The following is a 54,616-nucleotide window of genomic DNA, read 5'->3' on the forward strand; positions in this document are numbered from 1 at the left end:
ATGACAACTCCTATAGTCATACCTGAACAGTCTTTTCAAAGGCGTGTTGGGAACCGAGACCTATGGACATTGGTTCAAACAGGATCTACTGATTAAGATGGCGCCATCTACCGGTAAGTGATGACGATTCATATTCAAAGACGACTTACTCCTTTCTTCTATGACCACGTTAGTTTCTATTGTAATCGGGATGGAGAACAAGAATTCTGTCATAGTCGATGACCGCGACACTAGAATTCAATAAATATGTGGTAGCTTTAGTTTCGGGATTACCAATACCTGATCCTGTTCACACATGGGGATATATGACCGATAATGCATACCTTTATGATTATACATATTTCCATGAGTATTATGGGGGAAGGGTATTTCGAGTAATGGACCAGGGGCGATATAGCATTGCCCTTGGTAGCCTGTCCCTAAACATAGGCACCACCATGTTATTCATCCTGATGAATATTTTGGGGGAATGGCAGTTCACTTCTGCAAACAGTACTGCTGGTGACATTTTCCTCGCTTTAGCTGAGGGACGTCGCCGATATGACATTCCTCGAGTTTTAGTCGCTAGTCTTAAGAGAGCCCAAAGCATGAGGCATAAGTATCTTCTTATGCCTGTTTTGGTAAGCCGCATCATGCGTAGTTGTTTACCTGTATTATGTGCCCAATTCACAGATTGGAAAAGGGTTGAAGTCATGAGACCCACCAATTGGGTGGTTCGCTCATTGAGAATTATGACTTGGCCGGGATGGCAGGTGCAGCCTCATTTGGTCGCCCCGTATATCCCATCAGACATAATAACACTTAACAGGTTAGCATTAGTAGATGATAAATGGCGACAAGCTTGGCAAGTTATAATGGCTTGGCAGGATGCGAATGAACCTCATCTCTTTGATGAGGAGGAGGAGGAGGATGCTTAAGCAGGAGATAAGGTAAGTTTTGAGTTTTGTTATTGTCTGCTTATGTCCCAAGCAATTTAATTCTGTTAACCCCATAACTGGTGGAACTCTTATAGAGTTGCGTCAGTTTTTCTTCCTATATTAGTATGTTCTACCCTTTGTTTTGCGGATGTTCCGAGATTTCCGCGCGTTTCCATGGTATTTTCCTACCCTCGTTATTTAAAATACTTTGAGGACAAAGCATGCATTTTTGTTTGGGGGAGGGGGGCATAGAAACACGTGTAATTAAGGCATCTGTTAGGATATATATATGTATAATATGCACTTGTTTTCTAGTTAAAATTTTTTAAATTCAAAAATATAAATAAATAAGTTTATGCTATACACTTAGGAATATTGGTATTGTTTTCTTTCTCTATGCTCTTAATAATCTAGAAGTCTCACGTAGCTTTTGCATTAGAATAATTTTTAGAAACTTAGGTTAATATGTATGTAATAATCTTTGCATCTATCTATAAATATATTACATGAGTATCTATGATTGTTAGCAGTAAGTTTCTGAAATCTAGACTAGAGTACTTATTCTACAAATCCTGTGAGAATATAGCCTAAAGCCTTATATGAGTGAAACATTTGAGAAATAACACAAGGGAGAAGTAAAATCCGGATAGAGAAATCACACGTCCACTTGCTTGATCACTATAACATATCCTAAGCGAGAATTTAGGCCCTCTTTGGATCGATATAGCCAGAAATTCAACCCTTATGAAATTATTTTCCGCTAATTAAGCCCCTCGAGCCTTTCCTTAACCTTCCATAAACCGCAAATCCTTTACCCTGTTACAAAAACAAAACAAAATTAAAAAAAAAATCAACTTACCCAATCTAGAATAAGTCTGAGAATAGAATGAGTAAAGAAAGAAGAAGAGAAAAACCTGTGTAAACAAAAATTAGTTGGTTGCTTCAGGAAAAGAAAAGAAGTTTCCATCCAAGGAAAAGAAAAAGAAAAATAGAAATAAATAAAAACTTCAAAAATAGAATAAAAGGGAGTCAAAAGCCAAAGAAAATAAAAAGAAAAATATGGCTAAAGATGGAAACAAAGTGTAGAAGCAAAAGTAAATAACAAGATTTTCTCTAGTTACATAATATGAAGACTCTATTATCTCAGACTTGTCCTTTTTGAATATCCATTTCCTTCCTTCTTAAACCATCTCCTAATCCCCGCAACACCTAATAAAGGCCTCTAGCTCAATTGGGAATAAGTTAGTGTGATAGTAAGTGGCAGATGTGTTTGATCGACTCCGGCTTCCTTGTTTGTCATTGAGATTGTAAGGTAAAAGTGTGCCACTGCATTAATCGGAGATGCTTAAACTTGAGCAGAAAAATTAGAGTGTTTGTATTTTGACTTATATGTGAGAACCTACTTAAGGTCGCTATTCCGAGTTTTCATAAACGGACCTACTATTGCATTTCATAGTATTACTCATTGTATATATGTTTATTGTAGATGATTGATTATTATGCATATATTAGCTTAGGTTTCGACTTGATTATTCTATATTCATTGCTAGGAAAATGTATAGTTAATTTAGAGCATGAAATAGGAAACAATAGTTTTATTTCTTAGTCGTTGTAGTATAGATGAAGTTTGTGAGTACCTTCACTGGAAAACTCTCACGAGGCTATAACTCGTCCACTAGGGAATTCCTAGTGGTTTAAGGCCTTGTTGCATATGGTCAATGCAATCGCACTCAGCGAAACGAGATTAGTTAGAACTCAATTTTTTGGTCACTTATTCTAATTTCTCATATTTGCTTGAGGAGGACAAGTGATAAATGGTAATTGACTAGTTTACCTACGAAATGAACGATGAACTCAAAACGTAAGTAAACTAAAACTTATTTTACGTGTCTATATTTTATCAAAGTTTCTACTCTCAATCCTATCGAAATATAGTGGAGTAGGAAGTTTGTTCCACTCCTAGTCCTTCCGCATGCTGTGTTCTCTACGTATAAGTGCTCTTAACTCTAAAGTCTAATGAGAGATTTACGAAGTGGCAACTTGACTGCGATGCAACTACCCACAAGATGCAACTAGTCGACTATCAGAAAAACTATGGGAACATTGATTCTATGATAAGGAGTTAGAGGGGAATTGATTCCACCTTAACTCGACTTAATCCTACTAACAACGAAATCGTCAGAATCCAAATTGAATCGCCTTCAAGAACAATATGGTTACTCCTAATCCCTAATTACACATGGCATTTCTACCAATTCATAACTAGTATGTGAACGATTAAACCCATTCTCATGGTGAACTAATCATTTCTAGAGTGGAAAGGAAATTACGACGACTCTACGATAATCGAATCAAGCTTTCATCAAGGCTTCTCAACCCCCTCAATGGAGGTTTAGCCGAGAATCATCACGCTATCATTCCCAATGGAATTCAAACAAGACATGATATAAAGATTGAAACTTTGCTTGTTTAAACCCAATTCAAAACTACTAATACAATAATTGAATTAAACTAATAATGACAATTTCTTGAATCTAAGAATTGAAACTAAACAATTAATGAAAATGAAACTAACTTATGGAGAACACTATTTTATTAATCTAATGAATAATAAAACAATGGTTCAAATACTAAATTAATAATCTAACTAATCTAAGTCTAGCTATCTACGTAATAAGGGAAATTAGATCTACACAATTGTAAATGACAAGAATCGAAATTGACAAACTAGCTAATTTATTAATCAAACTAATTAAGAATAATGATTCTACGAGTTTAATCTAAAACAAGAATTGAATTTAAACTAAACTTAATTTTATTACATGAAAACTAGATCTATAATTATCTATATTTTTAGGTCTAACTAGCTACCATTAACTATCTACCATTAACAAAGAGTGAAGCTTTGATTTTTATACTTTCAGATCCAAAAATCGTGCATGGGCTTGGAGCCATGTTTTGGGCCAGAGAATCAGGCCCAAAACCCAATTCTTTCAGTCCAAAAAGGCCTCTTCAGCTGCAGTTGTCTTCAACAGACTTTTCATCCACTTTTGTTCCTCTGATTGGATCAAGCCTTAGACCATTGGAAAGCTCTTTCCGAGCCAGTCGTTTTGACATAAGGTAGGCCCCATTCCGAGGTCTAAGTCCAAAGATATGGCCTTCGGAAGTTCTGCTAACTTTGTGTGCTGTTTCTGCCCGCGTTGACTTTTCAGATTTTGACCGGGCTTTAGAAAGGCTTTGTCTTCTTGAATCTTGGCCTTTAGTCACGGAACTCCTTAGTAACCGACCTTTGCTCCTTTATCTCGCTAAAGTGGCACATTTCTGCACATAATGGACTTTGAAGCTGAAATGCATAAAAACACGTGTCGGTGTTAACTCTTAATTATTACTCACATAATTGGTCTAATAGTATGATATTCTGAGGGGTAAAACTACAGTTTTGGGCTCTTATCAAACCACCCCAAACAACATTTTGCTTGTCCTCAAGCAAAGATGAGAAATTAGAATAAGTGACCAAAATGGAGTTCTAACTACTCTCGTTTAAAAAAGTCGCGATTGCATTGACCATATGCAACAAGGCCTTAAACTACTAGGAATTCCCTAGTGGACGAGTTATAGCCTCGTGAGGGTTTTCCAGTGAAGGTACTCACAAACTTCATCTATACTACAACGACTAAGAAATAAAACTATTGTTTTCCTATTCATGCTCTAAATTAACTATACCTCTCACTAGCAATGCATATAGAGTAATCAAGTCGAAACCTAAGCTAATATATGCATAATAATCAATCATCTATGATACAAATATAAATACTATGAGTAATACTATGAAATGCCTAGCAGGTTCGTTTCTGAAATTCGGGATAGCGTCCTTAAGTAGGTTCTCACAATAATAGTCAAGATACAACACTCTAATTTTTCCACTCAAGTTCCGCTTTACTCCAGTTAATGCGGTGGGTACACTTTACCTTACAATCTCAATGACAACAAAGGAAGGAGTCGATCAAACACATCTGCCACTTACTATCACACTAACCTATTCCTAATTGAGCTAGAGGTCTTTATTAGGTGTTGCGGGGATTAGGATATGGTTTAAGAAGGAAAGAAATGGATATTCAAAAAGGACAAGTCTGAGATAATAGAGTCTTCATATTATGTAACTTAGAGAAAACCTTGTTATTTTCTTTTTCTTCTATACTTTGTTTCCATCCTTAGCCATATTTTTTTATTTTTTTTTCTTCTTTTCTTTTACTTTTGACTCCCTTTTATTCTATTTTTGGAGTTTTCATTTTATTTCTATTTTTATTTTTCTTTGCTTTGGATGGAAACTTCTTTTCTTTATTTTCTGAAGCAATTAACTAACTTTTGTTTACACAAGTTTTTCTCTTCTTCTTTCTTCCTCATTCTATTTTCAGACTTATCTAAATTGGGTAGGTTGAATTTTTTATTTTGTTTTGTTTTGTAACAGGGTAAAGGATTTGTGGTTTATGAAAGGCTAAAGAAAGGCTCGAGGGGCTACTAATAGCGGAAAATAATTCATAGGTTTGAATTTACGGCTATATCGATCCAAAGAGGGCCTAAATTCTCGCTTAGGGATATGGCATAGTGATCAAGCAAGTGGGCGTGTGATTTCTCTATCCGTTTTTACTTCTCCCTTGTGTCATTTCTCAAATGTTTAAACTCATATAAGGCTTTAGGCTATATTCTCCACAGGATTTGTAGAATAAGTACTCTAGCCTAGATTTCAGAAACTTCTGCTAACAATCATCGATACTCATGTAATATATTTATAGATAGATCTGAGAGATTATTACTTATATATTAACCTAAGTTTCTAAAATTATTCTAATGCAAAATCTACGTGAGACTTCTAGATTATTAAGAGCATAGAGAAGGAAAACAATACCAATATTCCTAAGTGTATAGCATGAACTTATTTATTTATATTTTTGAATTTTTGAAATTTTAACTAGAAAACAAATTAAATGCATATTATCTCTATCTATATCCTAACAGATGCCTTAATTACACGTGTTTCTATGCCCCCCCCCCCCCAAACAAGAAACATGCTTTGTCCTCAAAGTATTTTAAATAAAGAGGGTAGGAAAAATACCATTGAAACGCGTGGAAATTCGAGAACATCTGCAAAACAAAGTTAGAACGTACTAATATAGGAAATAAAAAACGACGAACTCTATCTGAAGTTCTACCCATTATGGGGTTAACAAGAATGAAATTGCTTGGGACATAAGCAGACACTAACTAGAATTAAAACTTACCTTATCTCCCGCTTTACTCATCATCTTCCTCATCCTCTTCTTCTATAAAGAAGTGAGGTTCCTTCAGCCCCTGCCATGCCATGATAATTTGTCAGGCTTCCCGCCATTTATCGTCTATTATTGCTAACCTATTAAGAGCCACTTGGTCTGATGGGGTGTAGGGTGCAACCTGATGAGGTTGTATCCTCCACCCTTGCCAAGTCATTGCACGGAAAGATCGAATAATACTATTGGTGGGTCGTACAAAGATTAATCGGCCCGTAATCCAATCCGTGAAAGCGTGTACAAAAATAGGAAAGAAACATAGCATAATACGGAAATTAGAAACAGACATAAGAAGGTACTTATGCCTCATGCTATGGGATCGAGCTAAACTAGACATCAAGGTTTGGGGAAGGTCATGACACATCGTCCGTGGCTAAAGCAAGGAAGGCGCAAGTGGCCTCATTCCACGTAAGAAAACGCCATTCCCCAAAATGTTTAGCATGATCCAAAAATATAACAGTTCCTATGTTCATGGACAAAGCTACCAAAGGCGGCGTTATATTCCCCTTGGTCCTCGATACGGAAAATGCCTGCGCCATACGACTCATGCAAAACTTCGTAAAGTGTAGACATACATATTATATACCCAATAGCACCATGGGTCTTGTATTTCAAATTGGGCATAGCAAGTCCAAGAACAAATGCTAGCAAGAACACGGTAATTTCCATTGGTTCATTATCAATGTTGATGGAGAACACTTGTTCTCCATCCGTCTCTCAAAGAAAATGCAGTTATCGTAAAAATAAGATGCTAGTGTTGGAGAATAAAGTGCATCGTCTTACCATAAAAGCGGTTCCCGGCCAGCGTATGTGATGATCGCCGCATGAAAACCAAGCACCATAAGTAGTGCTTTGGAACAAATCTTCGAAAGACTGTTCTGGTATCAAGGTAGGAGATGTCATCTCAAAATTACGCTCTGGAATAGCTGCGAATGATCCGGAAACTACCCGCAGAAAACTGGAATTTTTCTGGTCCACGGAAGTCGGGGTTCGAGTCGCTCTCGGTGAAATGCGCCTGAAGATTTTGGAATTCCAGTGTTTGAGCGAATTGGTCGCTCACCTTGAAGCGAATGCACTCGACAAAAAATTCTGAAAAAAATTGCGGTAGCGAGTCGCTCCTCAGGGGCTCAGTAGCGCTTCGGAGTCTTGAAGATCGGAAATGAGAGGCGAAGCGTGGGAATCGTGGGAGTGAAAGGTGAGTGATGAAGGTTAGGTGTAGTGTGAGTTGTGAGTGTAGAATGAATGAAGTTTATATAGGTTTAAAGTTGCTAAAACGGATCGGGAAGTTGCCAAAAAGTTTTTACGGCAGTTTCCAGAAATCCTAAACTTTCCAAACCTGAAAACGGAAACAACTCATTTCCTTGATTATAAAACAAACCTAGTATCTTTTAGGTTGAATTTAGGATAGAATCTACCTATTTAATCGAGATTTCATATACTTATTCATAGATTTGCCTAAACGGCCATATTTTCACCTTGACTCCGCAATAAATTCTAAAACAAGGGTCATATAAAAATCATGCTGGAATAGATAACACCACCCCCAAACAATTTGGGAAGGTGGGATCAATATTAAACAACCACGCATAATGAAAATAACCTCATTATATTAAAATTTTCATTCAAGTACATTTCACTACAAAATTCAAATTCACGAATTAAACTTACATTAAAATAAACAACAATAATGAAACTACAAATAAACATCAAACGATACTATCCCTAACTACTTCGGTACTGGTAGCGGAGGGCACACGGTCAGGAGATATTTCCCGATGGGCCAGCACCATTCGTCTTTCGGCGACGACGCTCGTGCCTTGATGGTGTGTCCTCAGAAGGAGAATCCCCGTGAGGTGGGAATCGTGCAAGCATGTCGGCCCGGCTGGCCGGCACCGAGCTTCTAGCTTGGCCCTCCCCTCATCCCCCACTTCGTCCTCCCGCTGGGATCGGATCTCGAAGTTATGATGGATAGTAGCCTGTCGAGTCCGGAGGTCTTCGTAGATAGTGTTGAGTGAACACATGCCACGAAGAATTACAGCCATGCGTTCTGCATCTGACCAACACCTCTCCAGGGCATCCGCATCAAAACAAGTCAAGTCCTCCTCATCCTCCGAGGCAATCTCATTTCCCCCATCCTCCTCGGCATTCTCATTTCCACCATACTCCTCATCCTCTATCCTATCCTCAGGCAACCTCCAAACTAGTTGGACACACTCCTTATAAATCACGAGGATTTGGGGCGGGGGGTGATGTAAGACCTATCGGATTAATCGAGCTGCTCTCAACTTTAGCATAATCTTGGTTATCAACACGGGGAGAGGTGCAAATGCCTTCCCTACTCCCCTAATCATGCTAAGCAAAAACTCCAAGATACAAAACTTCGTACTTATGCTCCTGGAGTATCCATAAAATATGGAGGCAGTTCAGACCGATGTCGCTGACCTTCTCCTTGCCCAGGACGTTCCGACCAATCCAGCGAGCTCTGACCGGTGGGTTGGTTCTTAGGGATGCTGGCAAACCGCAATCGCGATCTCGCATTTGTAGTTCCACCGATATTATCCCACGCATCAACGGCTCTACCCCATTATATTGGGACTCCTGTAACATGACATCGAGATAGATTCTAGGCGGAATGCCTAGAATCTCGGCCAACAACCCCGTAGTTACTTCCTTCCTCCTCTTTGCCACCATAACAGAAATTCTAGTCCCTCTCAACTCCCTCGTGTTGTAGAACCGCGGACTAAGTCATCGTGGTAAAAGGCTTCTTCGTCGAAAAGTACCACAAGCTATTCCAGTCTCTACTGATCATTTCGTCACCGTAAAACGGCGCGAAGTGGTCGCCAGTAAAAGCTTGCTCCGACAAAATTCGACGTTGTTGAGCCATTTTAGTGTTTGGAATGTAGTGGGGGTTTAAATGGAATGTGGTGTTGGAATTTGAATCGACCGACTGAAGCAAACAGTGGTGGTGGCGCGGTGGTGGCGCAGTGGTGGATCGGCAGTTCAAATTTTTTTATTTCCCGATAGTTTTTGATTATTTAATTTGGTGGAGGTGGTGGTGGAAAGATTTTAAATTAGATTGGAAGTGGATTTGAACTGTGGGCGTGGGTTAATTTGGTTTTCTTTTTAATTAATTTTTTTTTTTAGGCTTTGGAGCTTTGGTGGGCGTTAATGGCGATTTGGAAGATGAACGCGACTGTTTGGGGAAAGGTAAGGGCGCGGGGGCGCTGCCGGTGCGCGCGGGTTGGGCACGGGTTGGGCCCAAGCCCAATTCAAAATTTTTGAATTTTTCGATTTTTTGCGAAATTTCAAATCAAAATTGCCGCTTCGTTACCGGTCCGATTTTTGTGAATGAGATATGGAAATGATCAGGAGAGAATTTCCAATCTAATGATCCATAAAACACTCTATTCTGACCTTGGATGACATATAAGATAGTGAAAATGCCTCCTCAAAGTGCGTGCATGACGTACGTTATGCGAACGACTGAACTCTAAATTCATGGATTATGTCAATCCAAATCGTAATACAATTCAACGGCCTAAGCAATTCTAATGGGATATAAAACATTCTAGGATGGACACACGAACACCCCACCCCCAAACAAAAAAAAAACAAAAAAAAATTTACAACGAAGCTTAGAAAATTTGTTTTTTAGCAGTGGGTCTTTTAAAGTCAGATTCCCGAGACTTCCGGATTACTATGTTTATTCTTTAATATATATATATATCTATATATTTAACTTTTTTTTAAAAAAAACAATAACAAGAAAGACATAATTCACCCCATAGAGAAACATGACTCAAAAATCCGAGAAAACATGCAATAGTGGAAAACGTGAATTATGTTAAACGTGGACTTAGGATCCGGTACTTATAGCCACACACTCCGTAGGGAAGGCCCGGTTACCTTAATGGTGCACTCACCAATATATGGAAATGAAAGGAATGTACCAAACACAAAAGTTGAGTCGTTTATAGTCAGATACTCGAGACTTTATCTAAACATATGTATGAACATGCAGTTTATCATATATCAACAACCGAAATAGTTGTGGATCATTCCATAAATAAATATCATAGAAAACATATCCAAACACAATCAAGCACCAAGATTTCCTATGACGCAACCTAGTGAAATGAAAGCGAAAGTCGGATAACCCTATTACGTAACCTAGCATGCACCTTCTTTTTCATTTTTTGAGCGAGAGGGTGTTCTAGTAAATAAGTGTGGGAAGGTGAATGGTTGTGGAGAATATGGTGGATATGGATAAGTTGTAGAAGGAAAGCATGGAAAAATGAGGATGTGGGTTTAGCACAAAACTTATTCATAGTGTAGGTAGGGACCGGTCTCAAGTCTGAAAAATGAAGGTGTCAAATGGTTTGTCTTTCCGAGTATTTGTTTACCAAAGGATTTAAAAATTATGAAGCCTGAAAGAAACAAAAGGATCGAAAGTGCAAACTCGAGATTCCTTTGAAAGGGTGGAAGAAGGGCAGTCGAGGTGGATGTTGTGCAAAGTAGTTCTTGATAGGGTGAATCATCACCTCCTCTAAGAAACTCATCGAATTCCTCATCTAGATTGGTCATATCCACGTTATTATGATAGTCCTCTACATCTTTGAGAAAGTCATCTATCTCATATCCATGTGTATCGACTAGTGTAGGAATGAAAATGTTGGAGTCTGAACTTCCAAAGGAAAGAAATTTGGGCATATGATTATCAGGGAACGTGTTGTTGAAATAATCTCGAGCAAAGCTCTCGATCATGCTAACCTCTCCATCCATAGGAAATCGGGTAAACTGTGTGTCTTTGTTTTAAAACATTGACTTCAACAACAAGATGGCCAAAAGACATGGACATTGAACCATCATGGCAATTAATGAGCGCATTGGCGGTTGCTAGGAAAGGGCGCCTAAGATGATCGGGGACAGTGGTTAATCGACTTCTCTATCGAGGATGACAAAATCAATGGGATAGTAGAAATCCTAAATTTTACGAGAACATTTTCGACCACACCCTTAGGATACTTAATAAACCCGATCAGACTAATTGCAATGTCATTTTAGTGGGTTGCATTTCATCTAGGCCTATTTGTCTATACAAATAAAAGCGGGGGTAAAGTTAACACTAGCCCCGGTGTCTAATAACGCGATGCGTCAGTATAGGAATCTCCTAAGGTGCATTGTATGCGATGGGGCTGACCCGAGGTCCTTGTACTTAACAATTCCATTATGTTCGGATAGAGTTGGGAATTGTTACATTAAAAAGCGTCTTTTGGTATATTTGTCTTCGCCTAGTAGTACCTGAACTCTTTAAGAAACTTAGCATGGTGTGGTAGCTTTTAATAGCTTCGAGGAAGGGAAGGTTTATAGTTAGATTCTTGAAAATGTCCCTAATCTCCTCATAATTAGTATCCCTACTTAACACCGCTAATTATTGTGGAAACGGTGGTTTCTATCTATATTTAGCAATGGTATCACTGGATGTTTAACCGTGGCTTTACTACGTTTCTTAGGTTGTGTTATGGCCGGTACCTCTACAGTGGTAGGCTCTTGAGTTTCTTTTTTAGGTATCTAGTAAAATAGCGGTGTAGGGGACTCTTGGTGGGATAACTATAGGCATAGTTACTTTGTTATCAACCACTCTGCCGAGCGGAGTGGTGATGGCCTTTAGCTCACTTACATTTTCATATTCATTACTAGTATTATTGGTTACCTCAAAGGCTGTGTTTGTTATTTTAGGATTAGGTATTTCGTGACACGGAAACACACCTTTGGGTTGGGATTATCTTGGGCCAACCGTTGGCTTAAATTATTAACGGATTGTAGAAGCTGTTGGTTAGATTAAGCCATGGTTTGGAAAAGTTTTTGGCTCACTTGTATGAAGGTGTCAAAGGCGATCCGGTTGTGTGGGTGTAGTAGTCCGTGGGTGGTGTATTTGGAACTATTCAGCGTGAATTATTTATGGGTGGATTTTGATAATTATTATTTACCTAACGATACCTCTATTAGCATTATAATTATTATAACTACCTTGACCTTGTGCTTGACCTTATTGAGGTTGCACTTGGTTGTTATAATTATTAAAATTACCCCTCGACCACATCCTTGTCGTGGTGGAGCTTGGTTAAAAGCGTGTGTTGGCCTAACATATTGATTATTGTACCACGGAGGTGTGGCGTGTTGGTTATTTCTCCAACCGAAGTTGGGATTTTGTCTCTCCAGCGTTAGGTTCACTATTAATGGAACAAGCCTGTTCATAGGCTATATGACGATGGAAGTCGGGATGCTTTCGGGGGCTCAAACGAAACTACATGGATTTGAATTTACATTCATGGCGGGGATAGGCTTTTGTTGAACGTAAATGGCCTCTACCTTTTTAGTGAGTGATCCGATTAGAGTTTTAAGCTCGGGATCGTGTTTAATTTCAAACATCCCGGACCTTAAATGTATTTGATGAACTAAGCGGGCGGTGGATATCATCACTACCCCCAGTTGTTATTTAAACTTAGTTTGATCCTCTAAAAATTTATAAGCCTCCAGAGGCTCCTTTGCTTAAGAAACTACCCCCATTCATTATGTCTAGGACTTCTTTATGGTGGTGTAGAAGTCCTTTGAAAAGGCCGCGAACTAACGTGTCTTTCGCTAAGTTATGATGTGGACACTCTATAAGGAGATCGGTGAAACGATTCCAAGCCTCTGAAAATGATTCATGAGGATTTTGTCGAAAAGAAATGAATCTTGGAAAGCATCTCATCCGTCTTTAGGGGTGGGTAAAAATGTTCCATAAACAATGAACAAGTTTAGCCCACGAGTCCACAATTAGGCTTTGGGCAGTTAACCAAGGCACGCCTTTATCGGCTAAGGTGAAAGGGAATACCCTTAGTTTAATTTGTTCTGCACCAACCGTAGGATGGTGGAATGTTGTTAGGACTTGTTCAATCCTACGCATGTGCTGATAAGGTTTTTCATGGTCTAATCCATGAAAAACGGGTAACAAATTAAAAATATCTGGGGGGATTCGGAAATCCCCCACTAGGTCTGCTAGAACGATGCAAGATTTGGGGTTATCGCTCAAGGCTTTATAAAAGTCCGAGAGAAGAGTCTCTTCTTCGTCGGGCATTATGTCAAGTGGTGTGTGTGAAATAGTAGCTAGAGGTGTAGTGGGTGGTATACTAGATAGACTTGTTTGTTAACGTTGTTGTGTAATTACGTTCGGTGTTTTTGTTCGGCCAGACCTTAATCTCATACAAGGCTAAGACCAATTTTAGCTAAACACATCAACACTCCAAACTATTATGATATACTAGTATAAACCTCTAACAGGAGAAGCGAGGTGTGGAAGAAAGGAATACCTGATTGCGTCCTTGCTACGCTTATGAATAGCGTCTTGTTTACGCGTGTTCAGTGTATATAACAAGTTAGAACACTGAAAAACTTGAAAAATCAAAATTCAATCAAAGCTGTAGAAATCGGAAAACTCTAGCTTAGAGCGCAGTCATCACTTAGAGGCGTGATCGCCGTGTAACTTGAAGTTACAGTGTTTTTGGGATGGTCACGCCCACATGGGGGGCGGGTCGCTTTCGATATTCTGATCTTTTGGCAGCGCGCTTTTCGGTTAGAAGCCGTGATCGCTCTGTGTATATTTTTGCGGAACTTTCCAACGCTGACTCGGAAAACCACAGTATGAATCAAACAAGGGTGGGTGGGTTTAATGGGACTTTAAGAAAAGTACTTATACTACAAAAACAATGCGAAAGTGAAACTAAGATGGCAGCGACGCCATTTGATAAAACATAAAATGATGGTTTACCCTCTGAAATGAGCGATGAAACTCAAACGTAAGTAAACTAAAACTATTTTTTATGTGCCTATATTTTATCAAAGATTTCTACTCTCAATCCTATGAGATATAGTGGAGTAGATGATTCATTCCACTCCTAGTCCTTCCCCATGCTTGTGTTCTCTCTCACGTATAATTACTCTTAACTAAAAAGTCTAATGAGAGATTCTGAAATGGCAACTAGACTACGATGCAACTACCAACAAGATGCAACTAGTCGACTATCAGAACAACTATGGGAATGCTACGTTGATTCTATGATAAGGAGTTAGAGGGGAATTGATTCCACCTTAACTCGACTTAATCCTACTAACGACGAATCGTTGTAATCCGAATTGAACTGTTTCGCAGAACAATATGGTTACTCCTAATCCCTAATTACACATGGCATTTCTACCAATTCATAACTAGTATGTGAACGATTAAACCCATTCTCATGGTGAACTAATCATTTCTAGAGTGGAAAGGAAATTACGATGACTCTACGATAATCGGAATCAAGCTTTCATCAAGGCTTCTCAATGGAGGTTTAGCAGAGAATCATCATGCTATCATTCCCAATGGAATTCAAACAAGACATGATATAAAGATTGAAACTTTGCTTGTTTAAACCCAATTCAAAACTACTAATACAATAATTGAATTAAACTAATAATGACAATTACTTGAATCTACGAATTGAAACTAAACAATTAATGGAAATGAAACTAACTTATGGAGAACACTATTTTATTAATCTAATGAATAATAAAACAATGATTCAAATACTAAATTAATAATCTAACTAATCTAAGTATAGCTATCTATAATATAAGGGAAATTAGATCTACACAATTGTAAATGACAAGAATCGAAATTGACAAACTAGCTAATTTATTAATCAAACTAATTAAGAATAATGATTCTACGAGTTTAATCTAAAATAAGAATTGAATTTAAACTAAACTTAATTTTATTACATGAAAACTAGATCTATAATTATCTATATTTTTAGGTCTAACTAGCTACCATTAACTATCTACCATTAACAAAGAGTGAAGCTTTGGTTTTATACTTTCAGATCAAAATCGTACATGGGCTTGGAGCCATGTTTTGGGCGAAGAATCGGGCCCAAAACCCCATTCTTCGATCCAAAAATGCCTCTTCAGTGCAGTTGGCTTCAACAGACTTTTCGTCCACTTTTTGCTCCTCTGTTTGGATCACGGCTTAGACCATTGGAAATCTCTTTCTGAGGCGGTCGTTTTGACATAAGGTAGGCCCCATTCCAAGGTCTGAGTCCAAAGATCGGCGCCGGAAGTTCTGGCAACTTTGTGTCTTTGTTTTACGCCCATGCGTCGACTTTTCAGCTTTTGACCGGGCTTTAGAAAGGCTTTGTCTTCTTGAATCTTGGCCTTTAGTCACAGAACTCCTTAGTAACCGACCTTTGCTCCTTTATCTCGCTAAAGTGGCACATTTCTGCACATAATGGACTTTGAAGCTTTGAAATGCATAAAAACAATGTCGATGTTAACTCTTAATTATTACTCACATAATTGGTTTAATAGTATGATATTCTGAGGTTAAAACTACAGTTTTGGGCTCTTATCAACAAGCAAAATGTTGTTTGGGGGTGGTTTGATAAAAGCCCAAAACTGTAGTTTTAACCCCTTAATAATCATACTTTTAGACCAATTATGTGAGTAATAAATAAGTTAACACCGATACGTTTTTTTTATGTATTCGGCGATAAAAAGTCAATTATGTCAGAAATGTGCTACTTTGGCGAGATAAAATAGCAAGGATTGGTTCCTAAGAAGTTCTGTGATAAAGGCCAAGATTCAAGGAGACAAAGCCTTTCTAAAGCCCGGTAAAAGCTAAGAAGTCAAAGTCAACGCGGACAGAAACATCACACAAAGTCAGCAGAACTTCCGAAGGCCGTATCTTTAGACTCAGACCTCGGAATTGGGTCTACGTTATGTCAAAACGACCGGCTCGGGAAGAGCTTTCTAATGGTCTAAGTCTTAACCCAATCAGAGGAGCAAAAGTGGACGAAAAGTCTGTTGAAGCCAAATCCAGCTGAAGAGCCCTTTTCGGACTAAAAGAATTAGGTTTTGGGCCTGATTTTTTGGCCCAAAACATGGCTCTAAGCCCATGCACGATTTTTGGATCTGAAGCATATAAAAACAAAAGTTTAGCTCTTTGTTAATGGTAGCTAGTTAGACCTAAAATATAGATAATTCTAGATCTAGTTTTAATTGTTTTTAATTAAGTTTAGTTTCATTTCAATTCTTGTTTTAGATTAAACCTTTAAATCATTGTTCTTCATTGATTTGATAAATAAAATAGTAGATTCTTGTTTATTTCGATTTTTGTCATTTACAATTATTTAGATCTAAATTCCTTTATTACTTGTTATTTATTTCCTATTTATTACCTTAGATTTCAATTATTGTTTGTTAAATTAGTAAAGTTGGAATCTTGATATTATGTTTAGTTTAGATTCAATGGGAAATGATAGTAGTATGACTCAAGGCTAAACCTCCATTAGAGGGGGTTGAAGAAGCCTTAATGAAACTTGATCCTTGTTGACTTAGAAATCATCGTGAGAGTTTATTCCACTCTAGAAGGTCGTTGATTCGCCATGAGAATGGGTGGACGACCTCACATGCTAGTTATTGATTGGTAGAGATGTCATATATAATTAGGGATTAGAATTACTATTTTGATATGTGAAACATTCAATTTGGATCACGACGAGTCTTTGTTAGTTGATTAAGTCGAGTTAAGGTGGATTCAATTCCCTTTAATTCTTTATCTAGATTCAAACCCTTAGCATTCTATCATTTCATTATTCGTAACTTGTTAATTGAATTCACCTCATAGTTTAGAATTCTCTTCGTAAATCTCTCACTAGACTTATGATTGATTAGTTGACACGAAACCATCGCATGCTAAAGAACTAGGAGTGGAACGACCTTCCTACTCCACTATATCTTAATTTGATTGAGAGTAGAAAACTTTGATAATCTAGTAACAAACCAGTTTTAAGTTTACTTTCGTTTAGAGTTTCATCGCTTTATTCATTAGTAAAACTAGTTATTTTACGTTTATCAGTAGTTACACTTTCCTTCAATCATTGGTATTACCTTATGCTCCTCTGAAGAGTCCAGATCATCCGAATCACTAGTGATGCAGATAATCTTTCCTTGCCATAAAAACTTGAGCTTTCTGTGAAGTGTAGAGGGAATTGCACCGGACTGGTGTAGCCACGATCTGCCTAAAAGGAAATTGTAATTAGCCTCGATGTCCATAGCTAAGAATGTTTTTTTGAATGTGACTGGACCTATTTGGACGTCAGTTGTGAACTTCGCCAAGGACTTCTCTTCTCTGATTATCAAACCCATGAACTGCTCTAGCTGTATCCTTAGTGAAAGTGAAGTCTTCCGGCTTGATTCCAATGGCTTTCGCAGAATTGATCGGGTAGATATTTAAACCAGATCCGTTGTCAATCAATACAACTGGCACCTTATAGTTGTTGCAATGCACCGTAATAGTCAACGCTTTCATGTGGGTTATTCCATCTGCGATCAGATCATCGTCAGAAAATATTATGGAGTTTGTCTTCCTGAGGGAAGTGACGGTACGTGCCAAATCGTTCGGCTGGATAGAAGCTGGAACATGAGCTTGGTTCAAGACTTGAAGAACTACTTGCCTATGTTGGGGTGATGCCATGAGTAGAGCCCATATAGAAATGTTGGACTTGGTTTTCTGCAATTGCTGGATTACTTCATTACCCTCCTGCTTCTCTAGTTCAGTAGCCATGGGTGGGTCAGGCTGTTGGGCCAAAACCTGATCCTTCTGTAAGTGTGGTGCCTTGTATCCTTCCTCCTCTTGTCAAACCGTGAGTCTCAACATATTCCTCTGCCAAACTAGGTTCTAATTTCTTCAACTGATGTAGTGAGATTGCTGAGTCATCTTTACTTTTCTCGGGCTCAATTAACTTCTTTCCTAGAACCTCCTCGGTATCGTGACTCTTGGCTGGCACAAACTGGACCTTGGGGATTATGATAGGAGTTGGGATCACCTGCTGCTGAGTTGGATTATGGCAAATCACGGATCCTTGAGGTTCTTACCCAACTTGTGATGCCGCGGATTGAGATGTATTCAAAGGATCTACCCATTTCGTAATGGGCCTCTGCATCATAAAGGATTCCAGATGCTCTCTAGTCAACTTGAACGGCTTTTGCATCTGTGGACTATGTAAAAATGGTGCCACCACCTCATTTAATTGGATACCTCTAGGCTTTGTTTGCTCCATGCATCTTCTAACTGCATCTTGAAGATTAACTGGTATTGTGGTGCTAACATTGGACGTTTGTCTGATCGGAATGATGAATGATGCCGGATCCCTTTTGACAGCTTCCAAAGTATTAACTCTTCCATTATGAATTGGAAATGGATTTGTCAAAATATTGGGAGTGCCGAGACTGGAGGCATCTATCTTACCCTCATCAATTAAGTTTTAGATAAGATGTTTAAGGAGCATGCACCTCTCCATCGTGTGACCTGTAGCCTGATGGAAGTCACAATGTTTCGAAGCGTCGTACCAGAACGACACTGGATTTGGAAGAGGCCTCGGCTGCATTAACGTAATCAAGCCCTGTTGGACTAAAGCTCTCAATACAACTTGTAATGGGAAGCCCAATTCTGTGAACTGCCTCTGTTGCCTGGGAAAACCCCTGTCTTGCTGTCTTGGAGGGAAAATGACTTGGTTGGAAAAAGGATGAGTTGTCACCTCTGACTGAATTTGCGTATATGGATGAGGTTGTACTTGTGTGGCAACGACATGTGTGTCCTTCGGCTTATTGACAGTAACTGAAGATGGCTTCTTCTTCTGAGCATCGTTTGAACCTGATGATACAATTGAGGTAATAGTTCCACAAGCTAAAGCATCTTCAATTTGAGTCCCTGCTGAAACCAAAGCCTAAAAAGATGGATGATAGCTGAGACTCAATCGATTTGCATATTTGGAGTTCAAACTTTTTAACACCATTCGAATCTGTTCGGTCTCTGATGGCCTGTCTAGAATCTGATCCCCATAGGCTGCAAGTAGCTAGCGTACATTTTCATATGGGCTTTAGATCTTAGGGAATTCAAAACCATGTGGAACCCTGATTTGTGGATATGGACAGAGACTATCCAAGTCAAACTCATCCGCTTTCATATTTATCAGTGCTTCCTCAAGCTTTTTCAATCTGTCTGCCACTGGGCCTTGGTATTGATCTTGGATGATAGGAATTTGATTTTGGGTGTTCATATAAGTGGTAGGTTGTGGTGTCTGTGTGATGTATGGAGGAGGGAACATGAATGGTGTAGAGCTCATGGGTTGGGATAAATTTGGGGTGAACATGGGTGTGGATGTATATTGGCTTGGGTTGTAGTATGAATGGTGAACGGTGGGTTGTGCCATGTAGGTAGGGTCGATATAAGAGATGGGTTGGCTTGGAGTCTGAGTTGGTGTAGGAAGTTGTAGTTGGGTGAATTGATGCATGAAATTCCTAGTAGGCAGTTGAGCTTGTGGAGTAGGTAGGTTAAAATCAAACCTCGGTAGTGGTAGTGGAGTGGATTGCCCTTGAGAAAATTGTCCTTGCCCCATGTTCATGAATTTTGGTAGCATTTCTTGAAGCATTCTCTCCATTGCTTGTCTGATTAGTTCTTCCAATCCAGGAGGGGGTGATGTTGGACTCTGACCACCTCCTTGGGGTGGTTGTCCATTGCGAGACAGTGATTGTCACCTTGAGAGATAAGTGGGGAACTAACCATTGGTTGAGACGCTAGTGGAAGAGACCCTTGAGGAGAATTAGTTTGTAGATTCTCCATTTCCATAAGCGAGTTAACGGTTACACGAGATAACCTTAACCCCGGCCTTCTATTCCAATTGGCTTCTGGATAAGCCTTCTTCTTTCCTATCTTAACTAAAACACCTCAAAAGAAAACGTAAGTCTGACTCTCTAGGGAAGTCCCCAGCAGAGTCGCCAAAAAACCTGTACGCACAAAAATGTGTACCTAGGTCTATGTAATTGATTTTAGAGTCGCCACTAACTTTATTAAGAAAAAGTTGAGTAAAACCTATGTGAAGGACTAGCCCTTGAAACTAGATGATTATTGGGTTCGGGAGTCAAGGTACGATGTGGGAAGGTGTTAGGCACCCACACTTGCCTGATAAAAACCAGCCTTACTTCTATTGAGGTGTAAAGTTTTGAGATAGGAAAATGAAGAAAGCTTGAAAATTAATCTACCAAGTTGGATGATCTTCACTAAATTATTTAAAAGCAAATGACTATATGATATAGTAAAACTAAAAAAAAACAAATAATCCTAATATGCAATACTAATTAAAATAAAAGAGAAAAGAAAGATGTCACCTTGTTTGGAATATTGCCTCATACCTGATTGTAGATTGATTGATTGAATGATGATCTTGATTGATTGTTGATAAATAATGATGATAAACTTGATTTGGAATTGACAACTATGATTTTTGGATTGAAACAGGTGATTTGAGAAAAAAACAACTTTTGGTGAAAAGAAGTTTCTACTCAAGATCGAAAGAGGGGAAAATAAGACTAAAGACGAAGAACACGAAGAACTTCATTAGAAAAACCTCAAAGTCGAAATTTTACCTTCAACTCCAGATTAAACTAAAGAAATTCTACTCTAGAATGATGAACTAGAAAAGAAAAGAAAAAGAAGAACACTCAAGAAAAGAAAACTACTAGGCTATTAGCTCTAAATAGCTAGGTCCAGATTATTAACTCCGAATTCCTAGCTCCAGATTCTTAGCTCTAGATGTTTTCTATGAGTGAATGAGACCCATATTTATAGCTTTTGGGCGTGGATTCAAATATGGTAATGAGTTTGATCCAATGGCTGAGTATTGATGAAGAAAAATCCAATGGCTTGATATCTTTTTGGTTGCACCTCCTAAATCTGGCCCTTGATTCAAGAGGTGGGATAAGGGGTGCGATCTTGGCCCTTGATCTTTGGATATTTCAGATGGATTAGGGCAAAAATCAAGCCCTACACGTCCTCAATGAGCCCATAATCCAGGGTTTCCAAACATAGCTCCAAAATGGCATATTCTCTAGAATATTCTTGATTTTAGGGATCAAATCAAATCAAACAAATAAGGAAGGTTCTCTAGGTTTTTGGAGGCTTGAAAATGGGCTAGAAAACCTAATGAAAAGGTCCAACTCGAGCTGGATCCACAGCCCACGAGCACAAGTCCAAAATCCACAAAAAAGCCCATTTTGACCATATTTTCAATGCTGCAAATTCCCTTTGACCGGGTCAAAATTAAGCAAGCTCTTCTTCACAAAAAATGTTAATTAATCCATTAGGAAGGTCCATGAACTCTTAAAAATACCCTTGGGTCGAAATCTTACTCCAAAAAAATCATTGCATTCAACAGTGCGCACAACGGGCTGAAACGGGATAGGGCAAGATTAGGGTTTCCAAAATCTAAATGGAACCTAGGCAAGCTTGTACTCATTTAGAAGGATTTTTCAAGGGGAATTCAAATATTAAATAATCTCATCCAATCGAATGCGAGCTGAGTATTGCCTCTCCTATCTTGAACTGCCGCGGCCTAACCTGCTTGTTGTATTGCCTCTGCAGTCGCCTGTGATATTCTTCCAATCGAATGCGAGCTGAGTCCCTTCTCTCCTCTGCCAAATTCAAATCCCCTGCCAAGATGCGCCAATTCGATCCCTCCTCCACTACCTTTGTTCTCCTAGTAGCTACCACCATCTCTGCAGGAATCACGGCCTCGACGCTGTATGCTAAGGCAAATGGGGTCTCCTTGGTTGTCGTCCGAGGTGTAGTTTGATAAGCCCATAGAACATGGTTCAACTCATCAGCCCACGCACCCTTCTTGTCTTCCAACTTCCTTTTCAGATTGTTCAATATCGTTTTGTTGGAAGATTTCGCCTGTCCATTGCCCTTGGGGTTGTAAGGGGCAGAGAACCCTTGTTTCACCTTGTATGCCTGAAGAAAGTCAGTCACCTTTGCTCCCGTGTACTGTGTCCCATTGTCCGCAATGATTGCATATGGCAGCCCAAACCGGCATATGATTGATAAACGTAAAATGAATAGTTTACCTACGAAATAAACGATGAATTCAATCGTAAGTAAACTAAACTTTTTACTTGATGCTCTCTTGTTTATCAAAGAATTATTCTACTCTCAACCAATTGAGATATAGTGGAGTAGACAAGTTCGTTCCACTCCTAGTGCTCTAGCATGGATGTTTTCTAATCTAACTAGTCGTTTTTAAGTCTATGAAAGTTTTACGAAGGGAAATTAGACTACGATGCAACTACCCACAAGATGCAACTAGTTAACTTATCGATCAACTAAGGGAATGCTCGTTGATTCTATGATAAGGAGTTAGAGGGGATTGATTCCACCTTAACTCAACTTAATCCACTAACGACGAATAAATTAATCGTAATCCGAATGAATCGCCCCGGCGAGAACAATTTGGTTATTCCTAATCCCTAATTATACATGGCATTTCTACCAATTCATAACTAGCATGTGAACAATTAAACCCATTCTCATGGTGAACTAATCATTTCTAGAGTGGAATAGAAAATCGGCGACTAACTCTACGATAATCGAATCAAGCTTTCATCAAGGCTTCACAACCCCCTAATGGAGGTTTAGCCTTGAATCATTCCATAATCATTTCCATTTATATTAAAACTAAACATAATATAAAGCATTGAAATTTATTTAATTAAACAATAATGAAATCTAATTTAATGACTAAATTGAACTAAGGACATAAATTGAAATTAGATCTAGAATTGGAATTGACAAAATCGAAATGGATAAAGAATACTACTTTATTGATCTAATCAAATGAAGAACAAGATTCAAGGTTTAATCTAATGAAATGAATTAGATATTGAAACTATACTTAATCAAAAACAATTAAATAAAACTAGATCTAGAAGCTATTTTAATGGCTACTTTCTATTCTAAGCTAACTATTATTTTCTAACTACTAGCTACCATTAATGAAGAGCTAAGCTTTTGTTTTATACATCCAGATCAAAATTCGTGCATGGGCTTGGAGCGGGGTTTGGGCGAGAGAATCGGGGCCCAAAACCCAATCTTTCGATCCAAAAGGCCTCTTCAGCTGCAGTTGACTTCCACAGACTTTTCGTCCACTTCTGCTCCTCTGATTGGGTCAAGGCTTGGACCATTACAAAGCTCTTTCCGAGCCGGTCGTTTTGACATAAGGTATGCCCAATTCGAGGTCTAAGTCCAAAGATACGGCTTTGGAAGTTACTGCTGACTTTTTGCTCACGTATCTCGCTAAAAGTGGTACATTTACGCACATAATGGACTTTGAAGCCCGAAATGCATAAAAACAGCGTGTCAGTGTTAACTCTTACTTATTATTCACATAATTGGTCCGACAATATGATTATTAAGGGGTTAAAACTACAGTTTTGGGCTCTTATCAAACCACCCCTAAACAAAGATTTTGCTTGTCCTCAAGCAAATATGAGAAATTAGAATAAGTGACCAAAAATGGAGTTCTAACTACTCTCGTTTTATTTGAGTGCGATTGCATTGACCATATGCAACAAGGCCTTAAACCACTAGGAATTCCCTAGTGGACGAAGTTATAACCTCGTGAGAGTTTTCCGATGAAGGTACTCACAAACTTCATCTATACTTCTGGCGACTAAGAAAATAAAACTATTGTTTCCTTATTCATGCCCAACTATCTATACATCTCTCTAGCAATTATATAAGAATAACCAGTCAAAACCCTAAGTTAATATATGCATAATAATCAATCATCTACAATAAACATATATATACAATGAGTAGTACTATCAAATGTTTAGCGAGGTTTGTTTACGAGAACTTCGGAATAAGCGTCCTTAAGTAGGTTCTCACAATAATAGTCAAGAAACAACACTCTGATTTTTTGCACTCAAGTTTAAGCTACTCCGATTAATACAGTGGGCACACTTTACCTTACAATCTCAATGACAACAAGGAAGCGGGGGTCAATCAAACACATCTGCCACTTACTATCACACTAACCTATTCCTAATTGAGCTAGAGGTCTTTATTAGGTGTTACGGGGATTAGGAGATGGTTTAAGAAGGAAGGAAATGGATATTCAAAAGGACAAGTCTGAGATAATAGAGTCTTCATTATTATGTAACTTAGAAAACCTTGTTATTTTCTTTTGCTTCTATACTTTGTTTCCATCCTTAGCCATATTTTTTTTTTTCTTTTCTTTGGCTTTTGACTCCTTTTTTATTCTATTTTTTTTTTTTTTTTGGAGTTTTTTATTTTATTTCTATTTTTTCTTTCTTTGGATGGAAACTTCTTTTCTTTATTTTTTCTGAAGCAAGTAACAATTTTTGTTTACACGGGTTTTTCTCTTCTTCTTTCTTCACTTTCATTCTATTCTCGGACTTATTCTAAATTGGGTAGGTTGATTTATTCTATTTTTTTATTTTGTTTTTGTTTTGTAACAGGGTAAAGGAATTGTGGTGTATGGAAGGCTAAAGAACGGGGCTCGAGTGGTGACTAGCGGAAAATAATTCATAGGTTTGAATTTCTGGCTATATCGATCCAAAGAAGCGGCCTAAATTCTCACTTAGGATATGGTTTAGTGATCAAGCAAGTGGGCGTGTGATTTCTCTATCCGATTTTACTTCTCCCTTGTGTCATTTCTCAAATGTTTAGCTCATATAAAGGCTTTAGGCTATATTCTCCACAGGATTTGTAGAATAAGTACTCTAGCCTAGATTTCAGAAACTTCTTGCTAACAATCATAGATACTCACATAATATATTTATAGATAGATGCAAAGATTATTACCTACGTATTAACCTAAGTTTCTAACAATTATTACGATGCAACAACTATGTGAGACTTCTAGATTGTTAAGAGCATGGAGAAAAAAACAATACCAATATTCCTAAGTGTATAGCATAAGTTATTTATTTATATTTTTAAATTTTTGAAATTTTAACTAGAAACAAATGCATATTATATATTTATATCCTAGCGGATGTCTTAATTACACGCGTGATTCTATGCCCCAAACAAGAAGCATGCTTTGTCCTCAAAGCATTGTAAATAAAGAGGGTAGGAAAAATACCATTGAAGCGGCGTGAAATTGAAAACATCCGCAAAACAATGTTAGAACGTACTAATATAGGAAATAAAACCCGACAACTCTATAAAGAGTTCCACCCATTATGGGGTTAACATAATTAAATTGCTTGGGACATAAGCGGACACTAACGAAACTAAAACTTACCTCCACTCCCGTTGTTATTAAATCATCTTAGTCATCCTCTGCTTCTATAAAGAAGTGGGGTTCCTTCAGCGTCTGCCATGCTATGATAATTTGCCGGGGCTTCACGCCATTTATCATCTATGGTTGCTAACCTATTAAGTGCCACTTGGTGCGATGGGGTGTAGGGTGCAACCAGGTGAGGTTGTATCCGCCACCCATGCCAAGTCATTTACGCGGAAAGATCGAATAATACTATTGGTGGGTCGCGCCGTGTCTACCTTAATCCAATCCGTGAAACGTGTACAAAAACAGGGGAAAGAAACATAGCATAATCATTGAAATTAGAGCGGGCATAAGAAGGTACTTATGCCTCATTATAGGCTCGTGCTAAACTAGACATCAAAGTTAAGGGAAGGTCATAGAACCCGGCGTCCATTGGCTAAAGCAATGAAAACGCTGCAAGTGGCGTCATTCACGAAGAAAAACGCCATTCCCCTAAAATGTTTAGCATTATCCAAAACATAACAGTTTCCTATGTTCATGGACCCGGGCTACCAAGAACAACGTTATAGTCCCCTTGGTCCTCAATCTGGAAAATGCCTGCCCCATAAGCCTCGTGCAAAGACTCATAGGTGTAGACATGCATATTATCGACCCTAATAGCACCATGGGTCTTGTATCTCTCATGGGCATAGCAAGTCCAAGAACAAATGCTAGCAAGAACACGGTAATCTCCATTGGTTCATCGTCAATGTTGATGGAGAACACTTGTTCTCCATCCGGTCTCTCAAAGAAAATGCAGTTATGATAAAAATAATATGCAAGTCTTTGGAGAATAAAGTTCAGCCGGTCTTACCATAAGAGGTTCCCAACCCAACATATGTGATCACCTCGCGAAACCAAGCACCGTAAGTAGTGCTTTGGAACAAATCTTGAAAGACTGTTCGGTATAAATATTGGAGATGTCATCTCAAAATTACGCTTTGGAATAGCTCTGAATGATCCGAAACTACTGCCGAAAAACTGGAAAATTTCTGGTCCGGAGAAGTCGGCGAGGCGCTAACTTAGAGCGCTGGTAGCCATCTTTGTATTTTGGAATTCCAAGAACTTAGCTGGTCGCTCGACTAGAAGCGCTGGCGCTTTTTGTATTTTGATTTCCATGTAACTTAAGCTGGTTAGCTCCTCGACTAGAAGCGTGCTGGCCTCGACAAAATTTTTAAGACAGAATTTTAGGGCGCTGAAGCCTTCACTAAGCTAGCGCGGCCTCGAAATTCTGAAAAATGCTAAAATGAAGTCGAAACGTGGGAAACGCGGGTTTGAAGGGTGAGTGATGGAGTTTAGGTGTAATGTGAGTTGTGAGGATAGATTGTATCAAGTTTAAATAGGCTTAAAGTTGCTAGAATGGATCGGAAAGTTGCCAAAACTAATTTCGGAGTTTCCTAATCCTAAAATTTCCAAACTTCAAAACGAAACAACTCATATCCCGGATTCTAATTCAAACCCGATTATCTCTTATTTGGATATTATGGTGAATGTACCTATTTAATCTAGATTTCATCCTACAATGATTCTCAATCATAGATATGCCTATACGCCATATTTTCACCTTACTCATGATAAATTCTAACACTAGGGTTTTATAAAAATACGACTTGAAATAATCAAACCACCCCCAAACAAGTTTGGAAGGTGTGGTCAATATGACACAAGCACTCAAAGTGAAAATAAACCCTTATATTAAAATGTCATTCGAAGTATCACTACAAGATTCACATTCTTGAAATAAAAGTTACATTACAATAAAGACAACAAAAAAGTAAATAAAACAACAACTTATAAAACAAAAATAACAGGGACTATCACTCCTCATCCTCTCTCAACACCTCGCCAATCGGGTGGCGAGGGCACACCTGATCTCGGTGGTGGCTCCCGAGCTCGGAAGGTCCGGTGGCAGCATGGATCCTCCGTCGACGACGCTCATGCCTAGCAGCTGTGTCCTCAGAGGCAGAGTCTGTATGAGGTGGGAAGCGTGCTAGCATCTCTACTCTAAACTGACGCTGGGCTTCCATCTCAGCCCTCGCCTGCTCCCATCTCTCATCCTCCCCTCAGGGTGCGGAGCTCGAAGTTGTGGTGAATGGTGGCCTGTCGAGTCCGGAGGTCTGCACAGAGAGTGTTGAGTGAACGCATGCCCCTATGTAGCATAGTCATGCGCTCAGCATCAGACCAACACCTCTGGAAGGCATCCGTATCAAAGCAGGTGCCATCCTCCTCATCCTCCTCCGACTCATCCTCATCTACCCTCTGCTCGTCCTCCTCAGCCTGTTCCCTATCCTCGGGCAATTTCCAGACTTGTTGGACACACTCCCTATAGATACGCGGGTTCCCGTGCAGGGTAATGTAAATCCTCTCAGAAGCCGGAGTTGCCTTCATCTTCAACATGATCTTAGTGATAAGCCGCGGGGAAGAGGTGCCAACGACCGTCCAACCTCCCCGATCATGTTCGGCCAAAACTCCGGATACGAAAATCGTGCTTCCGGCTCTGGGTATCCATAGGGCGATGGGAGGCGGTCGGACCGATGTCAGCGACCTTGTCCTTGCCTAGGACATTCCGACCAATCCACTGGGTCAGAGCCGGTTGGTTGGTCCTCGAGAAGCTCGGGCGCGACTGATGGGAGTTTGGATTGTAGCTCCCATTGATGGCGATGCGCTTCATCAACGGCTCAACCCGTCAAAACCGGGCTCTCGTGAAAGCGGCATCAGATTGATTCTAGGCGGAATGCCTAGAATCTCAACCAACCCGACCCGTAGTCAACTCCCTCCTCTTCTTCTTCACCAAAACAAAAATCCGACTCCCTCCAACTCCCGGTGTTGTAGAACCGTCGACCAAGTCTTCATGGTAGAAGTCTTGGTCGAAAGTACCGAAGACTATTCCAGTCTCTACTAGCCATTTCGTCACCGTAAAACGGTAGCGAAATGGTCGGCGATGAACACTTGCTCCGGTATAATACGGCGTTGAGCCATCTAGTTTTTGAAATGTCGATTGGGGTTTGGATTTGATTTTTGGCGTGGGTTGTTTGTATTTTCTTTTTATTTTGATTTTCTTTTAGGTTTGGAGCTTGGTAATGGCGTTAATGGAAGATGAAACGATGAACTGTCGTGAGAATGTAAGAAGCCTTGGCGCTCTCCATGGGCTGGTGGGCGCTGAAGTTGACCTAAGCCCAAAATCGAAATTTTCGATTTTTCGATTTTTCGCGAATTTCAAATCAAAATTCCCACTTCGTTCTTGGTCCGATTTTTGCGAGTGAGATATGGAAATGATCAGGAGAGAATTTCCTATCCAATGATCCATAAAACACTCTATTCCGACTTCGGATGACATACGTGATAGTGGAAAACGCCTCCGAAGTGCGTGCATGACGTAAGTTATCTTGACTAATGAAATCTAAATGAATAGTATATGTCAATCTGAATCGTACTACAATAACACGGCCTAAGCAACTCTAATGGGACATAAAACATTTAGTACGGAAACACGAACACCCCACCCCCAAACAAATTTTTTACAAGAATTTTAGAAAATTTGTTTTTAGCAGTGGGTCTTTTAAAGTCAGATTCCCGAGACTTCCTAGATTACTATGTTTAATTTATTTTTTTTTTTTTTTTTTTTTTAGAAGGAAAAACAATAAGCAATAAAGACATAATTCACACCATAGAGAAACATGACTCAAAAATCCGAGAAAACATGCAAGAGTGGAAAATGTGAACTATGTGAACCGTGGACTTAGGATCCGGTACTTACAGCCACACACTCCATATGGAGGGCCCGGTTACCTTAATGGTGCACTCACCAATATATTGGAATGAAAGGAAATGCACCAACACAGAAATTTGAGTCGTTTATAGTCAGATACTCAAGACTTTATCTAAAACATATGTATGAACATGCAGTTGATCATATATCAACAACCGAAATAGTTGTGGATCATTCCATAAATAAATATCAGAGGAAACATATCCAAACACAATGAAACACCAAGATTTCCTCGACCGCGACCTAGTGGAATCCAAACGAAGTCGGATAACCCTATTGTGTAACCTATCATGCACCTTATTTTTCATTTTGAATGAGTGGGTGTTCTAGTAAATAAGTGTGGAAAAGTGAATGGTTGTGGAGAATATGGTAGATATGGATAAGTTTTAGAAAGACAGCTTGTACACAATGAGGATGTGGTTTTAGCACCAACTCATTCATTGTGTGTAGGGAGGGACTGTCTCAATTTTGAAAATGAAGGTGTCACAAAGTTTGTCCTTCGAGATATCTGTTTGTTAGGAGGATTTAAAAATTATAGAGCCTGGAAGAAACAACGGGATCGAGTGCAAACTCGGGTTCCTTTGAAAGGGTGGAAGGAGGGAATCGAGGTGGATGTTGTGCTAGTTAGTTCTTGATAGGGTGAATTGTCACCTACTCGAAGAAACTCATCAAATTCCTCATCTAGATTGGTCATATCCACATTACTATGGTAGTCCTCGTCTTTGAGAAAGTCATCTATCCCATCCTCGTCAATAACATGTGTATCGACTAGTGTAGGAAAGAAAATATTGGAGTCCGACTTTCCAAAGGAAAGAATTTTGGGGCATATGACTATCGAGGGCGTGTTGTTGAAATAATCTCGAGCAAAGCTCTCGATCATGCTAACCTCTCCATCCATAGATCGAATCGGGTAACCTGTGTCCTTGTTTTAAAAACATTGACTTCAAATGACAAGATGGCCAAAAGACATGGACATTGAACCATCACGCAATTAATGAGCGCGTTGGCGGTTGCCAAGAAGGGACGCCCTAAAATGATCGGAGACCAGTCGTTAGCGACTTACGTATCGAGGACTACAAAATCAGCCGGATAGTAGAAATCCTGAACTTTTACCAACACATTTTCGACTACACCCTTAGGATACTTAATAGACCGATCAGCTAATTGCAACGTCATTTTAGTGGGTTGCATCTTGTCTAGACCTATTTGTCTATACAAATAAAATGGGAGTAAGTTAACACTAGCCCCCCGTGTCTAATAACGCCGTCGTCGATATAGGAATCTCCTAAGGTGCATTGTCACTGAGATCGACCGGGGGTCCTTGTACTTAACAATTCCATTATGTTCAGGATAAGGTTGGGAATTGTTACGTTAAAAAAGGCGTCTTTTGGTATATTTGTCTTACGCCTAGTAGTACACAATTCCTTAAGAAACTTAGCATGATGTGGTAGCTTTTTTAATAGCTTCGAGGAAGGAAAGGTTTATAGTTAGATTCTTAAAAACATCCCTAATCTCCTCATAATTTGTATCCTTAGTTAACATGGCTAATTTTTGTGGAAACGGTGGTTTCTGTCTATATTTAGCAATGGTATCACCTGGATGTTTTACCGTAGCTTTCTGTTTCTTTGGTTGTGTTGTAACTGGTACCTCTACAGTGGTAGGCTCTTCAGTTTCTATTTCAGTATCTAGTAATATAGCAGGTGTAGGGGCTACTGGTGGGGTAACTATAGGCATAGTTACTTTGTTATCAACCACTCTGCCAGAACGGAGAGTGGTGATGGCATTTATCTCACCTACATTTTCAAATTCATTACTAGTATTATCCGTTACCTCAAAGGCTGTGTTTGTTGTTTTAGGATTAGGTATTGCGTTACCTGGAAACACACCTTTGGTTTGGGCTTTATCTTGAGCCAACTGTTGGGTTAAATTAGTTACGGATTGTAGAAGCTGTTGGTTGGATTGAGCCATGGTTTGAAAAAGTTTTTGGCTCACTTGTATAAAGGTGTCAAGACAATCCGGTTGTGTGGGGTGTAGTGGTCCGCGGGGTGGTGTGGATGGAACTATTTCCCTTGAATTATTTATTGGTGGATTTTGATAGTTATTATTTACCTAACGATACCTCTATTAGCATTATAATTATTATAATTACCTTGACCTTGTGCTTGACCTTGTCGAGGTTGCACTTGGTTGTTATAATTATTAAAATTACCCCTGACCACGTCCTTGTCGTAGTGGGGCTTGGTTAAAGCTTTCAATGTGAGCCTAACATATTGATTATTGTACCCTTGAGGTGTGACTTGTTGGTTATTTCTCCAACCTAAATTGGGATTTTGTCTCCAAGGGGTTAGGTTCACTATTAATGGAACAAGTTTGTTCATAGGCAATAGGGCCGATGGGATTCGGGATGCTTTCGGGACTCCAAATGAAAACTACATGGATTTGAATTTACATTCATAACGGGGGATTGGCTTTTGTTGTCTGGATATGGCATCTACCTTTTTAGTGAGGGATTCAATTAGAGTTTTAAGCTCGGATCTGATTTAACCTCAAACATACTAGTAGCCTTTTTAATCAGAAGAAGAACTAGCGGGCGGGGATATCATCACTACCCCCCAGTTATTATTAAGCTTAGTTTGGTCCTCTAAAATTTATAAGCCTCCGGGCTCCTTTGTTTAAGAAACTACCCCCATTCATTATGTCAAGGACTTCTTTATGGTGATGTTGAAGTCCTTTGAAAAAGGCACGAACTAACGCGTGTCTTTATTTAAGTTATGATGTGGACACTCTATAAGCGGATCGGTGAAAGCGATTCCAAGCCTCTGAAAATGTTTCATGAGGATTTTGTCGAAAAAAATGAATCTTAGAAAGCATCTCATCCGTCTTTAGGGGGGGTAAAAATGTTCCATAAACAAATTGAACAAGTTTAGCCCACGAGTCCACGAATTAGCGCGCCAAGCAGTTAACCAAGACGCCTTTATCGGCTAAGGTGAAGGGGAATACCCTTAATTTAATTTGTTCGAACCAACCGTAGGATGGTGGAATGTTGTTAGGACTTGTTCAATCCTACGCGATGTCTTTGGTAAGGTTTTTCATGGTCTAAACCATGAAAAACGGGTAACAAATTAAAAATTTTGAGGGATTCTGAAATCCCCACCGGGTTTGCTAGAACGATGCAAGATTTGGGGCTATCGCCAAGGCTTTGTAGAAGTCCGAGAGAGGAGTCTCTTTTCTTCCCCATTATATCGGGTATGGTGTGTGTGATAGTAGTTAGAGGTGTAGTGTGTGGTATACTAGATAGACTTGATTGTTGATGTTGTTGTGTATTTACGTTCGTGTTTTTTTGTGCGACCACTGCACCTTAATCTCATGCAAGACTAAGTCGAGCTTAACTACACATGCAACACTCCAAACAATTCCCGATATACTAGTATAAACCTCTAACGGAGATCACGAGGTGTGGAAGAAAGGAATACCTGATTCGGCCCTTGCTTCGCTTATGAATAGCGTCTTGGATGCAGCGTGTTCAGTGTTTATAAGAGAATAGAACACTCGAAACTTGACAACTTCGAAGTTTGAATCACCCCCGTGGAAAATTTTCGAATTTTTAGGGGAAGGCGCTGGCTCTATCTTATCTGGGCGCTCAAAGGCAAAGTCGAGGTCCATAAAGATAGCGCTGGTCGCTCTTGTTGAAGCGCTGGCCTTCGGTGTAAACGAAGTCCAATAAGATAGCGGGGTCGCTCTCTTTGAAGCGCCAGCCTTCGAACGAAAGTCGAAGAAGATAGATGGTCGCGCTTTGGGCGCTCTCTTTGAAGCGGCCCTTCAGTCGCGTTTTCTCGAATTTTTCCAAAACTGAAACGGCAACCACAAAGATGAATCAAACAAGGGTGGGTGGGTGAAATGGGACTTAAAATTACTAATTCTATTATGAAAACAATGCTAAAGTGCAACTAAGATGGCAGCGGCGCCATTTGATAAACGTAAAATGAATAGTCTACCTACGTAATGAACGATGAATTCTCAACGTAAGTAAACTAAACTTTTTACTTGATGCTATAAGTTTATCAAATCTTTATTTCTACTCTCAACCAATTGAGATATAGTGGAGTAGACAAGTTCGTTCCACTCCTAGTGCTCTAGCATGGATGTTTTCTAATCTAACTAGTCGTTTTTAAGTCTATGAGAGTTTTACGAAGGGAATTATACTACGATGAAACTAAAATGAGTCTACGTTGAATTTAACTACGAATACTATGGAAATATGCTTGTTTTTGAATCTAGATAAAGGATTAGAGGGGAATTGAATCCACCTCGAATCCAACTCAATAACCTAGTATAGATTGTCGTATCTCGATTCTTACGTTTTCACGGCAAGAAATTCGAGTCTAATCCCTAGTGTTCATGGCATTTCTACCAAGTACTAACTAGCATGTGAGGTCGTCCACCCATTCTCATGGCTAAACACACGAATTAGAGTGGAATAGAATCTACAAACAATTCTACACTAACAACTAAGTTTTCCTCAAAGCTTCATCAACCCCTCTAATGGAGGTTTTAGCCTTGATTCATTCCGTAATCATTTCCCATTGAATCTAAACAAAACATAATGAAAAGATTCTAACTTTATGCGATTTCACTAAACAATAATCGAAATCTAATTAATAACTATGAAATGATAACAAACAATAATGGAATTTAGATCTATAAATCGAAATTGTCAAAATAACTATTTTTATTATCTAAACAATCAAGAACAATAATTTGAGAGTTTAATCTAAAACAAGAATTGAAATGAAATTAAACTTAATTAATCTAATGAAAACTAGATCTAGAACTAAGGTTTAATGGAGGCTAACTAATCTAATTTATTTTCTAACCTAACTATCTACCATTAATGAAGAGCTAAGCTTTTGTTTTTATACATCCAGATCCAAAATTCGTGCATGGGCTTGGAGCCGGGGTTTGGGCCGCAGAATCGCCCCAAAACCCAATTCTTTCGATCCAAAAAAGGCTCTTCAGCTGCAGTTGACTTCCACAGACTTTTCGTCCACTTCTGCTCCTCTGATTGGGTCAAGGCTTGGACCATTACAAATCTCTTTCCGAGCCGGTCGTTTTGACATAAGGTATGCCCAATTCGGTGGTCTGAGTCCAAAGATACGGCTTTGGAAGTTCTCACGACTTTTGCTCCTCGTATCTCGCTAAAGTGGTACATTTCTGCACATAATGGACTTTGAAGCCTGAAATGCATAAAAACGCGTAATCAGTGTTAACTCTTACTTATTATTCACATAATTGGTCTGACAGTATGATTATTAAGGGGTTAAAACTACAGTTTTGGGCTCTTATCAATGATATTCTCCTATAGAAATTTAATCACCTGTGTCTCCTTCACCTGTTGCAATGGTATGGCCTCTATCCATTTGGTGAAGTAGTCTGTGGCCGCTAACATATACCTCATTTTGCCGCTAGCCATAGGCAGCGGTCCCACGATATCCATTGCCCACATGGCAAAAGGCCACGGACTTGAGACATTATGTAAAGGTTCTGCAGGTGGGTGCGAATATCAACTGTGAAAATCTCTGACACTTGTCACACCTCTTAGCAAATTCCACGGCATCCCTTTTCATGTGGGGACAGAAATAGCCCTGCGTCAATAATCTATGCGCCGTAGTTCTCCCAGCAGAGTGACTCCCACAGCCCCCTTTGTGTAATTCTGCAAGCACCTCTAAAGATAACCGCGGCCCTAGGCATTTCAACAATGGCCCATTGAAGTTCTTTCGATACAGTTCTTCTTCCAGCAAAATGTGTCTCTGAGCAGCTTGTTCCAACCTTCTTCTTTCTTTCTTATCGGCCACCTCCTTTCCCTCTAGAAAATGCTTAATGGGCTCCATCCATCCCCCTTCTTCTTCTGTAATGTGACACACCTCTATCACCTCCTCGGTGCTTGGCCTCTCCAGTCTTTCCACCCGTATTGTTCTTTCCTCTGACCCAAGCATGGCTGCAGCCACATACGCCAGAGCATCTGCGTGTCTATTCTCCCCACGCCCCAAGTGTGCAAACTGGAGCTTCGTAAACTTGTTGACTCTTTGGTGCACTACCTTCAAGTACTTTGCCATTTGCGGACATCGAGCAGTGAACCCACCATTTGCCTGGCATACCACCAAATTCGAATCTGAATACACGGTCAACTCTTTCACTCCCAAGTCCTCAGCCATTCTCAATCCCACTATCACGGCCTCGTACTCTGCTTCATTACTAGATGTCGCGAATCCTAATTTCATGGTCAATTCTATTATGTTATTGTCCGGTGTAATCAACACAACCCCAATGCCGCTGCATGCGTCTGTGGCAGATCCATCTGCGAATACCCTCCACCCATTCTTCTTATCCCAAGGGTTTAGTAGATCGGGCTCCCCATCCTTCTCTGATTCCATGGCCATCTCCTCTCCCCACGTCGGGTCCTCAGCGAGGAACTCTGCCAGAAACTCTGCGACTGCCTGCTCTTTCTCCGCTGTTCTTATCTGATATTGTATCTCATACGAGCTAAGCATCACTGCCCATTTCAACATTCTGCTTGATTTCTCTATCCTTAATGCTTGTTTAAGAGGCAGGTTCGTCACCACCACCACCGAATGTGACTCAAAGTATGGTTTCAACTTCATGGTTGAAAAGATTAAAGCAAGGGCGTACTTCTCCATCCTGTTGTACCGCGTCTCTGCGTCTAACAGTATTTTGCTTTGGAAATACACCAGCTTCTCTACTCGATCCACTAGCCGAACAAGAACTGAACTGACCGCATACTCGGTGGCCCCCAAATACAGGTACAACTTCTCCCCCTGCTCTGGCCACGACAGCAATGGAGCGTTTCCCAGATACCTCTTCAACTCTTGAAATGCCTCCTCACATTCTGACGTCCACAAGAAATCAGGGGTACTTCTCAGTAACCGATACAGCGGCCTACATTTTTCCGAGGACTTGGAAATGAATCTATTCAATGTCACGACCCTACCGACCAGCCTCTGCACCTCTGTGACATTCTATGGTGACGGCATTTCCACCAACGCTCTTATCTTTTCTGGATTAGCCTCTATTTCCCGATGAGTAACAATGTAGCCCAAGAACTTCCCCATGGTCACCCCGAATGTGAATTTCTCTGGATTCAACTTCAAATTGTACTTTCGTAGTATTCCGAACGTTTCCCTTAATCCCTCTAAGTGTTCCGCCTCAGACATGCTTTTTTCCACCATGTCATCTATGTATATTTCTATCCCCTTCCGGATCTTGCTCTCGAACATTTTCTCCCCCAACCACTAAAATGTGGCTCCGGCATTTTTCAATCCGAATGGCATCATCGTATAGCAATATGTGCCACCTTCTACAACAAATGCGGTTTTCTCCTGATCAGGCCCGTACATTGCGACCTGATTATACCCTATAGATGCATCCATGAACGAAAATATTTTGAATCCTTTTGTCCTATCCACCAATTCATTCACCCGCGGCATGGGATAGCTATCTTTTGGGCACTCTACATTCACATCTGTAAAATCGACGCACATTCGCACCTTGCCGTTCTTTTTTGGTACCGCGACCACATTGGACAACCAGTCTGTGAACTCCACTTCCCATATTATTCCAGCTCCTTTCAACCGCGCAACCTCCTCGCGAACACCTTCCGCATATTTCGGTTTAATGCTCCACATCCTCCGCCTCACCGGTTTAGCATCCTCTTTCATGTGTAGCCGATGACACGCGAACTCCGGGTCTAACCCCGTAACCTCCTCAATTGACCACGCAAACACGTCCTTGTTTTCTGACAAGAATTGTATTAACCTACTTTCCATTCCTCCGGCAAGCTGGATCCTACTGCGGTAAACCTCTCATCCTCCCCTCCAATATTCACTACTTCAATCTCGTCCAGTGTCTTCGGACCCGCAGTTGCCTCCGCCTTCTCCTCTACTGAGGCGCACTGTAATTGCTATGCCTGTCTTTTCCTCGGGTTCGGATTCTCTTCTTCAGGTCCGCGGATCAACCGTTTCACTATACCCCTGTGACTGTTCTTAGCCGTCACTTGGTCTCCGGGAACTTTATACATACCCGTTGGGGTGGGAAACCTTATCACTTGATAATAGGTTGACGAGACGGCCTTCATCTCGTGAATCTACCGCCTTCCTAAAATTACGTTGTACTGAGAAGAAGAATCTACTACCATAAACCGCGCAAATACAGTCACTGGACCCGTGGTTACAGGCAGCAAGATTTCCCCCATAGGCTCCGTCATGCTCCCATTGAAACCGTATAAGTTAGTCCGCGGAAGCCTTAACTACCTATGATCAATTCCCATTTCTTCCAAAGCTCTCTTAAACAACAAGTCCACTGCACTGCCGCAATCTATCAACACCCTATTCACCATGTAGTTGCCCATTGCCACTGTGATGACCAACGCATCCTCATAGGGAAAATCTACAGCCTGTAAGTCCGCACTGCTAAAGACGATCCTATCTCTGTCCTCCACTACACCTACTTTTGCTCTCGGTCTGTCTGTCCCATCATTGATCTGCTGGATGCTCGCGGTTCTTCGTACTCTGTCTCTATGAGCATTATGACTTAGTACCTCTCCACTGAAAATCACATTAATAGTTCCCAGTATACGGTCCTGACGCGGCATGCTCTCCTCAGTCTGTGCTCCCCTTACAAATTCTCTCATCTTCCCTTTTTCCACCAATCGTTGAACCATCCACTTTAATGCATAACAGTCATTGGTCTCATGATTGCATATCTGATGATAGGCGCAGAAAGGTTTCTCAGGCAGCTCTCCTGGAGTGTTCTGCAGCCCTTCATATCCCTGCATGTTCTTAATCAGTGGTAATATTTTGCTCAGGGGTCTATTCAGCGGCGTCACCTCTATCTTGCGGTATGGCTTCCTTTCTCTGTTTTCCCTTCGAATCTCCTCCCGGCTTCTCTCTGCCCTTGGTGGGTATCCGTGGTATCCACCGCTTTCTCTTTCGGTCGCGCCGCCTTTCTTGGTTCCCTTTCCTTTTCCAACGATAGCACCGCCTTCCCAGATCTCTTAGACTCCTTCTGCATACTGTCCTCATATCTGATGTATTTTTCTACTCGTGGATACAAGTCATGCAAAGTTGCAATCTCGTTCTTCGCCACTGACTGTTGTACCCTTGTTCCTGGCCGCAGCCCTCTTTCAAATGCGATCACTGCAGTTTGCTCGTCCAAATTTTCGACCTTCAATGTCTCAGCCTTGAATCGACACAGGTATTCCCTCACTGACTCCGCTGAGCGCTGACAAACATTAAATGGCACCGCGATATCCACCACCCGCTTTTTCTGGTGTATAAAGTGATCTATAAACGCCTGTTCCAGTTCTTGAAAGTTTCTTATACTTTCCGCTGGTAACCGATAATACCAGCCCGACGCCCTTCCTTTTAGACTAGCCGGAAACATCATACACCACAGACCGTCATATCGAGATTCTTGCCACAATGGCATCTGCTGCCGGAAATGAAAGATGTGATCCGCTGGGTCTCCTTTATCGTCATACCTCTCAAACCTTGGCTGGTTGAAACGCTTTGGGACTTCCGAAGCCCAGATACCGTTCGCTAATGGGCTGCGGTTTAACCCGGCCACCACCTGACTAGTTGCTCCCCCACGACCCTTCGTCTGCTGTCGGTTAAGTTAGCTTCCCTATCATTATTTATCATCTCTTGCACCTGTTCAACTGTCAAGCCGGTTACTGGATTTTCCACGAGGTTCAGTCCATCCTCTTCATCTTCCGCGTCCTAACTTACCTCTTCACCTGTCTCTTCCTCTTCCTTTTCCATCTCCCTTCTTAACTCATCATTCTCTTCTCTTAATCTCCCGATCTCTTCTCTCATAAACCGCGTCTCTTCTGCTTCCTGGTCCTCTCTCCTGTCTCCTTTATCGATCACAACCTCGGGCATCGGTTCCTGCACTGCCACCCTCTTCGGTCTCCCTACTTGTTTCTTAGGTGCCATCTCTCCCTTGTTTCTATGTCCCCACAGACAGCGCCAAATATAAGAACCTAAAAACAACAGCTAAATATTACACAAAGAACAAGAGTCAAACTCTATACTTCCTCCCTCTCTTTCTTTCTTTCCCCTCTTTTTCTCTCCTCCTCTTCTTCTCTTTATACTCCTCCCCTCTTTCGATCGTCCATCTGTCCTCCCATCTAATGGTTCCCATTTTAGCCGTACATGTGCCACGTCCGCGGTCTAGGGTTTCGCAGCTATGTTCCCATACTCTTTAGGCTATATTGTTATGCTGCATCCCATTCGGTGTCTCGCTGACCTGGTCTCTTCCACGACTGTGTTCCCCTGCACCCCGGGCTATCATATTAGATTGCCTCCCACTCTGTGTCCCGCTGACCTGGTTCTCTTCTCCTGATTGGGCCACCACAGTTGACATGTTACAAATCACTCCCAATAGTAAACCATTTTGTTTTTTGTATCAGATTTTATATTGTTGTATACTTAGAATAATAAAAACAGTTCAATGTGGTTGGGCATTATGTGTTGATGTTGGAGTCTTGTAGGTGGTTGGTGTCTTATTTGTTAATGATGTTTATAGATTTAGAAACACTGATTTTCAGGCATTAGGCACAACATTTGTTTTTGGAATTAACTACAACTTGTAGATTCTTTTCGATTTGATACTTGAACTTTTTTTTTTTTTTTTTTAATTTGACCTCTATTATCAATTTTTTTTTATTTGGTGATTCTGTTAATTTGAATTTAACAGATGTCAAAGTTTTTCTTATTTTATGTGGCATTAATATTTATCAATTTAAATGAGTTGGAAATAGCATAACATTTCTAAATAGTAAATACAGATGAGCACAAATAGGTAAAAAAAAAAGCCCAAACCAAGTGGGTCAGACCCAATCTGGGTCTATAGCAAATTTTGGACTTGCCCAATTACACGTACTACAACAGTGATGAATTTATTATCTATGGAAGTATTTACGTAAGCGAAACATCATTACAGCATTGATCGGTTTCGTACAAAATATTATGTTTTATGTGTGCTATCTGTTCTCTGTTCAGTAAGTTGTCTATATGTGTGACTTCTAAAGTTATATGGATCATCAAATTATCTGAATTCTGGACCATCACAAAATCATTTTCTCTCTAGATCTAAGAATATAATAAATTAAGGGGTTGTTTGTTTTTTTATTTTTAAGCATTCAGCGAAAGGTAAGTTGTTTGTTTTTATTGGAGTCTTCAGCATTCAAAGGTACCAAACCGACTTCAGCATTCCGCGTTTCTTTTCTCATTTCAACTGAATAAAGAGTCGCTCGAGTTAGGTTTCCACCTCTACCCTCTACCCTTCCATAACTTGATAACCCTTCCATACTTATCTTCTCCTACTTTTGGTTGATGCGCTATAATAACTAGGTACGTAAATACCGATTTCTCTACTCTATTTATCTTTGATCCATTCTTAATTAATATGTGTTCTGTGTACCATTTATATAAGATACTATGTAGCCGTCAGTGATAGGTGTAAGCTTGTTAGTTTTAATGAAGAAATTTGTTTCATTCCATAGATTATCTTGTGTTGGTTTGGATCAGTTTCTTTGTTTTGTATTCTACTATTGTGCATAATTGAGCTATTTAGTGTAGGGAAAAAGATTGCTAAACGTCGGTCTCTTATTTGTCCTATTTAGTGTAGGGAAGCATCAATTTTTTTTTGCATGCTGATTATCTCTGTGTTTGGTGGTGTACTAGTTTGAGAAAATCATGTGGCAATATTTGAGTTCCATGTTTTGTGCCTAGGGATAATTGTAAAAAAATTCAATAATACACAACAAACATTTATGCTTTGATCGACTTAATCCTTGGATAACCTAAGTCAAGTTTAATCCATGGCGGAACTTTTGGAGAACATATTAGTAAGGCAAAAATCAATGGCTATTGTACCTTAGCTGCTCAGCCTTCCTCAGGAACCCAAGTCTATTTTACTTGTGTCTTGAAGAGTGATTTTTGACATATGAGGAGTCTCTCTTAATTGTTACTCTCAATCTTCACCACTCACGCATCCCATTTCAACCTGGTTGTGAGAGCTCTAGCTATTTCAATAAGGGAGAGCTGTATCGTCTTGATCACCCAACCCTCAGGCCGTAGAAGCTTATCTATCTCTGTGAATAAATCAAGTGTTGTACACCTCTTTGGTTGGTTGGTTTCAAGCTTACAGAGTCCATCTCAACCACCATATCGTAGGTTCTAGGGTATGTTGGGAATGCTTCACACCAATCATGCAATACACCTAAAAATCCCCTCGGGCAAGGATTAGTGGAAGGTAGTTTTGAGAACTTGTAGGAACCACATTCATGACCCACAAAGATTTCCCCGCTTCCAATAAAGCAGAGTTCGGACCACCAAAACGAGCATTCATATCCAAAGACATTTCTCGAAAGCATGTTGTGTAAGGTGGGGAAGGATCCTCATCACCGTGTCTCTTTGGATGATCTAAGAATAGAAGGGGGCGAGAGTAGAGACCAATAATTACGGATCGATTGCTGAATTCCAGTTTAGTGCATCCTCGGCAAAGTCCTCTGGTAGTACATCAGAAATTTCAAGTTCAGTTGAGCTTGGCTTGAGTCTAGAAGGCCAGTATGCCTAGACTTTGAACTGTATGCAGTACTTGTGCTAATCCCAAGAGATTTTGAATCTCAAAGCTTTCTAGTCTGCAAGTTTAAAGCATCTTCTTTTTTTAAGTCCTTTTTTCAGTTTTTCCATTCTCAAATTGTTTTGGTGTTAGTGTGTTACACATTGCAGTGGTTTAGACTTTAGATACAATCCAACATGGTTAATAGGGTCCTTCAATTATGGTTGGTTCTAATTTAACCATTTGTCCTATGTGTGCAACTCCAATAATTTAATATAGAATCTTCTTCTTAACGGAGAATACTAACCTTAAAGGATCACTGAAATGTCAAGAGAAAAAGAAAAAAAGATGATGAAGAGTGAGACCCTTATCCTGTGAATAAGAATGTCCTCTTAGGTAGACTTTCCAAAATGCAAAACTGCTCAGGTCCAACTATTTTCCTCCACGGCTCCACTTCCTTTTACATTAGAGAACTTTACCACAAATTTCACTTATATCATTTTCTCAAACTGTAGGATTTTTTCCAGCAATTTTTTATAGTTCTTCTTGTACTTGCTTCATCGCATCTGGGTGATTGACAAGTTCAGCCATTATGCATATATACAATTCACCATATATACTTTTTCACAATATTTGTTTTTATTCAAAATTGCATTCGTCTATGCTTCTATGTATTTTTTTATTTTATTAGTGCATTGCTTTAAATTCATTTAAATGGCTAATGAGTGACATTAGGCATGGGTCCCTGGAAGGAAAAATTAACTCCAAGAGTTAAGAAAGAGAAAAAAGCAATTCAGGAAGTGGTTGAGAAATCTGCTCCAAATCCTAGGTTAAAGACCGATGATACGTGGAAAAAATGTTTCATCGAAATGTGTTTGGACGAGATTAATAGTAAAGGCTTTAGTGGAACTTCATTAAAATTAGAGTCATGGACTAAGATTATTGAAAAAATGAGCAAGAATTACAATGTCCTATACACACAAAGGCAACTCAAGAACCAATGGGATTACCTTAGAAAGCAATATGCGGCATGGAGGTTACTATCAAAACGGACAGGACACGGAGTCGATTTTGTTGGAGGTGTCTTTGAATTCCCGGATGAAGTTTGGGATGACTTAATTGAGGTAGAAACTCACATTTTTTTGCTCATACAAGTTAGGGGATGGTTATATGAACTCTACTAAAACGAACTCCAAATGAACTCCACCACTTAACTCAATGAACTAGAAGCTGATTTTTGGTGGAGATGTTTTCCACACAATAGAGATCATCCCCACAAAAAATCAGCTCATTTGAAGATGTACAACCTCATCAAAAATCATTTAGAAAGTTATGAAATTATCTAACGGTCCAGATTTTTTTAATTTCGATACAATTTTTGACAAGGTTAGACATATTCAATTGAGCTGATTTTTGGTGGGGGTGTTCTCCATCATGAGATGTACACATCCACAAAAAATTAGTCCTCAATTCATTTTGTAAGTTCATTTTTATGAGTGGAGTAACTTTGGAGTCGCTATAAGGTGGAGTTCATATAACCATCCCCTACAAGTTATATAAGCGTATGCATATTATTTTATTTGATTAATTTGATTTTTTTTTTTTTTTTTATAAACATAAATACCCGTTGACGGGTCAAGTTAGGCATGCTCCGTTGGCAAATAGGAAGTTGTTAGAATCCTTGTTTGAGCCCACCCTAGCTTCTGGCGATGAAATGTTTAATCATAAGCATCAAATTCCAATGATGAATCCCCCCAATGATCATGTTGCAAAGGTTCAGAATATTGAAAGTGATGGAGATGAGGATAACCAAATTCATGGAGTTGATTACTTCCCTAATGTCACAATTTGTGAGGACTATGATCCCTACACATCACAGGATGTACCCATGGATGACACACAATATAATCCTTCTCATGATATTTCATCTGATAATGAAGAATCTCCTACATATGCACAGAATACTCCAGCAGATGGACCACCTAACCAAAGACAGGTCCCGACTACGTCACGAGTAAAGAGTGATACAAGTAGCTCGCAGCAAAAACGTAAGAGGGATTCGCTTGAGCCAGCAAATCCTCTTGTTAAGAGTATTGGGGAGCTTGTGGAGATGGTGAAGACTGAAACCATGGGAGACAAGAAGCTTGTGGATGAAGGTGATGTGCAAGTGCAAGAGTTATATGTTTTGGGTTTGCTGGATGATTCTCTTTATCTTTACTCCTTGGAAGCTCTTTCCCTCCACTCTTCTCATAACAAGAAGCTTCTGAATCTTCAAGAAAATAGGCTTAAGATCCAATTCCTGAAGAATATTACTTCTATGATGACATAATTTTTGCAAATAATGTGTGTTAATTACTTGGAAGACTATCTTATTTACATTTTGTTGACTTGGATTGCTGTCATATTATGGTTATTATGATTCAACATTTATGAGTATTTTTATTGACTTTGATTGAGTATGGTTGCTTTAAACTTGTTAGTTTGAGGTTAACATTTGATTTTGTTTTGTTTTGTTTTTTTAAACTTTAATTCAGGGAAAATGACACCACGACAATGGTTATTAGTGTATTTAATCATAATATTCACATGGCTTTTGACAAAGCGTAAGCGTATAAGGCAGAAGATATGCATATCCGCGCTTACTGGGAAAATGTACGAACAAGAGCTTCTACATGGTACTTCCACACATATGTTTAACATGTTAAGGTTGAAGAAGTCTGCCTTCATTATGCTATGTGATCACTTTCGGCAAAGGGAGTGGCTTCATGATAGTAAACATATTAATGTAGAGGAAAAAATGGCTATGTTTTTAATGACTATTGGTCACAATAAGCGAAATCGATCAATAGTGGATCGATTTCAACATTCAACACAAACCATTAGTAAGTGTTTTCATGAGGTGCTAGTGTCTATTTCTCAAAGGAGATGATAATTGATCCACCATTTGACGGGGTTATTCATAAAGGTGGATCTCGTTACCAACGCCGTCTTAAGAGACGGCCATTTAAAGGAGTAGTTGGAGCTTTGGATGGTACACTAGTAGATGCACACATTCTACTTGATAAGCAAATTCCTTTTCGAGGAAGAGGAGGTAAGGATTGTTTTCAAAATGTTCTTGGTGTGTGTGATTTTGATATGAAATTTACTTATGTGATGGTTGGATGGGAAGGGATTGCACATGATGCTCGTGTATTAAACGAGACATTAAGATGGCCTGAAAAAAATGAATTTCCATTGCCTCCTGAAGGTGCATATCAAAACAACCTCATTGATCAAATATATATTTTTGGTTTACATACTTATTTATGTGTTTCATTATTGTAGATATGTATTACTTGTGTGATGCTGCATACACACATACTAGGGGCTTTATGTGTCCTTATAGGAATGCTAGGTATTGGTTGGCAGATTTTAAGCGCAGTTGTTACAACCTTAATTCCCTTACGAGCACTATTCCCTAGCCCTTAAGCACTATTCTCCTTCTCAGCCCTCTCACTCTCCTTTCCTCTCCTAGCTCTCTTCCTCTCTTAGGTTAATGGATCCGCCTCCCTCCTCCCTTTTTCTCTCCCCCACTATTACCCTTTATACCTTTCTTTTCATCCATCATGGCCCTCCACCTGTCCCTCCATCTCGTGGTCCTCTTAGCTCCATGTGTAGGGTTTCCGTACCGCGACCACACGCTGTCACCCCGATCCGATGGATCGCGGACTTATGTGCTATGCTGACCCGGCCCATCTCACCATTGATATCCCGGTGCTACATCCTGCCACTACAGATGCCCCCTCTCGAGTCCGTGATAATATCTCGATCGGGGAGTCGAGAGTTCTCCACATTAAACCTTCCAACCGTAGCCTTCCGTCTTCCTTTCACCGCTGGATTCACGAGTTTTTCCACGTGAGTACAACTGGCGCCCCCTCATTTCTTGTGCATCCACGCGTCCTTCACTGGCTGGTTCCTTTTGGTGTCCCCTCGATTTCAGCTCCCCTCAAATTACTTTTTTACCCCCTCCTCTTATAAAAAGCCCGCTTGATTTTTCCTCTCTCACCTAGCTTTTCTTTTGCCTTTCAGTTCCTCTCAACCTCTCCCCCTACCTTTCTTCTTGTTTCCCAGCACCGGTCGCTTTCACGGTCGTCTTCTCCGGTTTCTTCTGAGGAAATTCTTGCTCCGGCTGCTTTCCTTTTACCTCAGGTTGGTCTCCTCTTCTCTCTAGCTCCGTTTAATTGCTATATTGCGCATTTCTCCTTTGTCCTTGGTATTAGAATCTGTTCATCTCCCCTTCCTTCTCCGCCTTGTTGTGACTGTGTGTCTTCCACTCTGACCACGATGTCGGCTCCGAGATCCGCCACTTCTTCCTCTTCCCAGTCCCATAGCTGTGCTTCCCCACCTCTCCCCGACCAGACCGAGGCCCCTTCAATCTCTGGGCAAGCTTTTGCCCTCCCGCCGCCACCACCACGCAGCCGTAGACCTAACCATGAGGCTATTAAAGTGGCTTACGGTATACCCGCTAACGTCATCTTAGAGCATGTGCCTGACCTAACTCATTTCCCACATCTAGTTCCCTACAGGCCGGGGTGCCTCGTGGCCACGGTAGGACAAATTGTTGCCAGCCTGCGTTTGCCCCTCACCCGTCTCGATGTCGAGGTGTGTAATCACTTTAACATCCCCCCTTGCCAAGGCATTGGCAATTTCTGGAGGGTCATGTATGCCGTGAACCACTACAACCATTTCGAAGTACCCAAGATAACGGTTCGCGACATGACCGCTCACTTCTTCATCAAAAAGAGCACCAAGGATGTCAGCGTCGGCTATCACTCCTTTTGTGTCCGCCCTAGAAAGCGGCATTTTATTCTTCGTGTCACTTCCTCAGATAAATTGTGGCATCACTACCCTCTTTATATCTCAGGCAATTTCCTCTCCGCGGATCTTCCATCCGAACTGAATCTTAACCACTTGGCTTTTCTTCCTAGTGGTGAGTCTCTCTCTTTATCTACACCCGTTGATGTATATCTTTTGGTTTCTCATCTGACTTGACGGCTCTCTTTTTCAAGTTGGCGCTCCGACTCAAAGTCGCGACCTTATGAACACATTTCCTCCACCACTTTCCAGAAGATTTGTGACATGGGACCTGCTCAAGCCGTGATACTTGGGATTGACCCTGCAACCGCTACTCCCCTACTGTCCGACCCTGAATTGAAATCCATAGGAAAATACTGTTCCCCATTTTTTCGTCCTCCTCCCCCCAAAGAAAGAAAGCCACGTGACACCCCACCTCCAAAGGGAAAGCGCCATACCACGAAACCCCCACTCCGTCCCAAGCCTGTTCGCAAGACCACTTCTCCCTCCGCAGCCCCTACTCCCTACCGATCCCTGACCACTTGGGAAGATCAATACTCATCCTCTCATTCCCCTTCCACCACTTCTCAAGCTTCAGACATGGGTGTTAACAAACGCAAACTCTTCGACAAGGCTCGGATGAGGATGTCGCCCCCATTGCTTGCCCCCACCGCGCTGCTCATTCCTCTCCTCCCCCAGCCTCCAAACGTCCACGGCCCTCCGCTCCTGAAGAGGGTCCCCCAGCTAAGATCACATCTCCACCTACCGCGCCTCCCCACGCGGAACAGCGGCCCGGGAAGGAGGTAGCACCCCGGACTGATAAGGGGGCCGCTGGACCCATTCCTCCGTTTTGCCCCACTTTCAAACTTCGCAACCGCATTCTAACTATCAACGACTCTGCCTTGGAAAATCCGGCAGTGGCTTCCTCCCTGTTCTTTGGGTCTCATCTCCCCAAAGATATGGCGTATGCTGAGGGGGGCTCCTTTGAGTCTCATCGGACTTCATTCTACACCGGCTGGGAGAAGGTAACCTTTTCTTTTCATTCAAGTATCTTTCTTCCCTTTCTTTGAGTATTCTAACTCCTATTCCCTTTTCCAGATGAGTCTGGACATCTCCTTCATGATCAGCGGCCTCTTTGGTGCCAGGGCACGGATCGATGAGCTGGACAAGGAAGTCGTCCATTTAGAAGAGAAGAATGCGGCCGCGAGACTGGACAAGCTCAGGGCCCAGGACGAGCTTAAAGCTGCAGAGGCCGCCCACCTTGCTTACATGGACAAGGTTAATGACCGCTTAAGTAATCAGCGCGAGACCCTCCAAGAGAAGCACGCCGCCGTTCTGGACTCCCTCTTTCAGAAGCATCAGGAGGAGGTATCGGCTCTCCTTAACCAACACGAGGCCGATATGGACGAGCTCGAACAGCTTTCGGGCCCCAAGCCGAAGAAGGGTGGCCAAGAAGGTCAAGGAGGAGTTTGACCGCTCACCAAAGAAGGCCCGCCTCCTTCCCCGAAGCCCCCCCCGCTGCTCCACTATCCAAGGTCGTTGTGCCAATTCCGACTCCACTTCCGAAGGGCAAGAGGCAGGCAAGGTTGTGGGGCGATAGATGAGGCTCGCGGATGAAATCATAGCGAAAGTCTGCCGAAGTCCGTGATCCACGAAAATCTACGGCTTAAAAATAGCTTGTTTATGCCTCGCTAGGCTTCTTTTGATGCTACTTTGTCATACTCTTTATGCTACATTTTGTTGTATTTTCACCCCCTCAGGTTGGGATGTTCATATTATGTTTTGCTTGTTTGTCCGGATTATTTCGTTGATACTCTTACTCATTATATGGATCCAAAGAATAACCGCCCCTATTAGTGTATTTACCCCCATTGGTTGGGAATATTTGATTTGCTTGCCCCCCCACGACCGGGCCTCCAGCCTCCGCCACTCTCTCTACCGGGCACTCTGCTGCTGGCGCTGGAAGAAGCCTCTTCGCCTCCGTTTGCCCCTATCTCACATAGGTCCGGGGCAACTCCTCTCACCCCTTTGGCACTATGGGACCTCATCTTCGTGTGGCAACTCTTTTTGCCCCACTAAAGTTTGGACCTCTCGTCCTTGGAGGGCTCACCCCCTCCCTTCCCTTCACTCTGAGGGGTAATGAAAACTCATGCAATAATACTTAACTCAAAAGTGCTACGGTTTTATATATGTACAAATAGCTCATGCCATTTTCAGTTTCTCTCATTACATTTACTCGTGAAATTTTTTCAGCAACCTTACATTCCACGGCCTATCCACCGCTGTGCCCTCCACAGTTTGTAACCTGTAGGTGCCTGTTCCCCCCACCTCGACCACCACGTAAGGCCCTTCCCATGTCAGACCCAACTTCCCCTCGCTGGCTTTCTTGGTGCTGGGGGTCACTCGTCGAAGCACCTTGTCTCCCACCTTAAATTTCCTCACTCTCAGTTTCTTGTTGTACTGCCTTTTCAGGCGGCGGTGATATTCCTCCAGTTTGATGCGTGCTGTGTCTCTCCTTTCTCCTACTAGATTCATGTCTCTGGCCAGAATGCCCCAGTTTGACCCATCCTTGACAGCCGCGGTCCTAGTGGTTGCCGCCACCATCTCTGTCGGTATCACGGCTTCTACTCCATACGCCAATGCAAAAGGGGTCTCCTTGGTCGAGGTTCGTGGGGTTGTCCGATAGGCCCAAAGCACCCGATTTAGTTCGCCGCCCAGTCCCTTCTTGCCCTCCGGTTTCCTCTTGAGAGTGTTAAGTATGGTTTTGTTAGAGGACTCACCGTCCGTTTCCCTTGGGGTTGTAGGGGCCGAATCCCTGTTTGATGTGATACGCTTTGCAGAAAATTCTTAACCCTTGATCCCGTGGAACCGGGTTCCATTATCGCAATGATAGAATAGGGCACCCCAAAACGGCATATGATGTTTTCCCCACAAGAACTTGATCACTTGCACCTCTTTCACTCGCTGCAATGGTACAGGCTTCGATCCACTTTGTAAAATAGTCCGTCGCGGCTAATAAGAATCTCCTTTTACCGCGGGCCATGGGCAGCGGTCCCACTATGTCGAGGGCCCACATCGCGAATGCCCACGGGCTAGACACACTGTGCATCGGCTCTGCTGGGGCCAATATCAACTGAGAAAACCTCTGACACTTCTCACATTTTTTGGCGAATTCCACGGCGTCTCTTTTCATGTGAGGCCAGAAGTAGCCTTGTGTTAGCAACCTGTATACCGTTGTTCTGCCCACCGAGTGGCTCCCACAATCTCCTTTGTGTAACTCACTGAGCACCTCTTGAGCCAGTTTCGGCCCCAAGCATCTTAACAACGGTCCATTGAAATTCCTCCGATATAATTCCCCTCCCACCATCGTATATCTTCGTGATGTCCGCTCCAACCTTCGCCTTTCTCCGAACAAATCCCTCACCCCCGGCCAAAACCGCTTGATTGGCATCACCCATCCTTCGTCACCCTCCGCGGTATTCATAATTCCCAATGCTTCCTCGATACTTGGCTTGTCCAACTTCCTCACTTCGAGGGTCCTTTCCTCGGACCCACGCATGGCCGCGCTACATAAGCCAAAGCATCTGGCGTGGCGATTCTCCCCCTCGTCTCAAATGTACGGCCGGATTTGTGCGAACCGGACGCCTTGAAATTTCAGCGGGACTCCCAAATATCTTGCCATCTTGGGGCATCTCGCCGCGAACCCTCCATTGGCCTGGCACACTACCAAATTGGAGTCGGAGTATACAGTGAGTTCCTTCACCCCCAGGCCTTCTGCCATTTTCATGCCGGCGATTACCGCCTCATACTCCGCTTCGTTGTTGGATGTTGCGAAACCCAATTTCATTGTCAGCTCTAGCCTGTTGTTGTCTGGCGTGACCAATACTACACCAATTCCGCTGCCAGCATCCGTTGCTGACCCATCCGCAAACACTCTCCAACCGTTTCGTTCGTCCCATGGGTTTAAGCTATCCAGTTCCTCTTCCCTCTCCGGTTCCAAAACCATCTCCTCCCCATGTAGGATCCTCTCATGAGGAACTCGCCAAGAACTCCGCCACTTGCTCGAGCCTTCTCCGCCGTCCCTAACCTCGATATTGGATGTCATACGAACTCAAAGATCACGGCCCATTTCAACATTCTTCCCGATTTCTCTGCTTTCTCAAAGCCCGCTTAAGAGGCAAGTTCGTGACCACGATCATCTGCGTGGGCTTCAAAATAGGGGCTTCAAATTTCGCCCGAGCCGAAAATATCAAGGCGGGGCGCATTTCTCCACCCGATCAGATCTGGTTTTACGCATCCAACAACGTCTTACTCTGAAAGTATACTGGCCTTTCTATCTTATCCACTACTCGAACGAGGACCGAGCTGATTGCATAACCTGTGACCCCCAGGTACAAATACAATTTTTCTCCCTCTTCGGGTCGCGACAACAGCGGCGTACCCTCTAAATACCTTTTAAGCCCCTGGAATGCCTGTTTACATTCTGCCGTCCATGTGAAATCTGTGGTGTTTCTCAATAGTCTGTACAGCGGCCTACATTTGTCGGATGATTTCGAGATGAACCTGTTGAGAGCCGCGACCCTTCCAGCCAACCGCTGCACCTCCTTCACTGTCTTTGGTGATGGCATCTCCACCAACGATCTTATCTGCTCTGGGTTGGCCTCTATTCCTCGCTGTGTCACAATATACCCAAGAAATTTCCCTGTGGTGACTCCAAATGTGCACTTCTCGGGATTGAGTTTCAAATTGCGTGTTCGCAGTATCTGAAATGTCTCCTCCAACCCTTCCAAGTGCTCCTGTTCTGACATACTCTTCTCCACCATATCATCGATGTATATCTCAATGCCTTTTCGGATCTTGCCCTCGAACATCTTCTCTCCCAAGCGCTGGAAGGTGGCTCCTGCATTTTTTAATCCAAATGGCATTCTAGTATAGCAGTATGTGCCCCCTTCCACTACAAAGGCAGTTTTTTCCTGATCAAGTCCATACATTGCCACCTGATTGTACCCCATAAACGCATCCATAAATAAGAAGAAGCTGAACCCCGCCGTCCTGTCTACCAACTCATCCACTCGCGGCATCAGATAACTGTCCTTCGAACACTCTAAATTTATGTCCGTGAAGTCCACACACATCCGGACCTTTCCATTTTTCTTCGGGACCGCGACCACGTTGGACAACCAGTCTGTGAACTCCACCTCTCTTATTATCCCCGCACCCTTTAGCCTCACAACCTCTTCTCGGATCCCTTCTGCATATTTGGGTCTCATGCTTCTCACCTTCTGTCTCACCGGCTTCGCGTCCTCCCTCATGTGCAGGCGATGACACGCAAACTCCGGATCTAACCCAGTGACATCCTCTATCCCCCACGCAAAGACGTCTCTGTTCTTCACCAAGCATTGGACCAACCTATCCTTCCATTCTTCTGTAAGACTCGACCCTATCGATGTGAACTTCTCCTCTTCACCCTCTCCCAAGTTTACTAGATCTACCTCGTCTAAAGTCTTGGGATCCTCTGCGACCTCCTCTCCCTCCTCCACGGCCCCGCACTGTAATTGCTATGCCAGCCTCTTCCTAGAGCTCGTCGACTCCTCTTCTGGTCCGCGGGACATCCTTTTTGATTGTATTCGGTGATCGTTCTTGGATGCCACCTGATCTCCAGCGGACCTCATATGTTCCCCGGGGTAGGGAATCGGATAACTTGATAGTAAGTCGACGCACCGCCCTCATCTCATGTATCCATCTCCTCCCCGGATCGCGTTGTATTGTGAATTGAGTCGACCACCATGAACCTTGAGAACACCGCCGCGGGCCCCGCGTTATTCGGCGCCAAGTTCCCCATAGGCTCTGTCACACTTCCATTGAATCCATACAAATTTGTCCGCGGAGGTCTCCGGTTGCCCCGGTTGATCCCATCTCCTCAAGAGCTCCTCTGAATAGCAAATCCACGGCGCTACCACGATCTATCGGGACCCTTTTGACCACATAATTGCCCATCGCCATCGTAATAACCAACGCATCCTCGTGGCGATCCATCGCCGCCTCGGAGGTCTGCCTTTTGAGAACGTAATTTTCTCCTCCCCACTCATTAAATCTGCTCAGATCTCGCCTCTGTGGGACTCATTGACCTGCTGAATACTCGCTGTCCTCCTGACCTTATCCCGGTGGGCATTGTGACTCAACGCTTCTCCGCTGAAGATAACATTTATGGTTCCCAATATTCGTCCCGCGGCAGGCCCAGGCTCCCGGTCTGGAGTTTCCCCAACGAATTCCCTCAGCATCCCCTTCTCTATTAATCTCTGGACTAACCATTTCAAGGCATAACAATCATTGGTTTCGTGATTGCGCACTTGGTGATACTCACAATATGGCTTGTTGGGCATTTCGGCCGGAATGGTTCGCGGCCCTTCATATCCTTGCACATTTTTAATCAGCGGTAGTATCTCACTTAACGGTTTCGCCAACGGGACATGTTCCACCTCATGGTATGGCTTCCGCTCCCTTTGCTCTCTCTGCGCTATCTCCCTTCCTCTTTCCGGCCTTGAGGACTGTCCGTTGTACCTCTCCCCACCTCGGCCACTTCCCTCAGTCTTTCTGCGTTCACCCCCTTTCTCTACCGCCGATACTGTCTTGGCTCCTTTCTTCGACTCCTTCTGCATGGTGTCTTCATATCTTATATACTTCTCTACCCATGGATATAACTCGTGCAATGTTGCTATCTCGTTCTTCGCCACGGACTGATGAACTGCTGTTCCAGGTCGCAGCCCCCTTTCGAATGCTATTACCGCTATCCTCTCATCCAAATTCTCTACCCTTAGGGTCTCTGCCTTGAAGCGACATAGGTACTCTCTGACCAATTCCGCGGATCTCTGTCTAACGTTAAATAGGGCCGCAATGTCCACAACCCTCCTCTTCTGATGTATAAAGTGGTCAACAAACGCCTGCTCTAACTCTTGGAAATTGGTTATGCTCTTCGAAGGCAACCGATAGTGCCAGTCGGAAGCCCCACCCTAAAGACTGGTCGGGAACATCATGCACCGCAGACCATCATACCTCGCCTCTTGCCAAAGAGGCATCTGCTGTCTAAAATGATGGATGTGATCTGCCGGGTCACCCGTTCCATCATATCTCTCGAACCTCGGCTGATTAAAGCGCTTTGGTACCTCCGAAGTCCATATTGCATCTGCAAGCGGGTTACGGTTTAGCCCCGCCACCACTTGACTGGCCGCGCCCGTTTGGACCCTTGTTTGTTGAAGATTCGCCACTCGGTCACTATTAATCATTTGTTGTACTTGTTCAACCGTTAACCCGGTCACCGGATTATCCACTAGGGTCGGTCCTTGTTCCTCTTCGTCCTCCGCCTTTTCATTCTCTACTTCCTCCCCTGTTTCTTCCTCGGTCTCCTCCTCCAGCCTCTCCTTCTCTCGTCTCAGCTCCTCATTTTCCTCCCTCAGCCTTTCAATCTCTTCCCGCATAAGTCGCGCTTCTTCTTATGCTCTTCCCTCCTCTCGTCCTTCCCCTTCTTCTACCACCGCTTCCGGCATCTGTTCTGGGACCATTATCTTTCGGGGCCTACCCGCCGCCTTCTTTGGTGCCATTTCTACTTCGTTTTCCCCACAGACGGCGCCAAATGTTACAACCTTAATTCCCTTACGAGCACTATTCCCTAGCCCTTAAGCACTATTCTCCTTCTCAACCCTCTCACTCTCCTTTCCTCTCCTAGCTCTCTTCTTCTCTTAGGTTAATGGATCCGCCTCCCTCCTCCCTTTTTCTCTCCCCCACTATTACTCTTTATACCTTTCTTTTCATCCATCATGGCCCTCCACCTGTCCCTCCATCTCGTGGTCCTCTTAGCTCCATGTGTAGGGTTTCCGTACCGCGACCACACGCTGTCACCCCGATCCGGTGGATCACGGACTTATGTGCTATGCT

The 54,616-nt window shown here is 41.7% G+C and overlaps 2 protein-coding genes and 2 pseudogenes across 2 annotated transcripts; 1 reads left to right on the plus strand and 3 right to left on the minus strand.

The window, feature by feature from the left end:
* Positions 1–12,885: 12,885 nt before the first annotated feature.
* Positions 12,886–12,980, plus strand: LOC147476089 (small nucleolar RNA R71; annotated as a pseudogene).
* A 21,760-nt stretch (positions 12,981–34,740) lies between these two features.
* On the minus strand, positions 34,741–36,441 carry LOC147476090 (uncharacterized). Its single transcript, XM_086585627.1, has 2 exons — positions 36,272–36,441; positions 34,741–36,166 (listed from the first exon to the last, which is right to left on the minus strand). Exons 1-2 carry the CDS (start codon positions 36,439–36,441, stop codon positions 34,741–34,743), a joined length of 1,596 nt encoding a protein of 531 aa, XP_086441753.1.
* Positions 36,442–37,532: 1,091 nt separating this feature from the next.
* Positions 37,533–38,060, minus strand: LOC147476091 (uncharacterized). The gene has a single exon (XM_086585628.1). It carries the CDS (start codon positions 38,058–38,060, stop codon positions 37,533–37,535), a length of 528 nt encoding a protein of 175 aa, XP_086441754.1.
* Positions 38,061–41,086: 3,026 nt separating this feature from the next.
* Positions 41,087–42,442, minus strand: LOC147476092 (putative pectin methyltransferase QUA2 pseudogene; annotated as a pseudogene).
* Positions 42,443–54,616: the final 12,174 nt, after the last annotated feature.

The sequence above is a fragment of the Coptis chinensis genome, chromosome 9 (assembly GCF_015680905.1).
Source record: "Coptis chinensis isolate HL-2020 chromosome 9, ASM1568090v1, whole genome shotgun sequence".
Classification (NCBI taxonomy): domain Eukaryota; kingdom Viridiplantae; phylum Streptophyta; class Magnoliopsida; order Ranunculales; family Ranunculaceae; genus Coptis; species Coptis chinensis.

Excerpts from the sequence above, each read along its gene's own strand:
- LOC147476090 (XM_086585627.1), bottom strand. The coding sequence starts at position 36,441 with ATGTCTGAGGCGGAACACTTAGAGGGATTAAGGGAAACGTTCGGAATA. Across the intron at positions 36,167-36,271 it reads AATCCAGAAAAGATAAGAGC|GCCGCTGTATCGGTTACTGA; the intron begins GTTGGTGGAAAT and ends GGAAAAATGTAG.
- LOC147476091 (XM_086585628.1), bottom strand. The coding sequence starts at position 38,060 with ATGCAGGGATATGAAGGGCTGCAGAACACTCCAGGAGAGCTGCCTGAG.